A 69,481-nucleotide genomic window follows, 5' to 3' on the forward strand; every position below is an offset into this window, starting at 1 on the left:
ACTAACGAATGGTTAAACGTAGCTGACACTACTTACCATACCCATTGGCATTCGTTAACAATTATTTCTGTTGTGTTATAGATTTTATCATAAAATAACTTACTCCAGCAATCTGTGATCTATTCAACGTGCAAATATTGAGCGGCGAGAACGATGGATTATAGAGAATCAGTTGTTTGTGAAAGGTGTCCAGTTCCGCGGGCAGCGGCTCACCGGACGGCGTCATACGGTACGTTAACTGACTAGCCAGTACTCTCGTCTCCTCCATCTGTTTATATTCAGGAATAAGTAAATAGTATTAAAAAATATGTCAATTCCTATTTAACATAGACATTTAATGTGCTATCTAAACTAGCAGACATCACAAAATGGACGCCGTCACTAACCGGCGGATGCATACATTTTGTACCACAATATGCATCTCAAATGAAAGACTTTGACAAGTATAATGTTAAATCAAAGGTACTCCTGTATTACACACACACAATATATCGAAATGCATTTACAGAATCCAAGTTGAACTTGGGAATCAAAGGGCTTGCAGCATGTCAAATCAGTATCTTAAAAATTTACAGACGTATTGATGATCCCTTTGGGAAGTCTGTTTTTTTTTTTAAATTAACATCTACAGACTCTTGGTCCGTACTCATTTTGGCACAGTTCACATCTTTTCTTAAAAAGTCTGTTAAAACAAATATACTTTACATACCATTGACTGAGGCCTTCTTACCTTTATATAGGGTAGGTTCCGTGCCCCTCTGTGGGGACGCATAGTAATGTTGTGATAATAATGACATACCTGTTCGTGAGTTCGATGGCAAGGTTCAATGAGAAGTAAGATCTTAAAGCTGTGATATACGCACCAAATAAATTGAAGTATAATATTGAAGTTTCTCATAAATCCAACTACAAGAAAAGGAAAATTAAACACCGTCGTTTAGAGAAAAATAGAATGTTAACTTAAAAGAGAGCGATCTCCAGCCTCGCTTTGATTCCTACAACTTATATGGAGGTGCACACACTACCCGATTTCTAAACAGATGAAGTACAAGCTGCGAAACAATCGACAACCGACATTAGCACAACATTTGTGGGATAGTTTAGTCAAAGGTGAGCGTCCACTCTTAAGTTTAGTTTGCAATCTTTATTCAATAAAACAGGAAAAACCCTCTGTTCATTTCATAAAATCAAATTGCCTTATTTGTTATAAAAATTTAGCTCGATTGGTGGTAATGATTTTAAAGAGTGAGCTGTCAATCGACTTGTATTTTCTAAGAATGCCATGCGAAAATTTAGGTGGATGGATGGACGAATGTTTGTTAGAGTTTGTAGCCTAAAAGGCTGAACGGATTTGGATGAAATTTGTCATAGATGTAGAGCATAGTTTGTACACATAGGCTATTTTTTTAATACCACGCCGACTGAGTCTTGTGAGAAAGTAAAATGATAGTGTATTAACTAAATATGCTTACTTGGTGAACAGAGAGCCGCAATTAAATAATAATTGGAGACGACAAGGTAAGTTATGCTTGACATATACATTGCGATAAGCAGTATACCATTATCCTCGTTAATATCTTTTATGATGTTACAAATTGTGACGTAACAATCTGCGATCTCACGTAAGCTATTTTCTGCTGAAAGAAATTCAATCGACGTTAATTTGTGACTTAGTTGTGATATATTGTGATACGATGTTGAAAAAATCTAAGCAACGACATTAGTGAAAAAAAATACAGTAGTGATTAATGTCATCTCTACTATTATAATAAAGCGTAAACACACACTTCTTTGTTGCCTAAGATGTCAGAAATTACAGCATATTTTTGAATAATCCTTTTTTTTAATAAAAAGCCCTACACTTACTTCACGCTTTAGGCTATACATTTTCACGCCATTAAAACTAGGGAGTAAACATTTTGGATAAAAACCTTAACGTGGGAGAGAGACCATAAGTTGCTGCCAACATCAAGGAAACAAGATTGTCAAGGTTTGTCATGTCATGTCATTTTGACATTTGCAATTGATTATTTGACAAATGTAAACAATAAAATAAAATTTTCATAATTTCATGCAAATGAAGCCGCACGGGCACAGCTAGTTAGTGAAATAAAAATTACAAATAAGTGTTATAAGTGTAAATAAGTAAAGCTTAGTTGATTATAAAAATGAAGAGATGATAGCTTTATCTCTCTTCCAAGCAAGATGAAAAAATAAAATCTATTATAAGCCTAATTGTTTACCAGAGAAATTGACGTCGTATTTGTTATCAAAAGTTTTGTAAGGAACTCTGCGTTTTTGTTCGACTTCAATACGACGTTGATACAAATACTCCTGGCCGATATCCGTTGAAGTTTTCATCAAAATTGTTGAATATTTCACTGGAAACATAGATAATTTTTTGATAAAACGTTTTACCGCATGAACGAAGGGATTTACAACATTTTTTTTGTGTATATTAATATGGTTTAGTGTTAACTGTTTGTGTTGAAAATTAAATAAAACGTACAAAGCGTCGTATGACTACAAATTCGTAACCAAAACTTAGGATCAAGGAGATTAAAAAAAATATAGAAGGCGCATAGTTGACCCTCATCATCATCTCCCCTGCCTTATCCCACTCCCGTAGGTTCGGCGCACTGTGTTTTCGTCCTCCAAGTAACTCTATCATGCGTCATCTCAGTCATCACTCTAGGTTGATATTTTTATTTATTTTATAACAAAATATAAAACTTATAGTTTTGTAAAATGTTTTATTGCATAGTACAAGGATACGTGGTGGCACTAAACTTGACAACTGTTTTAGTACCTTCAGAGAAAGTACAAGTGAAAATGTTTCAAAAGTTCACTATGTCTATGTATTTTTTATATTTTTTCTAAGGACTTATAAACGCAATAAAGTTATTTTCATATTTAAATTTGCTGTCAGTTACGTGTTTATTTAAAATAGTTAATAGTTATAGTAGAAAAAGTTTGAGTCATTGTTCCTTTAGCCTACTGCAAAGGATTGGAACATGTTGCCGGCATCAGTTTTCCCGTCCCAAAATAAAGTGGGGGCTTTCAAAAGGAGAGTGAACAGCTATCTACTAAGCTATTCCGTACCATCTTTCGACTGCACCGTCACTTCCTTCAAGTGGGATCGTGATCAAGCGAAACTTAACAAATATATAAAAAAGAAGTTATAATTAAGCAGTGGGTTCTTAAAAATTACGAACACTTTAAATCCAGTAGTTGTATTAATTCCCGCAGGCGATCGTTTATTGTTTTGAAGGCAGATTTCGCCGATAAGATGACAAGTGCAATCTGCATATGCAGAAAGAAAGCCATGCTATATTTAATGTATTGACTGCCGTATAAGTGGACTACTATCACTGTAACAAACAATTTAAATGTTAAGAGCACACCTTTTACTAAACTATTGCACAACTATTTAGTTTCCCTTTCATTCCTATGAGCTTGTATGGAGTTGTGCACACTATTCGATTTTTAGTTCTCCAAGCAGTTGAATTGGCTGCGAAACAATCGACAATCGCACAACAATTATGCGATAGTTTAGATTCAAAAGTGCGCACACTGTAATGTCTTAGTTTAGTAAATTACTTTAGAAAATAATCCAATAATCTTACTTATATTATAAATGCGAATCTTTAGATGGATGGATGGATGTTTGTTTGAGTTTGTAGCATAAACTGCTGAACTGATCTCGTTAAAATTTGGCATACATGTAGAGCTTAGTCTGAAAGAACACATAGGCTACTTACATTTGTTTTTTTTTTTTAATTCCACTCCGACGGAGTGCGGGCGAAAACTAGTTATGTCTATAATTATGTTTTTGTTAAAATTACTTACTGCTTTTCCCATGTGTCATTGCGTCCATAACGTAGTAACCAATGTCCCCAGCCATAAGAATATACATGCCAATCATAATAAAAATTATAGTTACAGACAGCTTCTGCTTCCTTGGTGCTTTGATCTTTTTTAATTTCAACTTTACCTAAAAATCGAGCATTCTATCAAAGTTTTCAGAATAGGACCCAATTTCATCGAGTTAATTTTAACAGTAGTAGAGCCCGCTTTAACATCTTCACAGAAGACGGGCTTTTCTAGAGAGGAGAGGATGAGAAGGAAAATTGGATTTGATAGTGGAGGAGAGCATAGGAAGGGGAAATATTATCTTTATGTGCGTCTACTCCTCCTTCGATTACGGTAGGCAACGCATCTGCGATTGCGGATGTCTATGGGTAGCGGTCACTTCGCTATTACGGCGAATTCAGGTGGCCGCTTGATCGTTTGGCACCTTGTAATGTAAAAATACTAATCACAAACGCTATATTATGTACGAGTATATCTTCAAACTTGTGAAATTAAACAAAAATACTTGCATAAGTAAGTTATCTTTTTAATTTAATATTAAAATTTGGCATTTCGAATTTATTCCAGACTTTGAGATTTATCTATCTCTATGCCAAATAGACAGATCCGTTTAGCCATTATGTTAAGTTACATAACATCCATGCATCTAAATTTAATGAGTAACTTTTGGTCGGTTTCCCAGCTGCGTTTAACCATAAGTTAGTGTTTTTGGTTCGGTAATTTCAATTTCATGGAATGAAACACTAGTTAATCTATATCAATATTATAAAGAGGAAAGATCTGTATTTTTGTATGTATTAAAATAACTAAAATATACTGAACTGATTTTAAAAATTCTCTCACCGTTAGAAAGGAAATTTATCAGAGAGTAACATAGGCTATATTTTTATTTTTTAATTTCACGCGAACGATCTCACGATCATCACCTAGTGATATAATAAATGGAAACTTCAGTGACCCAGCATTAGTAGGATATACCTTGTCAATATTTTTCAAATGTTCCATAATGCGTGTCATACGGTACGGTCCTTGGAACACGCCGAGACCCGTGATGATTAAAATCGATGTAACGTCAATCAACCATACAACCAGAGACGAGATAGTGTTCACCCTGATGGCTTTCTTCGTCCTCACGTCGAACAAATCCAAGACCAGGCCAATTAATGTAAGAATATCTGTAATTTTTATTAAGAAGCTAGCTTTCCTCCACTTTCATCAGCGTGGAATTAAAAAAAAACGACAGCAAGTAGCCTATATGTTCTTCTAGACTATCGTCTACATCTACGCCAAATTTCAATGACATCCGATCAGCAGTTCAGGCTACAAACTCCAACAAACCTTGGCGACCGGGCGTACATCTTTGACTAAACTATCGAATAATTGTTGTGCGATTGGCGATTGTCATTGTTTCGCTACCAATTTAACAGTTTAGTTGCATAACTAAAAATCGAGTTCGCCCTTCCATAAAGCTCTCGGGGAATCAAATCTAGACTAAACAGTTGTGCGATAGATTAGTCCAAGGTGTGCGCACTCTTGTAATATTAGTAAAATACTTGCTTAAAATAATTAGAATAAATCTGCTATAATGAGTCATGAAAGAAGAATTCTGCGCATAATATTCATTGTTCCTCGGCTCCAGCCTCAGTGGAGCTACGCCGTGAATACGCGAGATTTGCAGCACCAAAGCCAAAGGTCCTCGAACTAAATATCCTGGAATCTCCATTACAACGTCTTCTACACAAAATAATCAGTACCACAGTGAAGTGATTTCTAACCTACAAATTCGTAATGTTTTTTCAATAATAACTATGTCCAATTCTTATTATTTTAACCAACTGTTTATGTTCTGCGTCGGCTTCGAAATAATTATAGGATAACAAAATATTATTATAACGCTTAATATCGTGTTTTAGTTATGACCTAGTGAGTACAAACACCAATAGAAACTAAAATAATCCTAAATATATCAATGATTTTTTTTTGTACCTAGAACTTAAAAGATCTGGCAAAGTATTATTTTCATATAATAATATGTAAACCGAATTCTGTTTTAAAACTATTACACAGTTGATTTTAAATTACAATAAATTGCCGTAAGTAATTTTAAATAATTACTCGCTTGATTAAATTAAAACCTTGGAGCTGTGACTCCGCCAGGATGGCGCGCAAATTCAATATGTCTAATCACATTTGACAGCTGTCAGATAGGGACTTTATGTTTATGCAGATAACATAGTGTTGCCAATTCTACAGCGCGGTACTAATTCTCTTTTCTAACAGTAAATGAAAAACAAAGTCAAACACCAAATTACATTTATTTACAAAAACATGGCACTACAATTAGTCTATCCGTGAAATCGGATTACAATAAAACTCGTAAAACATTTCCTTCCTTTTCACTCTTACTGAGAAAGAGCAAGACGACACTAGGTTCTTTAGTTTCGTCAGCGGAAGCGGTTTTAACCGGATGAAGCTGATATTACTGTAGAGGAAGCTGTGCCTAGCAAGCTGGTGCCGAACTGCAGCAGCGCTCTGATGATGTCCAACTTCAGGGTCCAAAATGGAGACGCCGTTGAATCCGTCGAGCTCAAACTAGACTGTAAAAGTATAACACTTTGAGCCATCACGAAATATCTTTCATAAACAAGTTAATACAATGAGAAATCATTTTCTCATTAAATATTAATTTAAATAAAAATACCTCGTCGAAGAAAAACATGAGTATGCCTGTAAATTAAATAAAACTGCAGTAAATGTGATACATTTTAATTATTAAAAATTACTTACATAAATACTTTCATAACTCTTTCAAAAATGACTGAAACCAGTACATATTATATTATATTTTTCGTTCATTGCAATACATTTTAACCTACATGTTAACGTAAAACAAGAAAGTAACTAAATGTATGTAAGGAATATTGTGAAATTATTAAATATGAAGCCACAAGGATATTCTCTCGTTATTCATTAACGATGGGAGCTACCCCCTGAACTTGATTTGGACATATCTCCCAACAATGACATTATAAAACTCGCAACAAAACCACCAGAATCTGCCATTGGCTTATTTCCATCTTCAGAACTTGCGTCTGGGTCTCCGGCCTAGAAAAGAATACGTTAAAGTTTATTAATAACGTCACTTAAAAACTAAAAAGTAATTCATTAAAATCAACTTACAGCGCTTGTGCCCTTAACTAACTTTAATAGAAAATTTCCAAAGAACGCGCCATTATTTTGCTGAAAGAAATAATTAATCTTGATACTTATTTATCTTAAGAAATATCTTAATTGATCATTATTAACACTTATGTCAACGATAATATAGAAATGAACTCATCAGACAAGTCAGCATTTAAAGTGTTAACATACCGCTCCTCCACCAGTTATAGTATCCAATGAAGTTAAAAGGTAACTGGCAATAACAGACCCTGGATTCTCTTCTCCTTCTGACTGTAAAAGAATATTATCAATTGATTCAACAATACAAAAGTGAAACGATGTAGTGTTTAAAGATAGAACTAACAAGTTTCAAACAACGATGTTAAAGAAGGAAGGGAAAGCGATAGCTGGCCTTACCAATATATCACAAAGTAGCTTAGATAGAGAAAGAGGGAGCGAGACAGAGTTAGCTGTAAACTAATATTACCAATTGATTCAACAATACAAAGGAAGTGAAAAGATGAAGTGTTAAAAAAAATCTGCCAAGTTTCAAATAACGATTACTAGAGGCCTAGAAAAAGAAATATAGAGTTATAAATGCAAACCGTAACGTACTTTAGTATTGACGACTACGTACCAGTAATCCAGCAAACAGTCCAATTCCAGAAGCTATGAGACTGTTCAAATCAATACCATCTCCCTGAAACAGGAAGTATTATCAAGACCCCTTTTATTAATGAAAAGAAACAATCCAGCTCTTTTCTCTATGAAATGCTCAGAATGTATTACTTTTCCAAAAATGTCTATCAGTGTTATGTCTTAACTTATTTCCTTCTTATGTACGTCCCCTTTAGATCTTTTGTGTTTTTTTTTCTATAATTTTTGATTAAATATGTAATTCCAAATATTACTTACACTAAGATTTGCAACAATTCCGCTGACAGTCGCTAAAAGAGATCCTAGATCTGATTGGCCATCTTCCTAAAATCATAACACTGGTAAGTTGTGGTCGATAACAAAATAAAACTGACAAAAAGAAAACTTACTCCTCCACTTAACCCTGCTAAAAGACCTAGGATACCACCTCCTCCTCCATCCCCACCTCCTAAAGGTTCATCAGAATCATAACCCGAATCATTATCTTCTATAGAATCTAAATTAGAATTAGAATTTTCCTTCGAAATGTTACGAATATTTTCTTCTACGTTAACACCTTCTTTTGATTCTTGAATTTCACCTTCAGAGGATGTTATTTCACTTTCTTGTTTTTGAAATTGAGTCTTCAATTTAGTTATTTGTTCGTTTACAATTTCATTATCTTTCACAAATTGACGACGAATCGATTTCACCATCATTTGTTTTATGAACATATTTAACATATTCTCGACAATCTGAAATCACGTTAACAGCATTAATTGTTAGAAAAATAATAATTACATCATTTAAAATATCGAAAAAAGTACTTACTTTGTGAATATAGGACACACGAAAAACTTTTAGGTGCAATCCAGTCCAGTCTATGTCATATTTAACACTCGAAATGTGCATGCATAATGCATAGGGTTAAAAAAACGAACACAGTCACGAACACTTTAAAAAAATCGAGATATGCAGAAATTGAACGCGAATCGTGAAGCAAAACGTGCTAAAAATAAAATATTGAAAGTGTAACTACCGAATTCAGAATTGAGAAGTTGGTCACTCGAGTGCAAACAGTAATAGAAATAGTTTTTATAGGAGAAAAAGGTAAATGACTACGGCATCTCTTAATATTAGTTGATCTCACGACCACAGCACTAAAGGAACTATAGATGCGGGTTTAAAGAAAGTTATTAGTGAAATCAACAATATTTAGTGCATAAAGTTCTTAATTGTACCAAAAAGACCATAGAAAGTAGAAGAAACAATTGCGTGAACAGTATGCATAATTAAAATATCAAAAACACTTACGTTAGCTGAACTAGATCCTGGAAATAAACCGGTGACCAAATTTAGAAGACTGAAGATATTACTGCCGCTAGATGGCGCTGGTGTCAGGTCATCGAAATCATCGTCGTCGTCAAACGGGTCTGGAGTTTGTAGAGTTTTTTCCGTAGTAGTGGTACTTGTACTGCTTGAAATACTTTGTAATTCATTCTGGAAAGAAATATCAAAACTGCGATCTTTACTTATTAAAAAACAAGCCCCGTGTTCGCACGGTACCAATACTCATACGAAAATGTGTTTATTTATGTTTATTTTGGAAACGACTAAAATTATAAGCATTTCTCTACTACATTTTTTTATTCTACATAAAAACTTCTTGAATCACTCTATCTATTAAGAAACTAACTCAAAATCCGTTGCATGGTTTTAAAGATCTAAACATACATAAAGACAGACAACGGGAAGCAACTTTGTTTTAGGTACGAATATATGGAGTGATCTAATATTTAGAAAATATTACAATTAATTCAGCATTAGATTTTTTAATAAATTTTATCACAACAATCTGTCATTTTAGTGCTTAGCATAAATCAAAAATCGTTTTTAAATAGTCCTAATACTAGTTATATTAATAAAGAAATGGATCGCTTACAAAAATAATAATTATATTTTACTCACCGAATCTTCTAAATCATCTTCAGCCCGTCGTAACCTAATCGCGGGCGTTGGTGCACAAAATGAATTCGCAAGAAGTGACGTCACAAACAATAGGCAAAAACTCTTCCTTTCCATAGTTACTGCTGGAACACAATTACTACAATGAGGTACAATCACACAAACATAGTATATTTATCGTGCTTAATGAAGCCCTACAAATTAAATTATCGCAATTTTAATTACAATATAATGATCATTATACAAAAAGTTATTGCAATATGTTGCGACTAATTTAAAAATGGCAATACAACTCTATGCAAGGTATTTTTCGTAAGTGATTGAAAATCCGACAAACGGATTGTCTTATTAACTTCTATTCCAGGAAATGCGTACAGGATGTTTCAAATAGTACAGTTTATGTCAAGGTATATGTGTTCTTTGTTACAAAAACATATTGATATCTCTGTATACTTAATGAGAATGAAAAGGACAACAATACTTTTTAATAAAGATTCTATAAAAATGTTTTCTAGAGTAAAAATTCGGGACAACGTACTATAGTGATCACAGATAACACAATGCTATCTTACTAATATCATAAATGCGAAAGTTTAGATGGATGGATGTTTGTTAGAGTTTGTAGCCTAAACGGTTGAACGAATCTGGATGAAATTTGGGATAAATGTAGAGCACAGTCTAGAAGAACACATAGGTTACTTGCTTTTGTTTTTTAATTCCACGCGAACGATGTCGCGGGCGATAGCTAGTAGTAGTATAAAGGTTTAGTATACTTTTAACTGACAAAACGGAAGTGGATACTGACAGCTGACGACATTTCCACTCGTCAGTCTTAATGATGAAATATTCTCGCTTGTATGATCAGACGCCCCTTGATACAGGTTGATGCAAAACTCGTGTCTCCACTAGTTAAAAATGTGGTATAACGTCGGTGACGTCATAACGGAGTTCATCAAGCTATGTGTTAAATTGTTGCTCTTTTGGTGACCAGTTTTCTATACGTATTCGATCCTAAGGGTTAATATTTAATTCCTTGACTATGAACATATTAAATACCTCGTAATAAACCACTAAAAGTAGTTTTGCAGACAAGGGCAAGCCAATAACCATTATAGTCTAGGTTAGTAGTAATTTTTTTTATTACAATGGGAATGGTTCAGTGAAAAATTGACAAGTCATTTTTGAGTTATCTGTGAGGGTCTTAGTATTTTTAAATCATTTTCATAGCAATAAAAAAAACCTGTGCTAAACTTATTTTTACTATTGAATTTCTTAATTAGACAAAAATAAGAAAACCAGTATAATTACATCATAGTACTGCTTTATATTTTATTACATAACAATTTACGCGGAAATATTTAGCATAGTTGCGGTTAGTGGTTAAGGCGTATCCCTAGATAGAGGTTTCTAGAAGCATGAAATTGGTATTACACTAGCTTTCGCCTGTGCGTCCGACCGTGGTATTTAAAACAAAAGAAAATAGCCTATGTGTTCTTCCAGACTATGCTTTACATCTATCCCAGATCTTATGAGAATTATGCAAATCCGTACAGCTGTGTAGGCTACAAACTCTAACATCCAACCATCTAAACTTTCACATTTATAATATTTGTATAATTTAATAAATCCACAAGTAAATCAAGATCATACTCACATTTTATTATTGCATATTTTAATAGATTTTGAAAATAAGTTTACTTACATATCCAAGTTTTGATAAGCGTAAATACTTTTTATTTTATTCTTAGTGGATTATTTCAATACAAAATACACTTAATGAACTTATTTGTAATTTAACATGTGTTACCAAGTAGTACGTTAATTGGAGACTGTTGTTTTTTTAAACGAAAACAAAACACTTGAACCGAAGGTCGCAAGTTGTTACAAGTTTAAGAGAGCACACGGCCTTTCGAAACTGTATTAACTAAATGTTTTTATTTTAGGTTGAATAAAACTTTTGCAATTTGGTGATGTGGTATTGAGGTTGGTATAACTTGGCAATTGGGAACAATCTTCGAGTCATTGCAAAGAACATAATTTGAGGTGTAGCTCCCCGTGACCTTTCACGTGTGCAAAGCGCAGTTGATTTCGAACTGCAAAGATATTTGAAAATATCCCTTATTGGAGATGTTATGCGGATTAGAGCTAAACAATAGAAGAACGTATATTGCTTTCCTCTTAATAATAACAATCGAAGTGCGTCTTTCGCCACTCTTAGCTACATTTCTCCTTTAGGCTACATAAAACAAAACGTTTGTAACTAAAACTTACTGATAGCTGCCGCCGATAAGGCAGCCCTTGCGCAAATCTTGTAGTACCTTAGTTTGAGTATAGTTGCCTATTGTAATTGTGCAAAAAAAACCAAACATACCATATAATTGGAGTGTTTGTTAGTAATATGAAAAGAAAAAATGCAGATTTCGAGATGACGTTTTTGCGTTGCTGATAACGAAAATCGCATTTAATTTTTTTTGTATCTGTCAGTCTGCAAGCCGCGTTTATTCAGGGTAATCGCCCCGACTTAACTTGAAGGGTAGCTGACATAGACGAGTATATTATAGGCTACTTGTTTATCTTAATATTGCGTGAACAAATTCGAGGCCAACTGCTAGTAAATAAATAAAAACTGAATTAAATTAACGGTTATATATAAAGCACGCTAGTATTTTATTGAGACTGTGTTATGCTTTATTTTCTATACAACGTACATAGTGTAAACGGACTTTTACAATTGCCTTACTTCCTGCGACATTGATTGCGTCACTTTCAATGTCGCACGCACTTGCACAAGCAGTCGTTTATAGTAATTACTGAATGGAAATAAACAAATGACGTCATAAAATGTCATTAACATTTTTACGTTCATTTATTATAGTTTAATATTTATATTGTGAAACAAGCCCGCAAACTTCGTTAGCGCAAATTTGGACCACCCGTTACGCTATTTTGACAGTGTAGAATTAAAAAAAAATAGCCTTTAATATGCCCGTCTACGTCAGCTTTCAGTGAAAATCCCGTTAAAACCAGCCCAGCCAGGAGATTACCCGGAACAAACGCGGCTTGCGGACTGACAGACAAAAACATTTTAAATGCGATTTTCCTTGTCAGCAACGAAAATACATCATGTTCTCGAAATCTGGAATTTTTCTTTTGATATTACAGACATTCTAATTTTGTTATATCTATAGAAAATAGATATGGATTAACAAAAGAAAATCACGTTAGTTAAGTATTATGCAAACATTGACAGCTCGGAACATTGTATTTGCAGTAAAACACAATTTTAGATTACGAGGGTCTAGAGGGATGTGCAGATTACCTTAAGGCGCTAAGAAGACATGTAGTTAATTGGTGAACAAATACAATTGGCAATAAAAATTACATTTGATATTGAATTTTATTTAATGATATTTCAAATCGACAAAGTACATAAACATAGAAATAAAATAAACATACATGATAATCGATATAATTCACTCAGTCCCAACGGAGGCATCCGCTCTGGGTGGTTTTAACTTCTCCAGTAGTGGTATCGCCACACCCACTAACTCATCCCAGGCAGCCAACCGCCTGCATGGTTCACAACCACATTCATCTTCTATAGTTATATCCCCTTCTTCGAAACCCAAATCCTCCCCAGAGTATCCCGTTCTATCCCAGTCTTCGTCTCCTGAACCATGGTGATCATCGGGCTCAGCTTTGCGCTGTTTAGGATCTTCAATGTGGAGTCGTTGATTATCCAACTCACCGAACTTCGCCTTTGAAAGAAACAATTACTATGAGCTCCGCTGAAATACCTGTACCACTGACCTTTAAAAATGGACAGACTATAAAAAAATTTTCGCTATTTCAAAGTGGTTGGTCTATGTAAAGAGTTAACTGTCAAGAACATTAAAAGGCGTGAGTAAGTCGGAATAAAGCCAAATAATTAATTTCCAAATCGCCTATCCATTTATATATATCAGTGCTTTACAAGAATTAAATCTCTTTCATCCTTTAAAGATAGCAAACTCCAAGGAAGAATACAAAACGACTGCTCTCTTAAACATCCCATCTATAGAAAATTTAGACGTGAAATCATTGAGGTAGTAAATTTATGAACTGTCTAATTTCAAAATATGACGGTGACATAGTATTTGAATACTAACGTGATGTCGTTTGATATCCGGATCACAGTCGTCGGAGCGCGGCGCGGCGCACGCTGTGAACACGGAATCATCGTCTGGAAACGAAATTTTAAATTTTAAATTAACTCTATCTGTAGGACTAGGTTGTAGATTAGTTATAAGTATTTTGTTATAACACAATAAAATGTGTAAAAACGAAGTAATCTAATCATTTGGCTCTGAGTGACTCTTGAGATAGAGAATTGAAATATTAAAATCTGTTATAATACAAAAAAAGATATTGATTGTGATGTCATAGCGATAATCGGATCAAAAACACTTTTTTAAGATTAAAAGTAATAAGAAAATAACTTTCTAAAAACGTGTTTCTATATAAAATAAATAAAAAAAAAGTTTGACCCCGACGTGATTTGAACACGCAACCTTCTGATCTGGAGTCAGACGCGCTACCGTTGCGCCACGGAGTCGGTTGGAGTATGTTGTAAAATTAACAAACTCATACCTCAAAGTTCGAATTATTTTTAATTATTATGATTATAGTATTTGCCTTGATTTTATAGAACAAAAAAGTAATCGAGTTATCTGCTTACAGGATATTATGTAAACATCGCTATTTATAAAAAGTATTTTTAAAGTGTAACATTGCACGAATTTCTCCACGTATACGTTTAATATTTTTTGTTTATACATAAGTTGGCCAACGAGCAAGCGGTCACCTGCAACTGCTGAAATGGCGAAGTGACCGCGGCCTATGTGTTAAACATGGGCAGTTGCAGAAGAGTTGCGTCCCTGAATCGACGGAGGAGACGTACGTAAAGAGGATATTTCCCTTTCAGATGCGTTTCCTCCGCCATCAAATCCACTTTTCCTTCCTATCCTATCTTATGAAAACTGTAGTAAGGAAAAGGGATTAAAATTAGGCCACCAGTTAGGATATCTATATCTATACTAATACTATAAAGAGGAAAGATTTGTATCATAGAATTTTTCTATGTATTGCAATAACTCAAAAACTACTGGACCGATTTCAAAAATTCTTGCAACATTAAAAAGCTACGTTATCGCTAAGTAACACAGATTTTTTTTTATTGATAGGATTATCCTATTGTTACTTGCCAATAAACGCAGCGAGTGCGGCAGTTATAAGATGTGCATGCGCGGGCGGCAGGGGGCGGTGTGCATGTGAGTTCCAGAGCGCGCGGGCGAGCAGCGCGGCGGCGGGCGCGTCGCGGGAGCTGGCCGCAGCGCGCAGCGCCGCCGCCGCCGCACCCGCCGCCGCCCCGGGCTCCGCGCCGGACCCGCACACGTTCACCAGCACGCCCGCCGCCGCGTACCGCACACTAGCGTCCTCTGTACCACAATAGACAAAAGACAACTTAAGGTTCGAAATATTTAGGCAAAAAATCCATCCCTATATATACATAAAAGTATTTATCTGTTTCTCAGACAAAAAATACCTAAACATAACCTTAATAATATGTGATAACCATAATAAATGCTAAAGTTAAGATGGATCTCGATGAAATTAGACAGACGTAGACGATAGTCTGGAAGAACACATTAATTTCATGCGGTCAGAGTCGCGGGCGAAAGCTGTTTTTCTAGCGTTAATTTAAATACTAACCGTGTTCCTGAAACGGAGGCAATGCATCAAGCGCACCCTCTAGCACCAGCCACCGCGCAGCGCGACTCGAGCGGGACAGGTTGCCCAGCGCGCGCACCGCCTCGCACGCCGACAGCCGGCACGCGTCGCCCGCCTTGTGCAGCCAGCGACAGGTTGCTGTAGTGACAGGTTGCTACATGATGACAAGTTACTAAATAATGACAGATTACTAAATAATGACTAGTTGAAACTTCACACTTCGCTGTCATTTAAACTATAAACAGTTTTCAATGATACAAACTTGCGAAAAAAAATTGCTGTAGAGAAGTAAAGAAAGAATAAAATAATAATTAACGACAACGATTTTCTATACGATTATCTATTTTATATTCTCTACAATCGAGACACTGATAAATCCATAGTGGCATCTCTCTTATTCACTATAAATAAAACAGAGACAGCATTACGGGAGTTACCTTTACAAAGCTGTTCTATATGATCGTCCAAAGGATCCAGATTCTCGGTAGGCTCAAGATAGAAGGTGATGTTGTTGAGGGTAGCAAGAGCGGCCGTAGCTAATTCCTCTCGACGATCCATGTTCCAACTACCGTCGTTGATTTCTTCAGTTTCACTAACCTATAAATGTAAGTAACTTTAAATACGTGTAAAAAGTGAATTATCAAATAATTTAATGATGCATTTAACTAAAATTTGATTGTTTGTTTACATACCAGTTTATCAGGAGCTTTCTCTGCTACATCAAGACAGGCAAGCAGAGCTCTGATAGTTCGTTGGGCATGATGCATCGCAATACCACGTCCGGCCAGATCTGACAGGCAGAGGTTGGCCACCACACGTACCGTCTGCAAAAACCACGGGTTTTTATTCTATGGTTTTATAACCTAGAAACTTAAAAATTGTTAATGACATCTACCGTACCTATCATTTATTTAGTATGAATTTACGAGAAAGTCGAATCCTTTCTTAAATTTAATTAAATATTCTATTACAATACCTTAATCAGAACATCTTCGTTCGAGCCATCTGATCCACCTAAATCTGAACCTGTATAGAATGCAAAGATTAGTAAAAAAACAATTATTGTAGCTATATTAGGTATTTATAGTTTTAGACGCTTACCAACCAAATGTAGGTCGGTATCCTCTTCCAAATCTTTAGTATCTCTGTCCTTGCGTCTTGTATAAGATTCTAATATAGTCAGAATCACGTCAATACCTCCTTCTTCATTATAAATCTATACAACAATCAAATACAAATATATTCATAAAAGATTAACATTTGTAATTTATAAATATTTTATTGGCAAATTGATCATTTACCAGTAGGATGTTTATGGCTTACGTTTATCCTAGCTTGTTCATCCGCGGCGGCCATGTTGCCTAGAGTATACGTCAGTCTGACAGCGAGCGCGGCGCGGGACGCACACGCCGCTAGCGTTCGTAATAGTGCTCGAGCGCTGCACGGCGAAGTACACAGCCATTCACAACACGCGTCCTCGGCTGACAAGACGCTGGAAACATCAATCTTTAGACGAACTAGCCAGCAACTTTAACTAACCAAATCTTTAGTATAGAAGTGAGTAGCTACCTTATAATAGAGATAATTTTAATAGCATCAACGTAATAAACATTAACAACTAGAGCCTCCAGGCAGAATGGCGAGCTATTCCAAGACGTCAGAATGACATTGACAGATGTCAAATAGGGACGGGACGTATATGCCAATAATCTCTAGCGCAGTACTGATTTTCTTTTTAACACTAATTAAGTAGTTGTAATTGAATCATATCACGGCACGAGCGTGTAACTGGTGACATGAAAGATAAAATTAAATTTGTTGCTGTTGACATGAAAAACATGATCTTTGACGTAGTTTAAAATCAGGACCGAGAGCTGATACAGATTACAAAAAACGATAATAACCTAAGACATCGCGCCACATTAGTGAGCACATCTCTATCAGTGTGCAGTGGTAGAGCAGCCAGCAGTTCCCCGAGCGCGCCGCTGTTGACAAACGCAGTCGCTGTCTTCGCTCCACCATTCGCCAGGTTCCGCAGCGCTCCAGTCAGCTGATATAGTGCGTGTGTAGCTTGCTCCCGCACTTGACGTGGTCTTTCTGCTTTCTAAAACAGAAGATGAAAATCGCAAAACATCATCGCTTGGTTGTTTAATATGCTGTAAGAGAAGAAAAGAAAGTCAATAAGACTTTTATTAAACTAGTACGTACTATCTATTGACGATATAAAGACCTCTGGTTTAGTGATTTTTTTTTAATATAGTTAACTAGATTTTTTGTTAATTTACTAATCTTTCTTTTACCATTCCAACTAAGCTTTAGGATTGTGCTACGATATGATTTATGACAATTGTCCTATGGCGGGATTGAACCCTCGACCACGTGATCGGAAATCCGTACCCCTAACTAAACTATTGGCGTATAATTACTTCTGCTGGCCAAAAGTATGGAGCTAAATGAAACTGACCGCATTATTGAATATCTTGAGATGCAGCGCTGCGAGGTGTAGGGCTCCGGCCTCGTGTGCCAGTACACACAGCCGGGGCTCCAGTGCGAGGAACCGGAGCGCCCCCGCGCCGTACACGCAACATTCGCTCTCCGCCAACGGGTCCGCTCGACCACATCCTTCCACAAGGAGTTCTACACCAAATTAAGAATCTCATTAGTCGATAAACAGTAAAAAAGTAAGTAATTAATTACAATAATACACGTGATGGGATGATAAAAATCCAGTGTAATTTGATAAAAGATCGTATTTTCACCTAATAAGTTACTGTTCCTGAAGAAATGATCGTTTTTGTCGTTCCTTGCAATTTTGAAGACCAACTTGCACGCAGCAGCCAAATGTTTACCGGTTACCCGCATCTATAAGAATATTATCGTTATCAAAAGACATTACTAAACTATACGATAGAATTTGATAAAGTCTGTATTTACCGTAAGCATAGCTCTAGCAATAGCCACCAGTATTCGTTCATCTTCATTATCAATATGAACATAGAGGGAGCGGATGACCAGTTCACGCAGATTGTTTGAAGGCGTAGACTTTTCTAGAATGTTCTGCAGCGGTTCTAATAATAGTAGAGTCTTCTCAACGTCATGACTGCTCTGTGTTGTTAATGCTTCTGCTAATTCTAGAGTTGTCATACTGTAAACAAAAGCATAACTATGAACTAATGTCGACAAAAACATAAAAAAAGAATTACTACATAACTATATAATAGGAGCTTTTTTTAAAGAAATCGATACCGCGCCGGAGTAGCAGCGCAACACTATTTTGCAACGCCCCGTCACTATGACATCTGTCAATGTCATTCAGAAAGATTTAGGATGTGCGCGCCATTCCTGGCGGCAATCAGTAGACTGGGAATCCAAGTATAATTATTGTTACAATCATATTATTTTCTAAAACTGTCTTGCTATAATGGCTGCCATGTATGTAATTTAATATTGTTCTGTTAACATCTTTTAAGTAGAAGACAATATTCGTGTCGTTTTAAATTCTATCGTTTTATTTATTTGCGTACCTTTCATAATTATCATAAGATGTATTAGGAAGTTGTAGCGCTAGATGTCTGACTGGAATATCTCCGATACCGGAGCCATCACAAGATACTGATTTTATTATTCCGAACGTACGCCGTTTGCTTGCTGCTGTATCACCATGTGCTGGAAAGTAACAAAGATATTCGTGAAGAGTAAAAAGAACTATGAAACATGTAGTCCAGTTGACTTTCTTTTTAAAAAGGTTATGTCAGCCTTCAAAAGTTTATGCGAACTCTATTTCTGTTTCTTCCATAAAAGTGCTTAAAATTAGAACACTATTAAGCGCCAATACCTTGGTCTGGGGTACGGAATACCGATCTTGCGGTCGAGGGATCGAATTCCGCCATTCGACTATTGTCGTGAACCATTTGCTAGCACAAGCCTAGAGCTTACTTGGAATGGTTAAATAAAAAACAATTTACAAAAGTTTACTAATATTTTCAAAAAAATCAAAAAACGTCTTACGTTTATTCCCATGTAAATCTTTGGATACGTTTTTCGTTGATTCCACATCACTCTTTACTCCTAATGGTTTTGTTATCAATATACTTTGGGATATACTAGATATTGTGGACGGGGCTGAAATTATTTGTTATACATACACCTCATTACTATAAACATCGATTTGTCTTGCCTTTGGTAGCTCTAGAATAAGGAATGATTGGAATGGGACATAAAGGGAGTGTAGACTGAGATGGCAAATGATAGATCATTCTGGAGAACGTAAACCACATAGAGCTAGATAAGGACAGATAGATTGTCTCACCTTCTACTGTTATTTGACCTGTTGTGTTTCTCCGATGTAAAGGTTTACTTCTACCACTGAGATGTGGTAATTTGGTAAATCCACTCCATGTAATGCCATCTTTCATCTGAAAAAAACATATTGCAATTTAAAATATTTGCTAGATTATCAACTCTCCTAGCTTATCCCCTCTTAGTCTTACTCCGTTAGGGTCGGCGCACCAGGCTTTCGTCATCCAAATAACTCTATCATCCGTCATCTTGATCATCACTCCCTTCTTGATCATGTCACCTTTCACGCAATCCATCCATCTCTTTCTACGTCTACCTCCACCGGTATAACCCTCCACGCTCGTAAATAACTTTTTAGATATAAAATAAATCACGATTAAGCGGGATAGTGTTATGTACTACCGAATTATCCTTCTTCGTTGTATGTTTATTATCTGTTTTATGTTCTGGACTTGCTTCTTCTTCAGCAAAGCTCGCAATGCGTTTGCTCGTTATCGGAGGTCCTTCGTTATCTTCTGTCAGACTGAGATACTTGAGACTGTTAAAATACAACAAAAATGTTACTAATATTATAAATGCGAAAGTTTAGATGGTTGGATGGATGTTTGTTAAAGTTTGTACTTTAAACTATTGAATGGATCTCGATGAAATGTGGTATAGTGTATAGGATAGTCTGGAAGAACACATAGGCTACCTGCATTTGTTTTTTAATTCCGCGCGGAGGGAGTCGCGGGCGAAAGCTAGTGAATAAATGTCGGTATCAGATTTTATTTTACATTAATATACAGGTAACTTTTTTTATAACGTAAGGTGACAAACGAGCACGTGGCCATCTGAATCCACCGCAATGGTAAGCGACCGTTGCCCATAGACATCCGCAATTATTACTATTTAGGGACTAGGTACTTTGGCTGCAGCCGTAGCTGTGCGGTCCCCTTTCGTATTGAGTCCAGTGTCCAATTTCCACTGTCATAACCTTGCGCTTACACATAATCAGTGGAAATAGGCACTAGTAGAAATTATTATTCAAATTTAATTCATCTTAAATGTTCTTACTCAAATGCACTAGGTGGTCTGGGGTCACGCTTACGAGCGCGGTCAGTAAATAGTGTGCGTTGTGGCTCGCGTGGCGTGAAGGGCCGGCGCGTGCGCAGCGACCGCAGCCCGCCCACACTAGAGCCACTCGATGTGCCGCTCATTTCTGGGGAATTACTGTCTAAAAGTTATCTATACTTATATTGTTTTGCAGTAGATGTCAAAAAACAATCGGCTACTTAGTACTTCATAGAGATAACGGTTAAATACCGGACAAAGTGAACACTTGTGGACACTTAAAGCCTTAATAAATTACAGATGAGCAACAGCGTCGGGGGACAAGAGATGATGCTATGAGGTGTATAGATAAAGGACATAAAGGACAACCTCTCCTACCCCTTCAAATAACTTTCCCCTTTCTTTAAATACCCAAGCAATTACCGAGTAATTTTATGTATGTGCCGATCATAATTAGTTAAGCCGTTTCTTCTACGAAAAAGAAATATTTATTATAATGTATTTCCCGTGGCAACCGTATAACAACATTCTTTAACAACCGCTTCACCTTAAGTTCAATGACCTTGGAGCAAAATATGAATCTTTGGATAAATTGGTGTCGCGTGTAAATGGCTGAATCACGCTATACATGCTTATAATACCTTTGACAACTTGACACTGATATATGAAGTTTGTGATTGAAACGAAGAAATAATTACTATGATACTTAATTCAAAACTGAATAATTTAAATAAGAAGTTATTTCCGAACTTACTTGATTAAAAATAGCAATAATCATCTCTAGAAAAATTGCCTAAACTTTTGTGACAGGCGATAAAACATGTAGTAATCACATTTACCAATAACATTATGTTATTCAAATTTATAAAGGATTATTATTAACTTAACATAAAGAGTAATCGTCGTGGAGACGATAAGCTACAAGAAATTATTTAGATCAAGCCAATTTTTGCTTTTATTGACCATAAATTGCGTCAGAGCGTACAAAGACAAAAATTGGTAACCGAGTTTTCGTGACAAAAATAATTTAAACGTATATATTTTAGGTATAAAACAATAATACATTATGTAATAAGTGATAAATGACGTAAATCGCGACATAGAATTGGTTATGCCGTGACTGGAAGTGATTCATTGGTGCGACATTCGCAAGGTGAAATGTGATGTCGTGCGGAGTTATACAGATCTAGTGTTAGGTAAAGACATACCTGTTTACGGTTCAAATATTTCAACCCAGAATAAGATATAATAAAAAAATAACTATAAATAGTTAATAGTAAATAAGAATTTATTGAGCTAGCTAACATTGAATGGAGTCGTGGTCAAGTACTAGCTTAACAAAATCACAGTACGTACCGTCAAATATAGCAGCTCTTGCCTCACTGATGATCTCCGCAGAGGTCTTACGCCGCGGGGGCGCGTAGAAAGGGGCGCCAACACTACGTCGAGGCACCCTATCGCCCATTGCCATACCTGAGAAACATATGCAAAGAAACGGATAAAAAACAATTAATAAATAAATACTTTATTTAAAACCTAATTAATTAATCTACGAACATTTGGGCCGAATACTAAAACGACATTAAATGATAAGGTCACGTTTAAACTCCAAATTCCATTAAAATTTTGGCGTCTATTGTAAAGCCGGTATAAACGTTCAGTTTTATCTGAACAGTCCAGTGACAATCAGTATCAGAACAACAAAACTGGGAACCGTTCAGTACTCAGTTCCATCAGATTTATCTGAACGATCGGAGTGGTCAGATAAAACAGAGCGCGTGTAGCGGATTTAAGCAGCACGCGGAGCTTATAAGCAAAGTGTTTAACATTCGTTCAGTATTCTGCTGTATTAAATTATACCCGTCTTTTCAAAATAAGTTATTAATGAACTTTAAAAAAAAGATTTAGAACATTCACTGGTACTATACTGTAGGAGACGTCGAGATAGAGTAACCGCAACTAAACCAACTGAATCAGTTAAAGTATACAATTTTATTAAAATCAAATTACATTGCTGTTCCTAACTAGGACAATAGCATTAATAATCTATTCATTACAATAGACACCAGGTTACTGTGTCAGTGTTTTTATGGCCCACATTCAAACTATCCTTTGATAGAAGCCTTCGATAAGTATCGTCATACTTAATAACTTTTATAACATACTGACACATAAAAATTATAGCTTTTATTGATTTTTATAATATACGATTAAAGATTAAGTTAGAACTTAGTAATGGAACAAGCAGATTTCTTTTTACTAAAATTTAGAATAGCGCCTAAAACTTTTTTATAGCAACAATTGTTTAGATTTTTAATTTTAACTTGAAACAACAGCACCTACCATATTTCAAAGCAAAATTAGAAACTATACAAGTAGTTATGTACAAATTTGTCTTCTTTATATATAAAAAGAAAACAAAATATTCTATTATTCGAGCGCGAGCTAAAACGATTAGTTATTATAAAAGTTTAGAATATGCTGGAATGCTGTTTGTTAGTGAAACACATTTTAACAAGAGCATTGAACTTATAAGTGAAAAAGTGTTACGGACAGTTTCATTAAAAAAAGTACTATAAAATATAACAATCACATTTCGATGATTATAATATAAAATACGTTATAAACTTTCTTACCATGAATTATTCAATCGAATGGTTGAAATATTTTTCATATCAAGTTGAACAAAACACGATAATTTGCCTACGAAAGGGCGAGCGTCGTGCTACGATACCCAAACACAACTGCATTACAAAACATCGTAGCACTCCGTAGCACCGTAGACGTTAATGATTACGATAAAAGTACCGTAGTGTGAATTAAAAAACATCTATTAACTTAATGGTAGCTTAAAATTTTTTATTAATAATTAGGTAATTTATATTAAATAAAATTTTATGTTATGCCCGAAGTACACAGCCATAAAAGCGAACTCAAATCGAAGCGAAATTAAGTATTCTATGGGCGAATTGTTACTTGCAGTAGTAGAAACCATTCCTTAGTGTCCGTTAAGGTCCAGTAAGGGACATTTTCCTTTTTTAAAATACTACTATATTAAAAAAAGAGTATGAGAAAGCTCTGAATAAATGAATACGACCCACGTTTTCCATTTTAATACGTCATACGACACTTCAAGTGGTTGATTCGAGTGTTTGATAAACATTGTAATATCAAATACTTTATACTAGTAATTTGTACCAATACAATACATACGGGAATATGCACTAATCATACTTCATGCTAATATTAAAAATGCGAAAGTTTAGATGGATGAATGTTTGTAGCCTAAACAGCAGAACGGATTGAGATAAAATTTGGTATAGATGTAGAGGATAATCTGAAGGAACACGTAGGCTGCTCACTTTTGGTTTTTTTTTTAATTCCACGCAAACGGAGGCGGTGTTTTATAAGTGTACACGTACGGATTTTCTATTCATAGGAATTGTAGTCCAAAAATCATTCGATAGACACATTTAACTAAAAATAAATACTAACAGTATAAAGAGGAAAGAATTGGATTTTTTTATTTATTGCAATAACTCAAAAACTACTGGTCCGATTTCAAAAAATCTTTAATCATTAAAAAGCTACGTTATCACTGAATAACATAGACTATATTATTACTACATCTGTAACGCCGCACGGAGGAAGAGTTTCATCAATAAAAAACGCTTAGGAACGCAAATAGATAAATGAAATTTAAGAAAGAAAAATAACAATATAATTTGCACTCTTCAACATTGTTTGCGACAAAACGCATCGATCGATACAGTGTTTTGTTGTGGCAACGGATACTAAGATCGGTTGCTTAGGAATGAGATTAGGGAAAACTATCGAGTCATTATTGCAATTTGTATTAACCAAAAACAATAGCGATATCAGCTACAAAAGGTAGGTAAAGATTTATTCTATTTGAAGAATTGAGGGTTACAAAGTAACGTTTCAATCCAGATTTTTACTTTTTAAATTAACAAATTGCTTCTTATATAAAAAAACTAATGCTTATTAGACAACCGGGATTTGCTTATACGCTGCAATAAAAAAAAACCTTCGAGAAAAGAAAAAGTAAATTCAAGAAAAATAATGAAAACGGGATTGACATATCATTTATAAAAGGAAGCAATTAAACTTTTCGATTAGCATGGCCTTAATTTACAATATTTCAATATTTTACATGTAAAAATAATAAAATACTAACATGTTTACGAAACGCATTTTTTCCATCTTGATAACCCCTGACATTTGTGACAAATAGGCATAGATATTAAGAAGCGTAACCTACCTGTTTTTTAATTATTTATTGTCTATTACTTTAAAACATTCAAGAATAAAACGAAAAATGCAAGGATAAAAACATTTTTTTTTATTATTTAAATTAAAATTAATAATAATAATCTCATAAAATTTTGTCCATCATAACGTGAGCGTCAGAAATTGAATCCCTGGAAGACCTACATAAATAATTTAAAAACTACTTTACAGTTGTTCAGTAAAATAATAGTACATATAGTGCATTCTCATTACAATAAAAAAAGCTGTTTTCACTATTATTGTCCTTGATTCTCCCCTCTCCTCTAGATTACTATCTGCTAACCATGAATGTTGCCAACCCATGAATGTTTTCCCTCTTATACCTTAAATGCAGCTCTGACATCTACTTTGAAAAGCAAGCACATTGTTTAGATTAATAAAACTGCGATGAAAGTTTTATTTAGTGTATTCAATACGTATTTTTTAAGATAACAAACAAGCGAGTCGCCATTAAATTCGCCACAAAGGCGAAGCAACCGCTACCCTTAACTGATGAAAGGAGTGACACAATTTAGAATATGTTACCAAAACAGATTTGGCTCCAAAGATTTTTTAAATTATTATAACAAGTTAAAATAATTAAGCAAGTTTACCGACCACTTTCTTTGCAATTAAGCAACTAGTGATTTATACCAGGGTTCTGGTTCCATATTGTAATACTCAGAGTTAGGTTTCGGTGGTGTTTCATCCATATCCGGCTCTTTGAACATATCAACATAAGATTTCTTGATGCCGTACAAAAAGAAGGCGACGTATGGAAAATATTCTGTCATAAATATCGTCAGTCTATAATACCAGTTTAATATGACCCGTCCAATAGATGTGGTGTAAACAGACATTATGAAAATTAACATTGCTAATTTGATTTTGGAACCGAAAGATAGTTTTTTGTATTCTGGCGCTGTTTCTAGACTGTCGTAATCTTTGAGGTAGAGTAAACGAGGTGTGGTATCTGGGAGGCCTTGGATGCTTGTTTTCTGAATCAATGTTGAAACATCTACACCTGTAATAAGATACATGTGTATGTTAAAAAACCAGTTATATATACTAATATTATAAAGAGGAAAGATTTATTGTAGTTGAGGAAAGATTGTAGAAATTACTACGCCGATTTCAAAAATTCTTTCACCGATAACACCGATAATACGGTACGTCGTTGCTGAGTAACATAGGCTATGTTTTATTCGTTTTTTTTTTCAATTTCAAGCGGACGAAGTCGCACACTACAGTTAGTAAAGTATAATCTTAATATTTTAATATTATAAATGCGAATGTTTAGATGGATGGATGTTTTTTAGAGTTTGTAGCCTAAACTGCTGAACGGATCTCGATGTAGAGAGAGGACAGTCTGGAAAAACGAATAGGCTACATAAGCCATTAATAGTATAAAAAAAATCTAAACGTGTTGTTACTGAATTTTTACAATCAAAACGTAACACTATACAAATAATAGTCAATAATCTACTATAGTATATTTACCAGTATCTTTATGTTTTCCGTGTAATTGTTCTTTCAATCTTTTCTGCAAGTTAATTCTTTCGCCTTCTGTAATAATGTACCCGGGGATGTCGAACAGGTTCTTTGTGATGTACATGAGACTGCCGGCCTCCGACGCCCCCATCACCGCTCTCAACCCGTCCATCATCACACGAGCCATGTGCTCGAAGTATTCCGGAACATTCTCTAGGCACGGAGTGTACACTCGCTCTAAAATTAATTGGAACAACTCGCGCGTTTCATCTATGTTTCTCCGACAGACGTTATATCTGTAATAAAAAGAAGCAAGTGTTTGGAATTTAGGCAAATGTGTAATAAGAGAAAACTTAGTAAAGATAAAAATGTATTACAACGCCATCTATCGTTTAATGCATGTTAATTTCAGCTCATATAAAATACTCTTGTTTTACCTATCTTCTAATCCGAGCATGTAACCAATGACAGCCCAAAAGTGGTTATACGCCTCCCAGTCGTCTTCCTCCAGCTGTCTCAGGCCGAAGCGGTCCGGCTTCAATATTCCAGGGCCGACGAGACCGAACAGCGTGAGAGCGACATCTCGTTGTGAGACTGTCCCTTTCTTCTTCAGTCGAGCTGCGCGGCCATTTTTTATATGAGCACTTCGTACGGATGCAATTGATTTCCATGATCTGAAAAAAAAAATGCATAAATTGTTTAAAATAGTTTAATTTGTATTTAAGTAATTAATTCGTTTTTTTATTACGAGATGGCAAACGGGCAAGCGGCCACCTGAATCCGCCGAAATAGTAAAGCGACCGCGGCCCACAGACACTCTTAAAAGCGGATGTGTTGCCTACCCTTAATCGACGGAGGAGGAGACGCACATAAAGAGGATATTTCCCCTTCCTATGCGTCTCATCCACTGTCAAATTCACTTTTCCTTCCCATCCTTTCCTCTCAAGAAAATGAGTGAAAAGGGACTTAAATTGGGCCTCGTAATTATATAAATTTATTTTGTGTAAATTTAGCAAGCGTTTGCATTGCACATTCGGTATCAAAGGTATTATGTGGATTAACAATTATTTATAAGTCATGTATGTCATTAATATTACGTTGTCAGAAAAATACGTAATACATCATAAAATTTGAGTAATTGCGAGAATGTATTCATTTTTATGATATTTTAGTGATCTTTACTCCCGGTAGGGGCGCTGATATCTAATACTTTAAGTCCTCAGTAATACTTACATACTCCCCGGCTTTAGATCATGTGTCAACCATGACTGGAAGTGTAAGAAAGTGGCAACGTATCGTTTGTAGGCGGTATACGTGGTAGATGATCGTCTAGACCCAGCGAGCACTTCTAAGATGGTAGGGATAGCGAATAGCGCTACTAAGCCTGGTAACATCGAGTAGGAAAAGCCGAAGCTAAACCTCCAATAGAAACGTTGTCCCCTGGAATGGAAAAATTGGGTAAATAATTAGCGTTATAAAGAGGAAAGATTCGTATTTTTGTATATATTGAAAAACACAAAAACTACTCGGCCGATTTTAAAAATTCTTTAACCAATAAAAAGATACGTTATCAGTGAGTAACATTAGGCTATATTTTATACTATTTTTTAATTCCACGCAGACGATGTCGCGAGCAACAATTAGTGTATAAATAAAATTTAAAATCGATAAACGCATTGTTTTGTAGTGGTATTAAACCCAGGATCTGTGGATTGTAAGTCGAATTTTTAACCCCTACACCATAGATACAGTCAACCAGCCGCAGACAAGTTTAGGTATTTGTATAAATTCAACAAAATATAAAATAAATGCTTACTTTTTAAACAGTTTTTCATCGTACCATTTTGGCAGCTCTATTTCCAGTTTTTCATGGCTCACCGTATCTGATGGTTTCTCGTACGATTCTTTACTCAAAAGACCCTCCATTACTTGATCCACTGAAAAGATAGACGATATTTAACATTTTAATTTACTTCTTCTATTCAAAGGTGGATTACGAAATTGTAAACGCATTTTCATAACATGGTTAATTTGTATTAGATTTCCGCAGTACACAAAATAATCTCATAGAGTCGATTACGGAATACTTTCTCGAAACTGTCATGCAAATATTCGAGATATACCCTCAGAAGTACACAGTTTGTTTCGAATAGGAATGTATGTATGCGTCAGAGACGAACAGACGAAAAAATAAATAAATACTATAATGAAACATCTACTCAAACACATCTTTCATCGAAATGCATTCGTCAATAATTATTGTTATTTTTTTAATTTTCTAAAAGTGTTATGATATAGAAAATTTTATTCGACATTAAAATTTTCTTTACGTCAATATTATTCTTATTTAACGTGACCTTGATAGCGATCACGGTTTTAATGTGTGGAAGGACGGTGAATGACCTTGTAATTCGACTATGACCCCCAGCGCTACAGTAGGCGGGAGGGGGATAATAATATAGTACTATTCAATCTTTTTGGCTGCACGGGCTGCCAGAGTCTAGTCATTGAGAGGAAAGAAATTGCATAAATTGAACGTGAAATTGTACACAATCACATAAAGCTATTTTTAATTTTTATAAATCTTCGATTAGGAATTATATTAGAATTACGATCAATAGTTGGCTCCTATAGTTTTAGTTGTACGCAGCATCTCGTGTAAATTTTCGAGCCGCTGTAAAGTTTGGATATCAATATAAATGTGTAAACTAGTTTAGCATGGACAGTACAAAGTCCAGAGTCCAAAGTACAAGGCGAATGTCATCTCAAAATTATTATAATCCGCTGATGTCATCTTTTCTTTGTATGACAATGTTTCGCCAGTGGGCTCCTTTGCTTATTAGAGTTTTAACACTTATATGGTATTAATATTACTAATTTCAATAATATTACATTTTATATCCGAAATGTTAGATTTTTTTTTTATAATATAAGGTGGCAAACGAGCAAGCAGCCTGAATCCACCGAAATGGAAAGCGACCGCTGCCCATGAACATCCGCAATTGCAGATGTGTTGTCTGCCCTAATTGACGGAGGAGGAGACGCACATAAAGAGGATATTTCCCCTTCCTATGCGTTTCCTTTACCGCCAAATCCACTTTTCCTTCCCATCCTTTCCTCTTAAGAAAATGGTGGAAAAGGAAAGGGACTAAAATTAGGCTTCCGGCACCACACTCATCAGACGAAACGCGGAATTGCTTCCACTTCACGCCTGTTTTCTGTGTGGTCGTGGTATTACACTTGGCGAGCCGGCCATTCGTCCTCCAGTAGATACCAAAAAAGACTCTACCTCTATGCGTCTACTGTTTGTTTATTTTTTTATTGTAATGAAATGGATGCTAAGACGTTGATGTTAACAATGCTCGTCTAATCGAGTATAAATGTTTGGCTCTGTGAAGTATATATTTAAAATAATAAGAATAAATGACATTTTATTTATATTAATTCGATAACACGTAATCAAATATTTGGCAATGCAAAAGTAAGAGAATAACAAAAATAAACGCAATAAAGCCGATAAAAAAAGATAAGCGTTACTATGGTATGTGTTATTGTCTATATCAGTAATTTTCAACGTGGTTTATGTCTGCGGATACCAGGGGGCGCTGAGGTTCGTTTCAATACATAAAAAAAACCTTTGAAATGGTTCCACAACGAAATAAAGTTTAAGAACGTCTGGTATGTATGGATGTTAGAGTTTGTAGCCTAAACTGCTGAACGCATCTCGATTGTCTGAAAGAACACATAGGTTACTTACTTTTTTAAATTCCACGCGTATGGAATCGCGGGCAAAAGCTAGTTATTAAACAACAAAACATACCTGTTAAATCCATGATGACTAATGATTTATCACTTAATATCTAGAAGGACACAGTTTTTAGTATATTATTTTTTATTCCAAGGACTACTTTACGCTACTTCATATCGTATCGAACTGTTCATTGTGAATGAAATCACATCTATTTTATAATAGTGCAGATAAAAAACATGACAACATAAATCATGTTTAGGTATTTAGAGTCGCTAAAACTTGATATCCGAATAACAATATCAAAGGTCAAAGTCTATATTTATGATTCTTTCGATAAGGTAATGAGTTCCGTTGATGGGATTATATACGTTGCAAATTCTTAACCTAAACATATACTTGAATACATAAACTTAATTTGGCTCCTAAAATACATAGTTATGGAGCTATAGAGCGGCTGGCAAGAGTACTAAAGCAAATGTCTATTTTCTTATAACTAACGTCTGCGACTCCGTCTGCGTGGAATTTAAAAACAAAAGTAAGTAGCTTGTAAGTAGCGTGGTCTTCCAGACTATCCTCTACATATATGACTTTCATCGAGATCCGTTCAGCAGTTAAGGTACACAATAACAAACATCCATCCATCCAATCTATCGCGTTTATAATTTAGTAAGATAACAAATCTGAGATTTGTCTTATCCGTTAGTGCCATAGACACATTACTAGGAATCGAATGAACTGTACTTGTATTCTGTGTGTTCGTGGAGCAAATTGTAACAGCTAACAATGAACTGTTTTATTACTATTTAAATTGAAACTCATATTTGGCAAACCGGAAACTTTAGTATTATTACATTTTGATAGCTTTATTCTTATCGTTATCATACGTGATTAGTTCACCCACTGATTATTCAATAGCTGTTTTCTAGACAGAGGTCAGATAAGAGGCGCTGATTCGGTTTGCCGTAGACGAGGAAGACGATGACGGTTGAGGACCTATTTCAAAATTTAAAACAAAAATTCAATTTCCGATAAAGGATCGATTATTGAGAACGTTTACCCGGGCTTAATTTAGGCTTCGACGCCGTCTATTAACTTATAGTAACTATTAGTGAGATTACAACAAATTGATTCTTAATTAAGCCTATACGTATAGCCTGATCCATTAATCCAATATAGCATTCCTTTATTACCATCCTGCCTTAAGGGCAATATCAAATCAATCAGAGAGGTTCGTTGAAAGTGGGAGATATTTTTATAGCGGAGAAGACGGGGCTCCAGTAATTTCATTTGAAAATATGAATCTTTTTGTGTCTGTTGTAGCGAAAATGTGTCACCATTTGTTAACTCAAGAAATTTCCTATTCCCAAGGGGAAAGGCAAAAGTTCTTTGCTGAAAAACTTCTTTAAGTATAGAGTCTTCTCCCCGACAAACGAAGTCAAAAGCATTTCCTAGTTAAACTGTAAGGTACAAGTACTTCCTATAATAATTTACGTTTTTGTATTAAAAAGGGAAGAATTTCCCTCAAATATGGTAATAATACCTCGCTGGTAACTTTAAATGCTCAGAGGCGCCCTCCTGTCAATGTCAAAAAGATGCCACAATATCCTTGTGGCACTATAAAATAAACAAACATCATAAAAACGGCAATTGGCTTATTAAAGGTCGAATTCGCATACATCACAAATTATCCATAAGTTGTAAATATGGAGCTTCAAGAAAGTAACCTTTTCTTTCACGATTTATGTCGCTTGTGCCTGGTAAATGTAGGTACAACATTTATAGATGAAGATCTACAACAAAATGTTTTTATTTGTACCGGTGTTGAAGTAAGTATTCAGATGAGTGCTGTTTTACATGATTAAATCTTTGTTTATTGAATGAAAATCAATACAAATAATTAAGGTATCAGTTGCAGATAATCTTCCAAGTAAAATTTGCGTGACGTGCAACGTAATTTTAAACAAAGCCATCGAATTTCGAGAAGCTGTAACCAATAATGATTCTCTCTTAAAATCTCTGTATGACAAGACTAACAACGAAGAAGTAAGTTCTTATTAAATAATACTAATTCTATTTTGTTACTAAAACTTGAGAATTAAGGTTTGTAAAATTAACGGCCCGGATTTCGTCACAAAAGAAATTGATGGCGGTTGCCCATAAACATCTATTGGTTTGTTTAAATGACTTTTTTATTAATGTGTACTTACTTGTTTTTATTTTATTATATTAGATAATTGAATACAGCATAGTAATTAAGGAAGAAAATGAAGATTCAAATGAGGACACTGAAAACAATTATTGTGAACAAGAAACTCTTGACAATTCAAATACAAATGATAATTACACTTATTCATGCATTGTAAATTTAACGGTAAGTATGTTAATACTCAAAAATATCACTAAGGGCCTGTCCCACAATATTGTAAACTGTCAGATTACAATCCAACATGTAAAATATTGGATTTTGTTCCCTTATCTGACAGTGTCCTCATTTTTAAGTTATCTGAGCCTCTATCAGCCAGCGGTGGGACAAGTCCTTAGAGTTAATTCCATAAAATTCATGTTATATGTTATATAAATTTGTATTTTTATTATTTTAGTCAAATTCTACACCACTGGGCACTTTAACAATCAGAAAGGATCTATTTCCAAATTCAGTACAGGTAACCTTATGTACATATAGCTTATAATTAATTCTGATGAAAAGAGTTATCCATTATTCTAATCCAGTGCAGATTCAACTGGAAAAATATAAACCTACTTAGTGATGGATGGATTCTAGTGTTTTCATTGTAAACCAGCGCTAATTTCGAAAACTGGACTGGGATAATGTAAGCTGGGCATTACATCTTGCATTCTTGACTTCTCATCCAGTTAGCATGTTCCTCCTCCTTTTCATGTATATGAGCCTTTTGGTCTTTTAATGACTTTTTTGTTAGTATTGTTTATTAACTTTCAAATTAAATTTCTTCAGGAAAAACAGAAAGAAAGAAATAACTATAAAGATAAAGATACAATGAAAAGTCCTACAAATCAAGATAAATGTGAGGTAATGTGTAAAAATAAAAACTGTTTTTAATGTAATTTCTCATAAAGCTTATAATAAATTTCATGTAGACTATATTGAAACTAGCTTTTCCCATGCGGCTTCATCTGCATGAAATTATGAAAATTTTATTTCATTGTTTACATTTGTCAAATTATCAATACTACATGTCTAAATGACATGACATGACAAATCTTAGCAATCTTGCTTTCTTGATGTTGGCATCAACTTATGGTCTCTTTCCCACATTAGGGGTTTTTTTTTAATTTATACCCTTAAGTTTAACACCTTGAAAATATATAGCCTAAAGCGTGACAAAGTGTAGGGCTTTTTATTAAAAAAAGGATTATTCAAAAATATGCTGTAATTGGTGACAGCTTAGGCAACCAAGAAGTGTGTGTTTATGCTTTATTATAATAGTGTAGATTTAAAGAAAAACAAAAATAAGTAGCCTATTTGTTCTCGAAGCTATCTTCATATATATGCCAAATTACATAAAGATTCAGCCGTTTAGATGACTTCTAGCAAACATTCATCTAAACATTCCAATTTTATAATATTAGATTTAAGAACACTAGAAAAAAAACTCAAAAACATGTTTAATTATTTATTTTTTATGATATTCCTTTTATTTTCAGGAAACACACAAAGATAAGGTTAATTATAAAAAGAAAGTTCAAACAAAACCTGAATGCGAGGAAAAAGATATTATTGTTCATAAATGTCAGGTAAGATTTGAGAAGTAAATCATTTATTTTAATGTAAATTTCATGTTTTTCTTGTATTCTAATTATTAAATATAACTAGTATATAAGTAAGGAAAGTATGGATTGTGTAAAAGAGGATATGCTTAAGTAATGAGTGGATTCAGATATGACCGCTGATAGAGATGTATGGAAGCAGCACATACTGTGCCGACCCTCCTTAAGGGATAAAGGCAAGTTGATTATGAGTGGAATATTTGAGATGTACTATTATATGTCTGTTTGCATTTAGTTGAATTGATTTTTTTTTTATTTATGAGTTGATTTTATTAATAATAGTTGTTATGATTAAATGGATGGCTATGAAGGTAAAGGAAGACAATGTATGAATGAATTGTGTAAAAGAGAATACATTAAAGGGATTAAATTCAGGTTGGATGAAAGGGATGTATGGAAGTGTGACAACCCTAAGTAATACTTACTTAATGTTGTAAATGCGAAAATTTACATGGATGGATGTTTATTAGAGTTTGTAGCTTAAATGGCTGAATGGATTTTGATGAAATTTGGTATATATGTGGATAGTCTGGGAGAACACAAGCTACTCACTTGTTTTTTTTTATTACCGCTCAGTCGGAGACGCGGGCGAAAGCTAAACTATACTAATATAATGAGGAAAGATTTGATTTTTGTATGTATAGAATAAACTTAAAAACTACTGATCCGATTTTAGAAATTCTTTGACCGTTAAAAAGGTAATTTATCTGTGAGTAACATAGGCTTTATTTTGTAATTTCACAACAGCTAGTATTACATAGAGATAAATATATAAATAAATACATTACACACCCTTCGAGAGATTGTCAAGGAGAGTGGTCGCGATCCTCAGGAATGAGGTAACGATCCAGTGAGAGTATTACATAAACCTTATGAAGTGTGTGAAGCATTCAGCATTTATAGCTGAGCGAGGACCCAATCCAGTCAGCACTGCAATACACATTTTAAATAATTAGTTTGTCTTGTAATTACGTGTTTATTATTCATTCTTTTTTAATTACTTTGTTGTGTTTTTTTCTCTTATTCCTAATTGTGTTGTAGTGGTGATAAGATTAAATGTCAATTTATTTCAACTTTTTTTATCTTTTTTTCTAGAAATGTGGTAAAACTTTTGACACATGGAGAAAATTGTACCACCACACAAGACAGCATATGAAAACTAAAGAGTGTGATGATTGTGGCAAAATGTTTTACTCCAAATCAGATTTAGAGAAGCATATAAGAATACATACAGGAGTGAGACCCTATCAATGTAATCTATGTAAGAAAAGTTTTACACAAAAATGTACTTTGACCAGTCATAAATTTGCTGTACATTGATTGTAAGGGTCCATACAAACTGATTATTACAAGTGTCATAGTCAAACAAAAATGTTCTGTCAAAAAATATGTAAAATCTAAAACTTAGATAATTGCAAGATTCATAAAAATACCGAAAGCATCATTTAATTTGATTTATTCCAAGCTTAAATAAATTTACAGTTTTTTTACTCCTGATTGAAGACATGGAAAGTAAAATTAAACCTTGTTACAATTGTATAAAATTCAATTTTATTTGAAATTAAGAATCTGCTCTGTTTTTCCCTGGTCTATGTGAAAGGACTCCAATTTTGACCGACTTCCCAAAAGAAGGAGGTACTCAAGTCGTCTGTATGTTTTTTTTTTAATATATTGTTTTTGTTTTTTGAAAAGATAAATCCATTAGTGACACAGTAGAGGTAAATTAAGGACATGATTTAAAAAAATGTGATAGAAAAAAAAACACTGATTATTGATTGTATGTAACCTGTAATGTAGGTAACTGTTAAATATCATCATCCACTTGCCCTTATCCCTTATGGAGGGTCGGCACAGTATGTGCTGCTCTTCCATACATCTCTATCAGCCGTCATATCTGAATCCACTCCTTTCTTAAGCATATCTTCCTTCACACAATCCATCCATACTTTCTTCGGTCTTCCTCTTCCTTTGTAGCCATCCACATTCAATCTCAACACTTTCTGGTTTATGTCCCCATCAATGTCATCATCCCCCCAGGTAACTGTTAAATATAACACGACTAATATGATTATACCCTGTGAATATTGGAAAATTGTATTTAGTCGGATTATAGATCTTGGACAACACGCACGTCTTTTATTATATGCACCACATAACTAAAGAATCTTTATTATTACATCTAACTAATATTATAAGTGCAAAAGTTTGATGGATGGATGGATGTTTGTTAGAGTTTGTAGCGTAAATGGCTGAACAGATCTCGATGAAATTTGGCATAAACGTAGAGGATAATCTGGAAGAGCAAATTGGTTACTCAGTTTTGTTTTTTTTTTAATTTCACGCGTACGGAGTCGCGAGCAACGGCTAGTTTCGAATAACTGTGACGAGAAGCGGTATATTTTTGATTTACCAATTGTTTTAATGAACAAGGAGGCCCAACTTTAGTCCCTTTTCCTTTTAAGAAAAGGATGGAAAGGAAATGTAGATTAGACGCATGGGAAAGGGAAATAACCTCTTTATGTGCGGTTCGCAACACTTCCACTATCGCGAATGTCTATGAATGTGTGTAATGAATCAGGTGACCGTTAGCTCGTTTGCCACCTTATAATATAAAAAAAATATATTTAACGTGTCAATTCTAATTTTGAATGACCTCATCGTTTTGATGAAAGCTACTAAATTAGGCAAAAGTAAAGTGTTGATTAAATTTTAATTTAACCTAAAATCGAAAGATTCTAAAGTATTTTTTTGTGATTGCTAATATTTTTACGTAGGTGAGTTTGTATTCAGTTTAGTAACGCGAGGCCACATATTTCACTATATGTCTTCCAGTTTGATATTTTCTTGACTTTAAAGATTTTTGTTATTGACTATCATGTTTGATTTGCTGCAAAACGATGATTTACATCAGTAGAACAAAGTAAAATTCCTTAATGCTTATTTCCACTAAGCCGTTAGCCGCGCGACTCTAGACATGAAGCCAAGTGGAAATAGACACTAATATCTATTCACAGGGCTAAATGGACCCGGCTTTGTAAATAGATACTAAAGTGCCTAGTTTAAGGTTGTAAAATGTTGAAATAAAAATAATGCCAATAAAAACTTGTTTTTTTTATTTATTTAATAACACTTGACTTACAAATAGTATTTAATAAGTAAATACATAGTTACATAATGTACATAAGTCATTAAGTTTTAAAACCATTTTGATAAAAACAGTATATCTTAGTAAGATTAGAATAAAACCCCTTTTTTATAAACAAATGGAATTTTTAGCAATTTCTCTAACATCTAAACAATTAATTTTATTGTCTGTAATATAAAAAAAATCTTGAATTTATTACACAATAACATTTTCTTTACTAATGATTAGAAAAAATTGGTTTTTATTTAAAACTAGCTGTTCCCGTGCGACTTCATCCGCATGAAATCATGAAAATTTTAATTTATTGTTTACATTTGTCAAATTATCAATTGCTAATGTAAAAATGACATGGCATGACCAACCATAGCAACCTTGCTTCCTTGATGTTGGCAACAACTTATCTCTTTCCCACATTAGGGTTTTTATCCGAAATATTTACTCTCTAAGTTAAATGGCGTAAAAATATATAGCCTAAAGCGTGACGTAAGTGTAGGGTTTTTTATTAAAAGAACTATTATTCAAAAACATGCTGTAATTGCTGAGATCTTAGGCAACAAAGAAGTGTGTGTTTACGCTTTATTATAATAGTATAGATTCTTTGTCTGTCCGTAAGTCCAGACAACAGCTGGGATATATAAAAGTAAAATACTTTTTTTTACAAAATCAAATTAAATATTAAATCTAATTATACTATTCTTACATTAGGTCATTTTATAACCTACAAAATCAATGGAAAGCATAGAATAATAATAGGAATGTGCAAACAGCTACAACAAGACCTAGAATTAGGGAATCACGACGTTTACGAGCATTTATTCTGTAAATAAGACTGTTCAGCATCGGAAACCTGAAAAATTAAATCATTAGTAAATCTCTATAATTTTATAAAATAGTTGGAATAAACACGGAACCTTAAAGTAATTTAGTTCACCTATATCACTTAATCATTATATTAAAACAAAATTTACTATATACATCATACATTTAAGACAAATAAAAAAATATTAAAACAATGCTGTCGAAACTCAAAAACTTCAGAAACTTTGTTCAATTTTGTGTGGTAGTTTTTAAACATATAACTAGGATATTGTAACATTCACTAACCTATTTGCAATGTCATTGAACCTGGTCTGCATCCGCTTGAAACTCTGCCGCTGCGAGGTGAGGTGCTCCCGAGCTTCCAGCGCTATATTGATCTGCTCATCCACTAGGATGTGTGAACTATAATACAAAGATAGGACACACATAACATCATACTCCTACTAATGTTATAAATGTGAAAGTTTAGATGGATGGATGTTTGTTAGAGTTTGTAGCCTAAACTGCTAAATGGATTTTAATTAAATTTAATAAAGATGTAGAGGATAGTCTGGAAGAACACATAGGCTACTCACTTTTGTTTTTTTTTAAATGACATGCCGATGAAGTCTCTGGCGAAAGCTAATTACTTCATAAAGCGATAAATATTCAAATAATTATGTTGGATAAACAAAAAAAATATTACTTTATTTAAAGTAAGTCTAGTAAGTATTTTTTATTTACAAAGATTTTTTTACGAATTGAAACTCACATATATTGTTATTACATTAATTTCATCTAGTCTGACTCTAGGAGGAGCCAGCTAGTATGTTTTTTTTATCCCTTTTTCCCCTAATTATTCAAAGAATTTTGACAACCATTTACTAATAATCACTTTTCATACCCTTGTAATATTATTTACCTGTGCAAATGATTAGCTTCCTTAGCATACTGGTCTCGTCGACTGAGTCCGGCGGCGGCGGGCGGAGGGCTGCCTCCGCGCAGCAGTTCCTCCCGCTCTCTCCTCGCACTAACTAATGCTGATGTTCTAGAAAACTCTTGTTGATAATCCTGGGATATATTAATTACATCATTAATTTGCCCTTGTCTCTTTGGTGGGTTGGCACAGTATGTATTGCTTTTCCATATATTTCCTAACCTAACATCCACCCTTAAAGGTTGCCCCAATGTAATGTCAAACCTAGTAATATCCAATGTTCCTTTTTTTTTTAATATTAGTAGATTTTGTTTGTTATTTACTAATATTTCCTTTAACAATTCCAACTAAGCTCTAGGCTTGTGCTACGATATCGTTCATGACAATAGCTGAATTGTGGGATTCATACCCTTGACTGCAAGATTGATAGTCTATACCCCAAACCATTAAGGTCGCTTAAAAGGGCTTTGGGCTATTGTACATAAGGTCTACCTATACTACTTTTACTGTACTATATACTATTAAGATTACAAATCTAAATGCATCCAAGGATGAGACCAAATTTTGAGTACCACTTCAATAATGTTTATTTAAATCTCATATTTAAAAGCAAGTAAGCATTAATGTATTACAAAAATATGTGTCATGAAAATACATGTATTTATGATTTTTTTTTTAAATACGTTGTTTGTTTTGTTTTTGTTAAAAATAATTAAAACAAAACTTACCATAAGAATCTCTCTATGTCTTTTTATAGTGTGCATTGTAGCAGTGCCACTTGGTGCTAAATCTGCCATTGTATCATTTATTGTAGACAACTGCAAAAATAAAGGTAACCAAAATGACCCAATATAGTACCATGTCTATGGCACCCCCTTTTTTCTCTTTTCGGGATAGGAGGAGTGTAATGGGCTTATGTAAGACTGTAAGACAGACTTATGATGTCCCTTTCCCTCCAGTGTTCTGTGCGATAACCCAATAGCACCATAGAACATTTTACTCTACTGATTTCTTCTTTTTAAATACCTTATTTAAAAGTTGCTGTATCTCCATAGACATTGTATCAAACATGTCATCACTGTTTATCAAAGGAGCTGTCTCGGAGGATAGATTTGATGAGCCATATGTAACACCTAATTTACTAAATGCCACCAGTTTCACATCTATGTCATTCTCTAGATGTCGAGCTTGTTTTCTTAAATCTGAAACAAAAATGAATCCCGTATAAACATTAGTTTTTGCAAAGAATTTCTAATTTTCTATAGATACCAACACTTATGATGATATTTCTATGTTTAATATTAATAATATTATGGACAAAAGACTGTATATATATTATTATAAGAAAATCAATACAAATATACGCTGCAATAATATGATTATTAAAAGGAAAGTAGATAAAATTTCTTTAAGCACGAAAGTTCTACTTGATGGGGCCTTTTAATCGTTGCTGATGCAATGATTAATAAGTAAATTACAACATAGAATATTTTAAAAATAAGCCACAACTCGTACAACCATAATAATTATAAAAGCATAACCACACAAACATTGCAACGTCATAATTTCTAATTAGTGACACCGGTAGTATGTAAGATGTTTTATACTTTACCTTCCCAAGATATAGTCGAAGCCATGTTCATTTCTTTTAAATACTTTTATCAATCGTAAGAGTTTTCCAACGACTTAAAATTATATTTTATTGTTTACAAATTGTTTAGACTCGTAATAAACTCAAGGTCACTTTTTGTTATCGAAAAAATGACATTTGACGTTCAGCTGCAGATCATGTTGTGACGTAAAGGAAAGTGACGATGTTGCTATAAGTGCTAATGATGGTTCAACATAACTTGAAACAATCATCCCGTTTTATTTAATTTTTACTGAATTTAAGAAGGAACTAATAGAATGTACCACATCACATCACAATATATGTTGGGATTGTGGTCAAGCGTAGTATTGTTCTTGGTAAAAAACAAATTAGATTGCTAAGGGTAACACTAAACAAACTGTCAATTTGTCAATTGATCAGGTGTCAAAGTGATGTATGGCTAAGTTTACGTTTTCGCGGTATTCAGCAATTTTTAATTAATCTAAATGAGCATATTTTAGTTTCAGTTATTAAATAAGTATTTAATAATTGACTGTTATGAATGATTGTGCCCAGTCTAAATTACCATTACTTTTCGAAAGAATTTTGAACCAAATAGAAGAAAGAGTAAATAAAACTGATAATAAAGAAAGTTGTTATTTACTTTCTGAAATATTTTAATCTTTCCCTTTAATACCTACTTTAATTAAGATCATTTTTAGTTACAGACGAAGAACTGCTATCTTTGCATTCTCTATTTGGCGGAGTGTTACAAAGGGCTTTGGACATTTTAGAAAAACATCCAACTTTTGTTACGTACTCCACTGCAAATAAAACAAGACAACTTATAGAAATTAAAGGCGAAAACGACAGATGTTACCGAGTATTTCCTCGTATTAACTTCTGTCCATGTCTAGCATTTAAACATCAAGTATTGGAAAAGAAAACTCAGATATCTTGTAAACACATATTGGCTGCCAGAATTCAACAGATATTTGGTAAAACTGTGAACCACGAAATAACTAATGATCAATACTTAATGTTAGTTAAGTCAATGTTTGATTTAGAAGATGAGAATGGATGAAGGTACATCTCAATATTATTTCACTGCTTCAATGGAGTCTGGGAAAATATTATGTAGTTTGTTAAAGGCAATACAATTCCAAGAGGTTTGTATTAAACTATGTTAATATTCTAGTATAATTTTATATTCAGATTTAAATAGAATTAACTGTAATTGAGTTAAAATGTATATATGTTAATGCCAGAGCCCTGAAATATACTGTTCTTTAATTGTTCCTAAATATGAGTAATAATCAAATATAGCCTATGTTAGTCACAGATAAAATATCTTTCTAATGGTGAAAGAATTTTAAAATCTATATTTCTAGTGGTTTTTTCATGAATCAAATATATATAAAATTACAAATCTATCCACTTTATAATATTATTATAATAGATAAAAAAAAAACATATTTAAAAAAAGACTTTTATTGTTGTCACAAAAACAGTTTCTTATGAGCTAAATAAAAAAAAAGTTAAATTGACAACAATGGGCTGCAGACTCAGCGTGGACCGCATGACCTAAGCCATGTGGAGCTGGTTTTCAGCTGGTTTTCTCTTCAACTTTTGATAAATCAATGTTTACACAACAGTGTGCAGTATTTTGTGCGATGTCGGAAGGATTGAAGCTAACAGTGGAAGAAGGGAAATGTGTTCAAGCTTCAGCTTATGTACCTGCTGACAATTTTACCGAGTACCACGTCAGAGAAGATGTGGATGTTATGTTTAAGGTAATGTTTATGTTATATTTAAAAAAAGGTATTTAGTGAACATGTTTTTGTGTTGCTGACAACAAAAACCCAAGTAGCCTAAGTGTTCTTCCAGACTATTGTCTACGTCCATTTCAAATTTCACAAAGATCTATTTAACAGTTTAGTCTGCAAACTTACAAACATCCATCAAATTTGGCATTTATGATATTAGGTTTGTATAAAGAACATATATGTTGTAGATAAGTATAGCAGTATTGGCCGAGTGCTTGAACATTTTTGGTTCAGCTGAAGAATCAAGTTTGAAGATGTATTACAGATGTGAAGGATCACCTTTACTTTTAGTGTAAGTTTAATTTTTATTTCTTACCATTGGTTAATTTTTTAGTTTACCATTTTACCTTAAAAATGTATTTCAATGATGTTAAACCCTCCATCTGCTTACCATTGAATATTTGAAATGCCCAATCATTTATCTTAAAATATTATAGCAAAAAAAATTTGTTAGGTGCTTTTTTAAAATTATAAACATTACTAGCCTTCGACCATTACTCCAATCGCGTGAAATAAAAAAAAACAAACGTAAGCCTATGTGTTCTTCCAGACTATTCTCTATACCTATGCCAAATTTTATCAAGATCCACAGTTGAGGCTACAAACCAACCATCCATTAATCTATTTATCCAAATTTTATTTTATAGTATTAGTTGTCAGTTGCGGTTAAGCGCCGGCTTATATATGACTAGATGTTGCTCGCGACTTCACCCGCATGAAATTAAATAATATAACCTACGTTACTCACAAATAAATTACCTTTCTAACAGTGAAAGAATTTTTAAAATTTGCCCAGTAGTTTTTGAGTTATTTCAATATGTATAAAAATACAAATTTTTCTTCTTTATAATATTACTATAGATAAAAAAAATAGTAAGATATACATCAAATGGCAATACATACTATATTTTGCTTTTAAATATGTATTTTTTATTTTTATTCTATTAACTTTAATTCTTTACAGTCTCCAACCGCAATCAGTACACAATGTGATGACGGACTGTGAGATATCAACACAGACACCGGATTCTTTGCTAGATCTGCGCGACGCTGACTCAGATGAAGTCGCCAAGTTAGTGCTCAAAGCCCCGGCGTTCCTCGCATTGTTGGCTGATTTAGAAAGATCCTGTGATGTACTGGAATTGAATCTATCACCTGAACATCCTAATGTTAGCATTGTTACCTACGGTATGCAGGTAAGATATAATAATAATAATAATAATAATAATACACATTTAATCAGTTCCAAAACACACTGCAACACAATACAACATAATACACTTGAACAAAAAAAAATACAAACGAGAAAAACGAAAACCAATCATTAACAATCAAAACTAATGACAAGAAAATTGAAGAGGAAAAAAAAACAAAATATATAAACAATTTGACAATGCGTTGCAATGCAGAACTGATAGGGCCTTTGCTCAGCTATATGTTTTGTACCCTAGGGGTAAAAACGCTGATGTTCTGCAAAAGCCTTTACATCCTCCGTACGTCAGTTACAGCAGTTAGCAATATATAAATTCATCATCACTATATCCCTACTGTGGGCTCAGTGGCTACCCTTATATATATGTCGGCTTAAGCTAGCACGATATCAGAATTACTACTACTCGAGATCACATGTGGGTGGTCATGGGTAAAGTCGGATGCCAGGAATACATTCACAATACTCCTCAGTCAGGATATCATCTATCTACCAAGCTCATATCATTCAAATAATGTTCTCGCAACGATCCCTATTTTCAGAATAATCTAAGTTCTCTCGAAAGTCGCTTGGCGGCGCTCGTGTTCTAATTTCTTCTGATTGCGACATATAATATTTGTCGTAGTTGAGGTAGGGTTAGGTGCCGATGTCAATAGTGAGTTTCCTTGTCGCTGGAGGTATGTTTCCATTCGTGGCAGTGATGGTTTCAACACCACCGTTCTCGTTCACAGCAACGACAAGTGCATTCCCTCTGACAACCACTAATGAAGTTAGCACTTCACCGGTGTAGTGAGTTCTTCCTGACTGTCACTGTAGAAGTGAGCTGCGCCGCTCGCTCGGCCCTTTTTAAATCGCTGAGTCCATCAAACGCCGACAGGCGGTGCTGACGTTACATAGTTCTCTTTAATGCCGCTAGTGTTGCAATGCTGGCGCTATTATCACCACGATGGCGCTAGTGCTGCCTCAATTCCGCAAAAACATATACCAAAATAGATACATACAATAGCCTAATGGTACGTGGTAAGGAATACCGATCTTGTGGTCGAGGGTTCGAATCCCGCCATTCGACTATTGTCGTGAACCATATCTTAGCACAAGCCTAGAGCTTATTTGGAATGGTTAAGTTAATATAAGTAAATTGTCAAAAAACTTCTAATATTTTTACCTAAAAAAATACATACAGAATTAAATAAAAGAAAACCTTGTGACATAGTGTTCCTTAACACGAGTTTACAACTTATAATGTATAGGGCCTGTCCCACCATATTGTAAATTGTCTGATAACAATATAACTCGTAAAATATGTGATGAAGATATTGGATTATGTTCCCTTATCAGACAGAGATGTCATATTTAAGCTATCTGATCCTCTATCAGCCAGTGGTGGGACAGACCCTGACCTAAGTATACAAAACCGATAAAGAGATGCTGGCTTTATCGGTTTTGTATATTGCTTTTCTATTTTTCTATGTAATTGTATTGTTAATTTAGTTGTTTTGTATTTATTATTTGTCAAGGACCGGTCTTGTATAGAGATGCCCAAGTCTTCGGACATGGTGGCAAGTTTCAGTTGTGAACGTGAAGTCACTCTCAGATATCAACTACATCATATACGACTTCTTATGAAGGCACTTGCACTCTCCTCAAAGGTTAGGAGTTTTTTAGATTTTTCTGTACTAAAAAATGTAAAAAAAAATGTTATATGTGAACTCAAAAACTACTGGGTCGATTTTAATTTATCCACAGTAATTACTAGCTTTTGATAGCTACGTTAAAGTGAATTAAAAAAAAAGTAAGTAGCCTATGTGTTCTTACAGACTGTCACCTATGTCTGTGTCGAATTTCATCGAAATTCTCTCAGTCTTTTAGGCTACAAACTCTAACAAACATCCATTTAAACTTTCGCATTTATAATACTAGTAGGAATTAAGATATAATTAATCTGTCAAAAATATACTAATTTATGAACTACCCTCAGAAAAAAACTATGTTTTAAAGCATAAAATTGTCCACATTAGTGTTTGTTTTATCTTAGTTCCTCTCAATAATATACGAATGTTTGGATGGATGGATGTTACTAAACTAGAGTTGAAACATGTATATAGTTATTTTTTTAATGCAGATAAAATTCAAATTGGTAGATTTTAAATATTACTTGTACAAAAATATATTATCAATAGATAATGGAAATTGGGAAAAAAAATTGCAGGTTGTTTTAAGATTTAGTAGCAACGGGGTGTTGTTATTGCAACTGAAACTTGAGAAAGAAGACCAAAGGCAGATGTTCTCAGAGTTCTATATTGTGCCTTTACTTGACTGAACATGTTAACTTATTATGTAACTTAAATAGGTTAATGCAATAAAATTGATTCAAAGAAAATGTAATTGTCTTATTTTCCAGTTGTCATGTATATCTATACTATTATAATAAAGCGTAAACACACACTTCTTTGTTGCCTAAGATGTCAGCAATTACAGCATATTTTTGAATAATTCTTTTTTAATAAAAAGCCCTACACTTACGTTACGTTACGCTTTAGGCTATATATTTTCACGCCATTAAATTCATTAAATATTTTGGATAAAAATCCTAATGTGGGAAAGAGACTATAAGTTGTTGCCAACATTAAGGAAGCAAGGTTGCCATGGTTTGTCATCGTCATGTCATTTTGACATTTGCAATTGATAATTTGACACATGTAAAAAATAAAATAAAATATTCATAATTTTATGCAGATGAAGTCGCACGGGATCAGCTAGTCTATACTAGTGTTATAAATCGGAAAGATTTGTATTTTTGTATGTAATGAAATAACTCAAAAACTACTAGACAGATTAAAAAAAAATGCCTATAAAGCTAGTAACTTGAATTAAAAAATAAATTCTTATGTTGAAACCTTAGTTATATTTTAATATTTTTATTTGTAACTATAGTCTATGAAGTTATTAGAAACTATTTCTTCCATCTAGTCTAGAGGTCTAGTAATAAAAATACAATATTGTGCAAAATATATGTCTATATTTACTATTTAATTACATCTTAAATAAGGAATGTTAATTACAAACAACATTCATTTTTGACGAAATAGCAAAGCGACCGCTGCACAGACATACAATTGGCAAATGGTTTGCCTACCTTTATGCCTGGTTCACACTAAACCATGACAGTTGGACAGTTGCGACGACAAGAAACACTCATTGGCGCATGTTAGTGTTTACACTCTACCAATTAACAATCCAAGCAGACTACTGACCAACTACTGGCCAAGTGTGAACCACGCATTGATGGAGTGGATGCACAGATAAAATATATTTCCCCTGTCCCCAAACCACTTCCCCTTCCCATCATTGCCTTAAAGTGGGAATGGAAAGTGGAATAATACGACCATCTACACGCACTTATGAGAGTGGACGCAGAATTACTTCCACTGCATGGCGTGAAAGTAATTCTGCGTACTTGAGTGGTCGTGGTATTGCACAGGTCGACACATTTGTCCGAAAATATTGCAGGCTATATCACTTTTAAATCAACAACACTGATATAAAAAGAAATAATTAGTGTTTATAAACATTTATAAGACCTAAATTTGTGCATAGAAAAGTTAAATTGTTATAATATGAAAAAATATACAAAACTGATGTTTATATAAATTAACATTGATTTTCAGTCCTATGTTAACAAACAGTTCTTTTGTGATATTGTTTACTAATGTTTTTAAGAGACAAAATCATGTACACAAAAATCGAATTAGAGATTTAAGCTATGATTAGTCTAAATTTCAATTATTTACATATACCAATCAACAATCATTTTATTACATTATGAACTATTTCAATTCCAACAACAATTAATTATTAATTTTATCTAAAATTTATTTTTTTATTTGAAAAACACTTATATCCGACTCGAAGGACCATCGTCATTTGTCTTGATCTTGAACATTGCTACTATATTGACAATATATTAAGAGCTAGCACATCTTTGACTAAACTATCGCACGACTACTGGTCGATTATTGATTGTTTCGCAGCCTTCAACTGTTTAGTTGCACAACTAAAAGTAGTGTGCGCACCATATAAGCTCATAGGAATCAAAACGTGACTCAACAGTTGTGCGATAGTTTAGTCAAATTGCGCGCTCTTAGATGATTTATATTAAAAATTGATTTTAAAGTCTTGTAAATATCAGTTCAGTAGCTTTATTTCGCTTCTGTTTTTCTATAAATCTAAATATAGATTCGATACAGATTTCAATTAATCCAAAAATGGATTCAAACTAGCCTTTTATATTCTAAAATACTGTTCAAGTATTTATGACTAGATTATGCTTCTAAGAAACTTAGTTTCGATTTAATTGCAATAAGCAAATGTGGGTAGTTATCCTACATACATTGACGTAATATTGGCAGTTGACTATAGAATACTTATGGAATACATTAAAAATACTTTATAACGACTTTTCTTTATTATATAAAAATATATTTCATATAACAATCGTCGTTAGGTACATATAACGGAATGTATATGTAACTTACGGAAATATAAACGTAGGAAGGGGAAGGGCGGATAACTGCACTAATTACAATAATCTTAATATATTCTATCCGTATGTTAATAATTGCCAAAAGATTCATACAAAAAAACAGCAACCATTTCTTGTAGATATATAATCTATAGATGAAGGGTTCTTACAAGTTTGACTTCACTGTCTATAAAATGTCATCTTGTAAATAACATAAAGGGCCTATCCCACCACTGGCTGCTAGAGGCTTAAAAATGATGTCACTCTCAGATAAGGGAAATTTCCATCATATATTTTACACGTCGAATTGTCAGACAATTTACAATTTGGTGGAACAGGTCCTAAGGTATTTACGAGTCTTTCAGAAGCTTTTATGCCTCACTTTTGTACTCTGGATTATGTATCTATAGTTTATATATCTATAGGTATAGCTTTACACGAATACTTCCTGATACTAAACAGCATAGCGTCTATAAATGCCTTACGAATATCCTAGTTAACAATTAAATCAAAATCAAACAATAAATATAATGAAATAACAAAATTACTACATATAATTTCCTACAGTTATTTCTTAATTTATATTTGCACTAATTAAATAAGGTATTGCACAAAATAACCTAAAAGTCAGCAAATTTAAGACTACCCAACTTTTAATGTTGCAGTTATAAATACGTAAAGTGCGCTTGCAAGGAAAAAGTGGTCCTAAGAATCCCGTTTAAGATAACAGAAATTTCGTTTAAAACATTAGATTAACAAAATATTAGTTCCGGCTTACACGGACCTAGTTGACTATCACCGCTTTGAAACGAAATTTGAGGTCACCATTAAACTGCTTCAAGTCAGTTGTAGACTCCTTTTATACTTGTCCCTATTCTGCCTCTAATTCACTTATTAAAGATTGGATTTAAATCTGAAAACGTCTAACAATTTTTAAAAGTATACGATAAAAATTATTTTCCAACACAATTCAACTAATATTGACCGATGACTAGTGAAGACGGTAGGCATAAGTGAATAGCGCTCACTGACGCCCTCCCTTCGAGCCATTTTTTAATCTGTAAACGATTGACCTATTTTCTGACAAACTCAACCGATACGCCTCTCACGGCTGTGTCCCATTTGATATTACTAAACTGACGTCAACTGACAGATGTCAGTTGTCAAAGTGACAGGAGTTAATCCGTGGCAAGGCAGTATATAGCAGAGCAAATGTTACACGAAGCTGTATTTGTTGTCCACCGCCCGCGTGTCCTGGGACTGGGACTGAGGCTGAGGCTGGGGCTGGGGCGTGTTGGCTGCGACTATAAGAGCCTCCATTTCCGCACGTCCCATTCTCACGTTACTACCAAGTGACACTCCAAGCTGAAAATATAACCTAAGTTAAAATTTAATGTGAGGGTAGTACGAAAATGTTTTTGGGTCTGCTTATGGTAAACTATCTCATTTAAAGTATAGACACACCTATTTGATGAATTTCCTTTAAAAATAAATTCTCCGCCTACTGACCATTATCTACTTACCTGAGCCATAATTTATTTAATTTATTTCTTAACTCTGGAGAATTTGTAAAATATTAAATTAAGTAATTATGAACTTTTGAATAAATTTTCAAATACTAGCAACAAAAGTAATAGCCTATGTGTTCTTTCAGACTATCCCCTACCTCTGTGTTAAATTTCATCGGAATCCGTTCAACCGTTTAGGCTACAAACTCTAACAAACATCTAAACTTTCACATTTATAACATTAGTAAGATTGTCTATAAATAACATTATAAGAAAAGAAATTAAAACAACTTACCATCAAAACACAAACAAACACCAAACAGCAGGCAAAAGAAAAATAACCAACAAAAAGAATAAAAAACAAAGCCATTCAGCAGAAAGTTTTAATAATAAAATTTACAACCAAAGAAATGTGATTAAAGCTCGAAAGAACATGAGTTCGATTTGTACAAAAATAAAAACAAAAATCATTAACTGCCAGCTTTCACTATCGAAACATTTGCACAAAACCATAATCTTAAAAAAAAAAACAGAAAAATGTTTTTGTACGTGTATTCCAGCAATGAAAACTCACAGACATACAGTCTATGTTAGTACAATATAACAGTCCATCAACTAAACATATCAAATACATCTAACCCTTAAAGGTTACGGTTACAAGCAGATATATAACCTACATTTTTATTATTTCATACAAGTCTAACTTTTTAAAATATCATTTATTATAAATGACAACACTGAGAAAATTCACCCCAAAAAAGTCTCCGGAGTTGTTTTGCCTCATTTTTAATCTTCAGATTATCTATAGTTTATAAATCTATGGTTAAAATTAAAGCTTATATTAACTGGCAATTAAATTCTACGTTTGGACTTTACTGTGACTCGGTTACCATAGCATTATTGCAATATTCATGTTTAGATACCTTTGACAGTTCTTAAATATTCAATTTAAAAAGCAACAAAAAATCAGCCATTTTAGACAAAAAATCTTTAATTGTAGTTAAAAAAACGGGTTTTCAAACTCTTAAGTATTGCAGAACATTATTTTTGAATGTCTATGTAAAAAAAAATTTAGCAACTGTCAGAGTTGATATACGAAAGCAAAGTAACTTGAGTTATAACAGAACATAAATATACAAAATAGAACAATAAACATAAAGACAAACTAATTACATTATTGTGATTTTTCCCTTAACTATCTACTAGCCATGAAATAACTTTACGACAAAAAAAATATAAACATTTTACAATCGAAATAATAAATAAAATGCATGCTCAGGAATTAAAGATACCACACATAAGTATTCTTTTATGGTTTGTAAGTTTTGGTTTCATATTCCAATAATGTATATTTAAAAAAAAATGTTGCCAAGTTTAAAACCTACAAGTGTGATTCAATGGGTACAAAAAATATAATTTTTGTTCAATATTACCTAACTTCGTATTCAGAATTCATAATAAAACAGATTATATGAAAATAATATGTTATGCTTATAAATAAAAATAATATTTACTATACAACTATAACTGTCACTGTCAAAGTCAAATCATAACAATGTTGCCATACAAGGAACAAAAATTAACTATTACAAAACATATTGCATTAATGCATGTTGATTTTTTTTCCTACTTACTTTGGTTGTTCTGTATTTATATAAAATTACAGTTTTATTTAATTTAACTCAAATAAATGAGTATAGGTAAAATAGGGTTGTCAAAAATATTAAACATATTTTAAACTATAAGGTTTGGTCAAAAATTACTTTGAGCATGCAATAAAATAAAAATGGACTTTCAAAGATTAAAATCACTTTTTACTTATATTTCATTCAATTTATGATTTCATTTCTTTTTTTTTGTGGCTTGTTTTTTGTAATTTTTCATATAGATAGAAATAATATACAAACGAGATTGCTGAGCAAATAACTATGTACAAACTATAAGCTACAAAATTAATAGCAACATATAACAATAACAAAATTGTTCATAAGAATACCAAGTTAGAGTGCAAGTGAGACAAATGTTGATAAAAAAAAAAAACATATTAAAAAGTTCTGATATCAGTAATTAAAAATCTATACCTATATACATATAATAAAATTGGAGTGTCTGTTTGTAATATGAAAAGAGAAATTCCAGATTTCGGTAAGATGATGTATTTGCGTTGCTGATAACAAAAATCGCATTTAAAAATATTTTGTCTGTCTGTCTGTCCGCAAGCCGCGTTTGTTTCGTGTAATTTCCGAAACGGCTGGGCCGATTTCGTCGGGACTTTCATCGAAGAGTAGCTGACAAAGACAGCCATATTATAGGCTAGTTTTTTTTTTAATTCCGCGCTGTCAAAATGGCGTAACGGGTCGGGTTGTACAAATTTGCGCTAACGAAGTTTGCGGGCGACAGCTCGTCTCAAATATACGTAATATAGTTATTTTATTTATAGTAAGACCAAAATATTACTTACTTGTAAATTATAGGAAATCAAGCTATGACCATATTTTGTAAATTTATTATCCATAATATATTTATATAAACATATTTTTAATATCAGATTTCATACTAAATCTATATAAGAAAACATAACTATAATATGTCTGATTAATCCAATGGTAAAAAAAAGATATTTAATTACTAAATTAATATAACTAATTATTTACATAGAAAGGCGAAGACTTCGGTGGGATTCAAAGCCTCATACTACACTAAATATAAAGAGAAAAGGTTTGTATTTTATTAATAGAATAGTGAACATTTGTAGATATTTATATATCCTAACAATTAAAGAGTTTAGTGAAATTTGCATATTACAACTATTTTTAAAGGTTACATAAATACATTTATTAATAAATCAACATTTGTCTACTCGCGTCAAGGTGAGCCAGGCGGACCAACATTATGTGAAAAGTGAACACAACACCTAAATATCTAAGAATAGTAAATGGACTGTAAAAGTAAATGTCATTTTGTAATTAATTATGCCTTAAACCACTGACAATAAAAAATAGCCCACAGGTTTTGTAATCACATTTTAAACTCTGCAAGTGTTTATTACTCAAATATATAAATTTTTCTACTAGCATCTTAGCATTTTAGATTACATTTATTATCTGTAGCTGCTCTTTGAAGATTATCACAGCTACTCTTTGACTTATGCCATATTACAGCTATTTACTCTATGACGAGAGTACTTGCTCTATGACAAGAGTACTTACTCTATGACAAGAGTACTTACTCTATGACAAGATTACTTACTCTATGACAAGAGTACTTCCACAGTATCAGTTACTATTCTTTGCTGTATAATCTATGAGAGCACCTGGGAGTTCACTTGTCGTCTGTCATGATCCTGGCAGACGACGAACTGTGTGAGCGTGACGTCAGCGGCGCCGCCAGACTCCAGCGGGATGGGATGCGCACGGAAGTGCTCCAGCATTTCCTGCACGTTGGGGAACCAGAGGTGCTGCACCCGGCACTGACCGGTATCAGATAATGTCATACGGAGGTGTTTAGCGCGACCCTGGAATGTTTGTCTGGTATTAATAATTTATAGGAAAGAAGATTACATACAGAAATAAATTTTAGTCATTATAGTAGGAACTTTGCTATTCCAAGTCTCTCTATAGTCAAATTCAATTAAAATGAGAAATTTTCACAAAACCTATCTAAACAAATCTGCCCTTACAAGACACATTTGTTAGTACCATCAATTTGAAAATGAAAACTTTTCCAAGATAAATGTATGGACAATAATTTAAATTGTTAACTAATTATCTTACTTATGATAAAAGAGAGAGTTTAGATGGATGTATGTTTAGGCATCGTTTAGGCATAGCAACAGATCTTGATGAAGTTTGGTAGATGTAAAGCATAATCTTAAAACCATAGGCTACTTAATTTTGCTTAATTATTCCCTGAAAAGTCACGGGCAAAAGCTAGTATGACATGATACAAGTAGTATTCTAATTTCAATTAAATTCGACTACACTTCGCACATCTAAAACATTAAGTGTCAATAGCATATAGTTTCCTTACGGATTTCCGATCGCAGTTGTGGATTCGAATCCCGTTATCGACTATTGTAAACCATTCCCAGCACATGCTAAAGTAAATTAAACATTTGTGAATTAACAAAAAAATCTTACCTGGAAGTTGAAAGTGAGTACATACTCTCCCCGCCTGGTCTCACTCTGTCTGACGAGGTAGCAGCCGTGCGCGGCCGCGCCGCCCGCCAGCACGCAGGCCGCGGCCGCCGAGCGCGCCAACGTGCCGTGGAACCACGGCCACTCCGACATCGAAATACGTCCTGAAGCTGCACACGCCTCTTCCGCTATTGAACCTGATCAAATTATATAAAATTACAATCTCTATACTAATATAATAAAGTGTAAACACACTCTGTTAAAATAAAAAATAACACAAGACTCTTTTGTAGGTAACACTGGACCCGAATAAGGAGAATTTCACATTTTTATGGCCTCATACATAATTTTTATCATTAAAACGAACACAACAACAACATTAAATAAATTTATAGTTAATGTTAATACAGAATTTATTAAAAAAAATTACTAATTTTTGTTAAATTGTGAGACTTCGGCCTTATGTTGGGTAACACTGTTCTTCTTTTGAATATAAAGACAATTATAGAATAGACATGTACATGTATTGATAATTTGGGCTGTGAAGTTGGTTAACAAAATGTAGATACTGAAATTGTTGTGAAAAAAATTATTTTCTAAACTACCAACCTAACTCCCCTTCTTCTGGAGTGTCATTTGTTAAGTCAGCATTACTAGTGCTGGGTGGGAGGTCTCGACGCGGCGGCAGGTCAGGGGGCGCGGGCTCCGGCAGCCCCGCCAGCGACTCCGGCGGAGGCTGCGTGGTGGGCGCGGACCGCATACAGTACTTTATAGTGGCCAGCCACGATTTCATATCATCTACATCAGCTGCTTCTATTACATATTCCATATTGTTATCTGCCTGAAAAGTAAGATATATTAGTAATAACTTCAGTAAATTATAATAAAACTGTCACGAAAAATACTTCAGAGATAATCTAGTCTTATATGAATATTGGTTTAGATTGTATTTCATCATCATCTCCCCTGCCTTATCCTACTCCCGTAGGGTCGGCGCACCGGGTTTTCGTCCTCCAAAGCACTCTATCATCCGTCATCTCAGTCATCACTCCCTTCTTGATCATTTCACCTTTCATGGAATCCATCTGTCTCTTTCTAGGTCTACCTCTACAGATGTACCCCTCCACATTCATAACTAACATCCTTCTTGTTACATGCGATTCATCCCTTCTCATCGTATTTATAAATCTATTATTTTTTGTACTCACTCTGTTTCTGAATATACTTACATTATAGTTCGACATGACACAGATTAATTATAAAATGTAAGAAATAACTTAACTGGGTTATAATGTGTCAATCAACTAATAAAAAAAAATAGAACACAACTGAACACCAACATTTCTATGAACATACTGAGAAATTAGTAGGAATATCTTATAAGAAAACTTTGGCGAGTAACAAAAGCAAATAGAAATAACAATTCAGAAACAATATCAATTTACATGTAAAATATTTACTATACAAGCTTAGTCATTAATGTTCATTAAATAAAGACACATAAGGCCTTGATTCATTCTGTTTATAGATATATCAACTTTAAAAACATAATTCTTGATGTGATTGTATTTATTAGGATGTTTTAACAATTAAACATAAAATAGACTGTATTCACTGACTTAAACCATAACCTTTTTCAACATTGTTGTCTATGGAAGACAATGTAGATATAACTAGAGAATGCTAGGTCATTATTTGCCCAATAACTGATTTTATCTTTGTATTGCCACTGTTTACTTGTAGAGGAAATTGCTTCATAATATTGAGGTGGCTAGAGTCAGATGGTGTTTAGTTTGAACTTTGTTTAATAGTGGCTGTTACTTGAACATTTAGGCCAGTTACCCTTAAATTTAAGTATAAGTTACTTAAGTATGAAGGAGTCAGCTTTGTTTAATGGTAACTATGTTCAAGGGTTTCCTTGAAGGCCCTGGTTTAGACTGTTACTAGAATATTTAAGCCGGTGACCTTAATAATTTAAGTATGTTACTTGAGTGTGAAGGAGCCAGCTGAACAGCACAGCACAGCTGCACAGCAGAAGCCTTTTGTTATGATTTTATGTTTTCTTTAGAATAAGTCTGTTTATGTTCTTTTTTTGTGGCAATAAATACATATTCATTTATACATTCTTATTACAATTGGACTTGAATAAAAACAGGCATAATAATATATTTTATGCAACTAATGAACTAAGTTTGAATTGTATAAATTGGGTGAAAATGTTTTTATATTGATTGTAATCATATAAAAAACAACTAACCTTTAAAACAAATGTATTTTCATGATCCGGCATCTCCAAAGCTGTGGTTTCCCGAGCTTCAGATATTAAAAAACAAAACACACCACTCCTTGGCTTTTGAGCCTTTGGTGGTGAATAAAACTCTAACATATAGCCTCCAACTGTTTTTACTAAAGCTAACCTACATTTCTCCCACTTCTGTGGACTTCCAGGCTGTTCTAAGCTCTCCGGTGTTAAATAATTAACTAATCCTTCCTTTCTACATTCAACAACAATTTTCGCGAGTTTCGTTTTACTGTGCTTATTCAAATTAGATGACAATTCAACTTCGTCAGAATTTTGTTTGTGGAATAGACCTTTACCACGCCGTAAACCTTTGAAAGATAACCGTCGAAAGAATGGTTTATGTTGTGTTTTCGGAGAATCCGTGTCCTCCGAGTAGTCGCTTTCATCGTGGCCGGTATGTGTACCGTTTGGAAGCTTGTGTTGCGCTTTCAGTTTACCAAACTCAAAGTCAAATTGTTCAGTGAAACAGTCGACAAATTTCTTTAAAAATTCCTTTTGTGAGACGTTAGGTCGGTTTGAAAGGTCATTAGCACCCGTCTGAATGTAATTTAAGCATGCCTTGGCGAAGTCCTGTGCGGCAGCTTTGGCCTGACGGTCGCAGAACTCGACCCATCCGTCGGGATCGCCGTCGGACGGGCCGGCCATGGCAAGCAACTTCTTTATGAGCTCCACTTGGCTGGCGATTGACTATTGCACATAAAACATAATAACACTATTCCGATAAGCTCACTGATTCACCAATCCTTATCTAATTCTATGACAATTTCGCAATCAAAATAAAATTGACGATGCTCACAAGATTCTCGCGAAAACAAGTTTAGTTGCCATATAAAAAAATCAATGTAAACAACAATGCGTGTTAAAATTATTTTAATAAAACTTCTACGATTTTTGATTTTAATTTTTTTAAAAGTTTACGTTTGTTGTTTTCCAAAATTATTTAACAAAAAAAGTTTACTACTACTTAAAAAGCGTCATCTAGTACGATACTAGGAAAACTGTATGTTATGATGTAAGTCTTTGAAACGAAAACTAACCCCATAATTTACATTTTTATTTTACGTAGTATTCCTTATCTTAATTCCCACAATTCAATACGCTTTTAATGTCTTAACCTTAAAAATTATTCTTTCCGGGTTCGCATTAAACGAAACAAACTATTAAACTATTCTTAGTTATTCAAATAACAATGCAATATTATTGTTCGAAGTAGTAGTAGTAGTAGAGGGTTCAATTCCCATGTTCAACATTCACTATCAAGCATCTTCTAAATTATACTTCTAGACCAAGTTTCTAACTTAAACTTTTACCAATTACTTGCATTTGAATAAATTTAACCTCAAATGCACAAGAACAACTATTCGATTAAAAATAACAGTCTAACCTCCATAAATACCAAGAAAAGGACCATTCAAATACGTCATCGGCATTATACAGTCTGTGCGGGCATCGTAAAGCGCGCGCGCTCGTGTGTGTCAAATTTCCGATAATCTTATTTTGGCGCGCATCAGACACCTCGATGACGGAAATATGGGAGACATGTTGCGAACGACGCGCCCTGGGGACGTTCACCTGCGTACCCTGATGATAGTTTTATGACTCTATATTTTGCGATGATAAAAATAATGACACCTTGACCAAGTGTTACTCACTAGTTCACATTTAATTGTATGCAACTGTACGTAGTTTTTGCTCTGAGAAACAAGCGTAAGTTTTACTGATCGTCCCTGCTAAGAATTTTTTTCAGAACAGAACAGACACATCTTAAAAATAATTGCCACTAATTAGATTATAGGAGTTACGAGACCGTTGAAATAGTAACAAACTATTGGACGCAGTTTTTAAAAAAAGTCTTAAGTTAAAGACAATTAACAATAACTATTAAGATTTATTTTAGTGAACATCAGTTGAAAAGTGGAATTATAATCTATAAATCCTGGGCTCGAATCGCGCCATGTACCAATGTGTTTGTAGAACTTAGAATTTCGTATGTATTTATCGGTTTTCCTTCACCGTAATGTAAAGAGATGCGGAGAAAATAAAAGATATTTGTGAAGACCAGGAACCATTACTAGGCCAGCGTTCTTGATTATGCTGCCCCTAGAGAGTCAAGAATCTTACTAATATTTAAATGTGTAAGTTTCGATGGATGGATGGATTTGTTAAAGTTTGTAGCATAACAGCTGGAGGGATTTCGATGTAATTTGGTCTAGATGTAGAGCACAGTCTGGAAGTACACAGTCTTTTAATAAGCGCGGGCGAAGGCTACTTAAAAAAAGTTGCCTACAATCCCTAGAGACTACATAGATAACTTAAAAAATATTAGTCAGTATTTTTACACTGGTAGAGCCCGGTTTAACATATTCGCACGAATGGGCCGGCTTGCCCGGTGTAATACCGCGACCCCACAGAAAATAGGCGTGAAGTGTAAGCAATTCCGCGTTTCGTCTGATGAGTGTGGTGCCAAAGGCCTAATTTTAGTCCCTTTCCCATTCCACCTTTTTCTTAAGAGTGAAGGATGGGAAGGAAAAGTGGATTTGACGGTGGAGGAGACGCATAGGAAGGGGAAATGTCCTCTTTATGTGCGTCTCCTCCTCCGTCAAGTAAGGCTAGGCAACGCATCTGCAATTGCGGATGTTTATGGGCAGCGGTCTTTTTCCATTTCGGTGGATTTAAGTGGCCGCTTGCTCGTTTGCCACCTTGTATTGTAAAAAAAAATTACATTTTTCATAAAATTGAAAATGTTGATAATCATCCATTGGCTTCCCACCCCTAGATCATTCACTGGCAACACCCATGGTATGTACGCCGCGAAAAACATTACTCATGACGCGTCGAGTAAAAATTCAACATATTCAATTCAAGTACTCAAGATTTTTGAGTATGTTGCGTAAGAGCTCGGCCTTAGATCCCGTTGGGTTTTACGATCAACTGCAATAAACAAACTTCACTGTTTATTGTTTACAGTGAAAGTTCACTTTGAATATGTGAACCATCATATTCGTTTTATAATAGGATACGACAAGTAAAATTACTGTTGAAGAATGCTAGTTATACTCGTATGTGCGAAGTTTTAAGCCTAAGTATCGTTTGACGAAATTCTTCCCATGGCATTCTCTTCTTTCTTTCCTTATTAACTTTCTTCTGCTGTCCTTTTATATTCATTACCCTTTTGCACGTGTAAAGTTTGCAAATTCTTTTTTCATTATCTGGTCAACTTATCTGCTTGTTGGAGATGTCTATGGTAAGGGGGTCTAAATAGCTTTAGATTTAAACACTCATGCGAGTTTTTAAATTCAGCTATTATAATGCCTTGTTAGTCACTAGAAAGTAAATATTTTGCAAAAAAAGAAAGTAAGTTGTTAAATGCAGGTTAAAGATCTTATCTTCTTCTTTATCCTATTCCCGTAGAGTCGATGCAACAGGTTTTTATCCTCCACATAACTCTATCATACGTCATCTCAGTCATCACTCCCTTTTTGCTCATGTTACGCAATCCATCCATCTCTTTTTAGGTGCAGGTAAAAAATATTGAATAAATTTTAACGAAAACTTTTTTTTAGCTTTCGTAGTAACATAAAGTCGATTATATGCTTCTATTTTAAATCTATCCGATATAATCTACTAATCATGGAGCATAGTCAAAACGTTTTTCTGAAGATGCATCCGGCGCGCCTCGACCGCCTCGCGAGTGCCCGCTGACAGACAAATGCGCGGCAGGAAGATGGCGTCGTTAGCGCTGTCGTCGAGTCGGCCATAAACGTAAATAAAGCGCGGGAAGAGGGTCTCTGGATTTTTGTGTTGCGTTCGGAAATGCACTTTGTTCTTGGTTATACGGTTTGAAAAGTTATTTTCGATTTTACGACATTTTATAATATGAAAGATATGTTGTTAAATATAATGAAGGCTGAAACTACTGCTCTTGATCAATAACACGTAAAAATAAAGGCTATTCTTTGGGAACAAGACGACGTTTCTGTCATGTTACATGAAAAAAAAATCCTTTAACCTCTGAGTTTGGAATCGAATATAAACTTCTGGGTTCGTTTTCCAACTAAATCATATAACATCCTTATTGGTAAAATCGTGATTAAGAATCAAGCATTGATTCTTGTTGGTTAATTATAATAAAAACAAAATCAACCTTTTGAGATTCAAAACACTGTACGCAGTTAAATTTAAATAGTAGCGGTTTTAACAATGTAGAAAAGTTTGGTTATTGTGATAAATAAAGAATAATACGAAATAACCTCTAAATAAAGTTGACACAAACTAGGTAGACCGTACAAAAATCATCTTAATTTTGGTGTCGGTTATTTTTTGTCTTTGCCTATTTGTAACTGTATAAAATCAACTGTTTTGTATCCTGAATTAATTCGTAATTTACGACGCGAAAATGCGAACTACTTACACAAATAATAGTCAACGAATTTAAAGTAATAAATGTAAAAACGTACATATAGGTATGTTATTTAAATATGCATCTATATGTCTGTCAACGTTTCCTGATTATAATCTGTGACATTGTACAGTCTGTGCACTTTGTGACTCATTAAACTTCCTATTAGCCGGTGATTTGTTGCAATTTTTGTTTTTTTTTTAATCGTGCGCGGGAATGCGTACGTGGGATGTTCTGGAAGCGCCCGCAAGCTCCGCCTGAAGCGCATCGTCTCTTTCACTCAACATAAACAACGCTTTGAGCGAAAGAGAAAGGAGATATCGTTTCCCGCCACGCCTTGACATCCGTGCCAGATAGCGGTCAAAAGAAATTAAGAGGTTTCTTTGTAGTTTTTTTTATTATTTCTAATAGATTTAATTTTATTTAATCTGTTAATAAATTGATTTTTATTGGGATATAAACTACGACTTATTATGTCGCTACGAAATAATGTAGTTCTAGTCGAAGATTTCACAATGTAAACTTGTGTATAATTGAGTATTAACAGATTTACAATAATTGTATCAAAATTTGTTTAAATTGTTTGATATTTTAGGTTATTGTACGATATTATTATGAATATCTCGAAGCTATACAATCATAACGTTTGCATAGCGCAGAAACAAAAAAAAAATCTGCTTTTAAATTACCTACGACCAAATATTGAAACGAATCTTGAAAACTTCGCTTCATAAGTGCCACTTACACTGATGGTCGACATTTTTGTTTAAGACGCTTTTACATACTTAAATGACGTTTCAATATTAGGCCGATAGGCTATACTATATATTTTTTAATCCTTTTTAATGTTGAAGAGAGTCAACATTCGAATTGTATTTTCCGCGTGTAGGACAATAACCTGGAGGTCCACCCCTACTAGAGTAGGATAAAGACGGGGACGAGAAGATGAAGACTAATAAAAAAAAAACAGTATTCTATTTCTGCGTATCGATATAGAACAGATATCAAAAAAGTAGGTTCACTTTGATGTCTCGAAAAAACGGTGGTATAGCGTGGTATGTTGGTATGTCAATAACACTGTAAAGCCACATTAAGAGTCCTGCATTTTTTTGATAGTACTAAGGGTTCCGTGCGTTTTTTGAAAGATCTGAACCCATTTGAAGTTGGCTACCGGACTTTTGTACATCATGATATCGTCCTTTAAAAAGCTGGAAACCGTTTAAAAAGTATTCCACCCTATTTGCTAGCGGGTGTCTACCATTGACTTATCGCCATTATCTCCCAATATAATTACTTTCCCATTGGGCCGATTGATCGAATCGGGACCAACGAGTAACGCGAAATGGGCAATGGATTAATGATGAATAAAAAAAGAACGAAAGGAAATAGATAGCGTCAATAAACACATAATATGATATGATGATTTATTTTTAATCTGAATCTACAAGTTGAAAAAAATATGGATTTTGTAAATAATTATCGCTTTAAAGTATAACAAAATTATTAATATTGTTCTTGTTTAGCGATTTTTTTTAACAAATACTCTTATTTAAAACGCTTACATAGTAAAAAAACAAAATCACAGCCTGGTATCATCTATCTATACTATTATAATAAAGCGTAAACACACACTTCTTTGTTGTCTAAGATGTCAGCAATTATAGCATATTTTTGAATAATTCTTTTTTTAAAAAAAAGCCCTACACTTTCGTCACGCTTTAGGCTATATATTTTCACGCCATTAAACTTAGGGGGCAAATATTTTGGATAAAACCCCTAATGTAGGAAAGAGACCATAAGTTGCTGCCAACATCAAGGGAGCAAGGTTGCCAAGGTTTGTCATCGTCATGTCATTTTGACATTTGCAATTGATATTTTAACACATGTAAACAATAAAATAAAATTTTCATAATTCTATGCGGATGAAGTCGCACGGGAACAGCTAGTATATTATATGTGCCTAGTTCAAATGAATTTCTAAACACCCTGAAGTAAATTAGAAACTAGCACATGTGAAATCCATGCCAATACATTCAATCATGCGCCTGCGCAAGTAAATAACTCCTTATTTATTTACATTAGAAAACTTTGCGTCGGCGGGTACCGATTTTGCCACTTTGAATATTAAATGACAGGACATGTCAAGCTCGCGTGTACAACTCTGTTATATAAAAAACATACAGACGAATTGAGTACCTCCTTCTTTTTGGAAATCGGTCAAAAATGAACATTAAGACCTACACTTGCTTACTTACTTATGTATCATGTGTGTAATTTATTAAAACAGTATACATTTATAATAAGGTTTCAGTTTTACGTAAATCTCAACATGAAAAGTGCTTGTGTAATTGTAATTTTCCCCCTTTTTTATATAACATAAGGTGGTAAACGAGCAAGCGACCACCTGAAACCGCCAAAATGGCGACGCGACCGCTGCCCATAGACATCCGCAATTGCAGATGCGTTGACTACCCTTATCCGACGGAGGAGGAGACGCACATAAAGAAGATACTTCCCCTTCCTATGCATCTCCTTCACTGTCAACTCCACTTCCCCTTCCCATCCTCTCCTTATGAGAAAAGGGTGGTAAGGAGTAAGGGACTTAAATTAGGCCTCCGGCACCACACTCATCAGACAAAACGCGGAATTGCTTCCATTTCACGCCTGTCTTCTGTGTGGTCGTGGTATTACACCGGGTGTGCCGGCCCATTCGTGCTAAGTTATTAAAGCGGGCACTACCCCTGGCGAATAGTGGCAAAATTTAGTACGACGGCTTTGCCTAGTCTATTTCTCTACAGTCAAAGATGTTGCCAGTTAGCTTGTTTATAAGACGTGCTGACAGACAAGCGCACTCGTTCACTACATACTTATATAAACAGTATACAGGTTAACGATGGACCAGGTATATATGGTAAAAATAACTTTACGCTCGTAAAGAAGTCAGTTTCGGGTTGGTCCAAATGTATGGCGTAAGCGGTTCGTTAGAATTAGCTGCCGAGAATCCTTCAATCGTCACTAAGGAATACGTTTACTGTTTTAGTTTGAATAACATGCACTAAGGAACAGTGCAAATGCACTTTAACCAATGCATTGTCTGTTAAAATAATTCACGTATACATTTTTTTAGTTTGTTTCGGTTGCTTATTACAAAATATGTGTGTCTAAGTTAAAACAATATATAGAGATGATTTTTAAATTAGTTAACTAGCTTTGATCCGCGACTCTGTCCGCAAGGAATTAAAAATAACAAAAGTAAGTAGCCTATGCGTTCTTCCAGACTTTCCTCTACATCTATGCCAAATTTCATCGAGATCCGTTAAGACATTACAGCAACAAACTTTAAGAAATATCTACCCATCTAAACTTTCGCATTTAAAATATTACCAAGATACTTTTAAAATATCAATGTTAATGCTACGCTATATTATCAAATAAAACACCCCTAAGTTACAATAAAAATCTGTCTAACAGAGTTAAAAGGCAAAATTATTGAAAGTTACAAGCATTGTACATACCTTCTGTAAATAAAGCCGAAGGTTGGGCGGTAGGCGGTGTTGGGCGTTGTTAAGGCGGTGTTGGGCGTCTCTGGGCGGTTGCGTGGTGCCGACGCGCGCCGACGACAGAAGCGTTCCTCTCGCGCCGCGGTCTGCGCGCGCGCACCGCCTGATTAACGCGCGGGAAAACTTGATTTATCACGTCGCGTTGAAAAAATAAATCGGCGGGTGACCGGGACACGTGATGGAGGGCCAGGAGTGGCGAGACGAGTGGCACCAGCCGCGTCTCATGGATGGTCAGTGCCTGCGGTCTTATTTTTGTTTTTTAATCGATAGCACGTATAGGGTCCAAGGAGGTTGGGATTTACCAGCCAGTGCTTTTTGCTTCCACTAAGGAGGTTCTGTGTGTATGTTAGATTTCTTATTTTATTCTTATTCATGCCAATGATTTTTATTATTTTTTTTTGTTACTATCAACAATTTAGTGACGGATAGAATTATTTCTGCTGATCTGCTGACTAGTCTAAAAGTAGTAGTGATATCTGAAGTACATTTTTTAATATTAATAAAACATAAAAGAAATCTTAATAACTATATATATAAAACATTTAAAAGGAAAATCGAGGACGATTAGGCGTAGGTTATTGTACAGTAATTAACCAAACGATTCAATGTTTTTTTTCTTGATCCGAACAAATCTTTTCATTTTATGAATTTTTTAACTTAAAAGCTATAAAATTATCTGTAAAATTTACACGACTAATTGAATTCAAAGTTATACTTAAATGTTTTTAAAAGTCATAGTTTATAACGCGGCAATCGCAAATATGATTATCTTTTAATTACCTTTTTGTCTAAAAGTCCTATTTGTAACTAGTGTTTAGTGTATTTTTTATAAAAAAATAGTTTTATAGTATTTACAATATTTTTATGTTTTACTTAATCATGTCATATTCATAGCAAAGCTCGCTGGAGTAGCAACGGCAAGTAAAATAGACATTTACTAAGTTTAAAAAACTAAATTTAAAAAAATGGGAACTAGGAATTGCGTAAATATTTTTATGAATGTCTAAGGATTTTTGGTTTGTCCTTTTCCTACTTCTTATGTTATTGTCAAGTAGTATTTTTAAATTTCCATTAAAATATAGTAAAAACAACAATAACAAAAATGATCATGTCCAAATTCACATAAGACTTTAACGTAACCTTCAAAGTATGTAAAGGAAAAAAAAAATAGAATTCTTGATCGTAACTTTATCTTTAGGATAAAAACATATTTACTTAATAAAGCTCGTTAGATACTTTCAGCATGTTTACTTATCTAAAAGTAAGTTTAGTTTTAACTTGGGTAGGCAAAACTTTAACTATACAGTTATTTCCAAAAAAAGGTGAAAAAAACGGTATTAATCCATCAATGATTTATAAGTTTTTGTAACATCTTGTCGGCTTCAACATTGACCATAATATCCTTTAGAGCATTGTCCACACCTAAAACTAAACTATCGCACAACTGTTTAGTCGCGATTTGATTCCTGTGAGCTTATATGGAGGTGCGCACACTACTCGTTTTTTAGTTGTGCAACAAAACAGTTGAATTGGGTACGAAACAATCGACAATCGCACAACAAAATCGCAAAATAGTGACGTATGCAATACAAATGTGTCCTCTATTGTCAAGAAACTCTTGAAAAACCTTAAATAACTATAAAATACTTTGTTATGGAAACCCACTACCCGCTCATAATAGCAAGTACCAATGCAAATAACATTCACATACCGAAGTATAGTCTTGGCGCATGCATTAAGGATTCCTCGCGTTCGAAGTACTAGTCTGTTCTGAACGTTCATTCATCTATCTGTCAGCGGTAGAGCACGCGTTTCCCGCGCTCTGACGATTGACAGCCGACGTTCAAGATGGCCGCTCGCGTCGTGATTTTTGTCACTGTCACTAATATGCGCATACGCATAGACAGATTGCGATTAGCGAACGAATTAATCTTCTCAGTTTATCATGCATTAATTATTCTGGATGAGTTGAACAGCTGTGCTATACATTTACATTGATAAACTCCATACATTTTTTTTGTAGTGAATAAAAAATACGATAATCTTATGCTGAGTTACAAATCTCTTGAAAAGCTGAGGCATAACCTCACTAGCTTACAGGCAGCGACGCATCTATCGGTTACTTAAAAATATTTTGGTATGCGGACCACCCACTCTATACTAATACTATAAAAGGGAAAGATTTGTAATTTTTGTATGTATTTGATTCATGTAAAAGCAACTGGACCGGTTTTTAAAATTCCATCACCATTATAAAGGTAATTCTGTGAGTAACATAGGTTATATTTTTTTTCTTATTTCTTAAATTTCATGAGGACTAAGTCGCGAGCAATAGTACCAAATATTTGAACAACCAGTGACTAAAAATTATTATGCAATGCCTAAATGAAGTAATAGACTGTTTAAGTTTTTTTTTAAATAACTTTGATTTGATTAAATGATACAGAGTACCAACCTAACGAAGTATAGTGCAAATAAATCTTTGCTAAAACAACATTGTCTTGAAGTATCATATTCGTGAAGTAGCAACATGTCAATTTAGATTGATGACGCGACGTGGTGGGCGAGGTTTTTTGTGGTAATTATGCGTAGGATACCGTCACGTCGGCCTGCCCTGACAGACTGAATACCATTCTAATAATTTACTAATTACGCAGCCTGTTAATGTCTTGTAAAAAAATATTTTTAGAATCATCAAAATAAGCTTGTCCAAAAATCATTGAAAATTATTATTGACTAGAAAATACGCTGTTATTTAATTCATTTGCATGATTAATACAAACATACAAAACAAGTTAATTAAAAGGTTGGTTAAATAGTTCCTATTTAATTCTAATCTGATTCCAATAGAATCTCTTTCCCTAGTTCTGCGCTCTCGCTTGCAAGCCCAGCTCAAGCGGAACGTAAGGGGCCACGCTTTTCTATATTATAAATGAAAACTTTGTTTATTTGATTGTAATGAATAGGCTCAAAAACGACTGGAACGTATTAAAAATTCTTACACCATTGAAAGCTACATTATCCACAAGTAATTACTAATGTTTAGGTTAGGTTAGGATTAGGTTAAAAAACCACCAAATTTTAACTTTTCTCGTCTTAGCTGTCTAAACCGTTATGGTTTTTAAGACGTTATTACGTCAAAGAAACAGTTATCCTGGCAACCCCAGTAATTACAATTTTTAACAAGGGGTAATTCTCAAACAATATTGATAATTCCTTCAGAAAACCGGCGCACAAACTTGACAATTTGCCGTTATTTTTAACTTGGAGTTTGCAATTCTTTATCGGTTGAACACATGGTTAATGAAGTCGAGTCGAGTGTTTGCAGTAAATGTGCGTATTCCTGTGTTAAAAAAGTGTAAGATTTATGTCACACTTGTGCTGAAATGTGGAGATTTTATATTTTTAAGTTTACGGTTTTGTAGTTTAAAATGCTAGAGACAAAGTGCGTTAGTTTATTTGAGATCCTACGACTGATTGATTTCAAGAGGTCAGGAGTCCGACGTAATTTTTGTCAAGTACAAAATACTGAAAATAGCGTGTATAGAACTGGAAATGAATGGCGTCGGTAATTTACAATTACAAAAGTCTGTCTATTTTTTTCGGAGAATTTAGTAGAAAATGAGTAAATATAGCGTTCTGTTAATAATTTAAAATACATCATTTGCATAATAAACTAATAGATGTCAAACACTTTATTTTTCTATGTTAATCGCAAACAATACTAGCCGAAAATAATATCATTACTGAATAAAAAAAAACAAGATACTGGGTGAAAATGCAGCCATTAAAAAAATAAAATAAAAAGCAGCTAACAGCTGTCAAATAGTCGCCAACGGAAAAAAATAACACATCGCAGACTCCCTTCCTTGCAGATGGTACTATCTTATCAGGACATTTGTAAATGTCGTTCATAGTTATGACGCTCGTAAAAGTGATAGTTTAGCCCTTTCCTGGTAACACTTATGAGAAGAAATGCTTAACTCTATATTCATAACTGGCGCCCGTGATTTCGTCCGGAGAGGACGACGATTTAAAAGTGTTTTTATTAATAATTCAAATAGATTTTACTTAAAATAAACCCATGATATTTTTTAAAGTGCTTTAGACATTTAGGAAAATGCTGTTTTTCGCCTACGCCTCATTACTTTAGAAATACCTGTGCACAATTGCCTTAGTAATTAGCGCAGTAGGAAGACCCAACGGGAAGTAAAATTGTGTAGAAAAATGAGAAAGAAAATTTTCCAAGAGGTTTCTATGAGAAAAAAATATAGGAGTATCTTATTAGACATTGACTATTGTCAAATCTCCACATTATTAACCTCGAATTGTGAAGCCAGATGAGAAACCAACATTTTTGAATATCTTTTAAACAATTTGATTAAAGTAAAGCATTAAAAAAATGTTGTAACTTTTGTTTAAAAAATGTTCAATAAACGTTTTTGTAGTCGAATATAAACATTAGCCGGTTCTCATGAGGATTAGCGGATGATGTTTTATCATAAACACGTGTTGATTGCCTCATGCAGCCAACAGACTTGCGAAACAATCCTTTAACGCCGTCAAGTTTATACGGATTTAGCAAAAAAAATGAGAAAGATGATGCAATTTTATTGTTACAAGGTTGCAATATGTATTGATTGAAAAGCATTCATTTGCATAAACGAATTTGAATTTATTGCCACAAAAAAGAAATGACATAAAAGGACTTTTTCTAAAGAAAACATAAACTCGTGGCAAAAGATAGCTAGCTTAGCGTATGCAGGAGGGACTAAGCCGTTTCTGCGTTGTTTTTCAGCTGGCTCTTTCAGACTCATGTAACATATACCTTGATTATTAGGTTACCGGCGGTAATTACATATACAGAAAACAAAACAATAATACACTTTCGAATAAGGGTATCACAAACCAGTATTATCTTGTAACGGTTTAGTTTTCAGATTAAAAAAAAATCAGATCTACATGTTTTTTGTAAATAGCTATTTTGTATGTCTCCTATTATAATAATCTTTAAAACATATTTTATGGACAATAATTTTACAGTGGTAGAGCCCGCTTTAACATCGCACGAATGGGCCGACTCGCTCGGTGTAATACCACGACCACACAGAAGACAGGCGTGAAGTGGGATCAATTCCGCGTACACTCTGATGAGTGTGGTGTCGGACGCCTAGTATTAATCCATTTCCTTTCCCACCATTTTCTTATACGGAAAGGATGGGATGGGACGGTGGAGATCGCGCATAGGAAGGAGAAATATCCTCTTTATATGCGTCTCCTCTGTCGATTAAGGGTAGGCAACGCATCTGCAATTGCAGATGTATGATGATGTGATGGGGAGAGATTGCTTCGCATTCTCGGCGTATTCACGTGATCGCTTGCTCGTGTGCCACGTTATAGTTTAGTAAATAAAACAAAACAATAAACTGTCTACTTCAATTTTGCTTACTT

The 69,481-nt window shown here is 34.0% G+C and overlaps 10 protein-coding genes and 1 non-coding gene across 15 annotated transcripts in view; 4 read left to right on the top strand and 7 right to left on the bottom strand.

Moving 5' to 3' along the window:
* Positions 1 to 6,169: 6,169 nt before the first annotated feature.
* On the bottom strand, positions 6,170 to 11,448 carry LOC106107969. Of its 2 annotated transcripts, none has more exons than XM_013289011.1 (4): positions 11,339 to 11,448; positions 9,640 to 9,761; positions 8,986 to 9,171; positions 6,170 to 6,470 (listed from the first exon to the last, which is right to left on the bottom strand). In XM_013289011.1, the coding sequence occupies exons 2-4, from the start codon at positions 9,751 to 9,753 to the stop codon at positions 6,333 to 6,335; spliced, it is 438 nt and encodes a 145-aa protein (XP_013144465.1). In that variant the 5' UTR covers positions 9,754 to 9,761; positions 11,339 to 11,448; the 3' UTR covers positions 6,170 to 6,332. The 2 variants fall into 2 exon arrangements, with proteins under 2 accessions (XP_013144465.1, XP_013144472.1); XM_013289018.1 differs by having other exon boundaries at positions 11,291 to 11,378.
* A 1,605-nt stretch (positions 11,449 to 13,053) lies between these two features.
* LOC106107892 (armadillo repeat-containing protein 2) lies at positions 13,054 to 25,026 on the bottom strand. Of its 3 annotated transcripts, none has more exons than XM_013288909.1 (20): positions 24,956 to 25,026; positions 22,114 to 22,230; positions 20,761 to 20,905; positions 20,107 to 20,242; positions 19,715 to 19,820; positions 19,414 to 19,527; positions 18,930 to 19,071; positions 18,340 to 18,550; positions 18,165 to 18,267; positions 17,870 to 18,042; positions 17,310 to 17,509; positions 16,729 to 16,897; positions 16,507 to 16,621; positions 16,382 to 16,431; positions 16,098 to 16,229; positions 15,843 to 16,002; positions 15,388 to 15,543; positions 14,880 to 15,113; positions 13,785 to 13,858; positions 13,054 to 13,394 (listed from the first exon to the last, which is right to left on the bottom strand). In XM_013288909.1, exons 2-20 carry the CDS (start codon positions 22,226 to 22,228, stop codon positions 13,110 to 13,112), a joined length of 2,820 nt encoding a protein of 939 aa, XP_013144363.1. In that variant the 5' UTR covers positions 22,229 to 22,230; positions 24,956 to 25,026; the 3' UTR covers positions 13,054 to 13,109. The 3 variants fall into 3 exon arrangements, with proteins under 3 accessions (XP_013144363.1, XP_013144378.1, XP_013144370.1); XM_013288924.1 differs by having other exon boundaries at positions 20,761 to 20,916; XM_013288916.1 differs by lacking the exon at positions 19,414 to 19,527.
* Trnaw-cca lies at positions 14,159 to 14,230 on the bottom strand. The gene has a single exon. It is a non-coding gene; the product is annotated as a tRNA-Trp (tRNA).
* A 79-nt stretch (positions 25,027 to 25,105) lies between the features above and the next one.
* On the bottom strand, positions 25,106 to 27,230 carry LOC106107950. Its single transcript, XM_013288986.1, has 3 exons — positions 26,976 to 27,230; positions 26,548 to 26,834; positions 25,106 to 26,071 (listed from the first exon to the last, which is right to left on the bottom strand). The coding sequence occupies exons 1-3, from the start codon at positions 26,993 to 26,995 to the stop codon at positions 25,680 to 25,682; spliced, it is 699 nt and encodes a 232-aa protein (XP_013144440.1). The 5' UTR covers positions 26,996 to 27,230; the 3' UTR covers positions 25,106 to 25,679.
* A 496-nt stretch (positions 27,231 to 27,726) lies between these two features.
* Positions 27,727 to 30,485, bottom strand: LOC106107982. The gene is made up of 3 exons (XM_013289031.1): positions 30,359 to 30,485; positions 28,355 to 28,475; positions 27,727 to 27,978 (listed from the first exon to the last, which is right to left on the bottom strand). Exons 1-3 carry the CDS (start codon positions 30,369 to 30,371, stop codon positions 27,768 to 27,770), a joined length of 345 nt encoding a protein of 114 aa, XP_013144485.1. The 5' UTR covers positions 30,372 to 30,485; the 3' UTR covers positions 27,727 to 27,767.
* Positions 30,486 to 31,867: 1,382 nt separating this feature from the next.
* Positions 31,868 to 36,222, top strand: LOC106107936 (zinc finger protein 33A-like). 2 transcript variants are annotated; one of them, XR_001225892.1, is made up of 8 exons: positions 31,868 to 32,115; positions 32,192 to 32,332; positions 32,520 to 32,660; positions 32,890 to 32,952; positions 33,264 to 33,338; positions 33,974 to 34,063; positions 35,192 to 35,893; positions 36,134 to 36,222. XR_001225892.1 is itself a non-coding variant. In XM_013288972.1 (7 exons), the coding sequence occupies exons 1-7, from the start codon at positions 31,993 to 31,995 to the stop codon at positions 35,414 to 35,416; spliced, it is 858 nt and encodes a 285-aa protein (XP_013144426.1). In that variant the 5' UTR covers positions 31,868 to 31,992; the 3' UTR covers positions 35,417 to 35,981. The 2 variants fall into 2 exon arrangements, 1 of the variants encoding a protein (XP_013144426.1); XM_013288972.1 differs by lacking the exon at positions 36,134 to 36,222 and having other exon boundaries at positions 35,192 to 35,981.
* A 1,540-nt stretch (positions 36,223 to 37,762) lies between these two features.
* LOC106106474 (Golgi SNAP receptor complex member 1) lies at positions 37,763 to 40,760 on the bottom strand. The gene is made up of 6 exons (XM_013287057.1): positions 40,589 to 40,760; positions 40,003 to 40,178; positions 39,705 to 39,794; positions 38,962 to 39,110; positions 38,346 to 38,462; positions 37,763 to 38,088 (listed from the first exon to the last, which is right to left on the bottom strand). Exons 1-6 carry the CDS (start codon positions 40,617 to 40,619, stop codon positions 37,968 to 37,970), a joined length of 684 nt encoding a protein of 227 aa, XP_013142511.1. The 5' UTR covers positions 40,620 to 40,760; the 3' UTR covers positions 37,763 to 37,967.
* Positions 40,761 to 41,019: 259 nt separating this feature from the next.
* On the top strand, positions 41,020 to 41,730 carry LOC106109926 (zinc finger SWIM domain-containing protein 7-like). Its single transcript, XM_013291588.1, has 2 exons — positions 41,020 to 41,219; positions 41,290 to 41,730. Exons 1-2 carry the CDS (start codon positions 41,126 to 41,128, stop codon positions 41,649 to 41,651), a joined length of 456 nt encoding a protein of 151 aa, XP_013147042.1. The 5' UTR covers positions 41,020 to 41,125; the 3' UTR covers positions 41,652 to 41,730.
* LOC106109917 (cell cycle checkpoint protein RAD1) lies at positions 41,644 to 45,983 on the top strand. Its single transcript, XM_013291578.1, has 6 exons — positions 41,644 to 41,736; positions 42,223 to 42,360; positions 42,582 to 42,685; positions 43,358 to 43,589; positions 45,121 to 45,252; positions 45,813 to 45,983. Exons 1-6 carry the CDS (start codon positions 41,644 to 41,646, stop codon positions 45,921 to 45,923), a joined length of 810 nt encoding a protein of 269 aa, XP_013147032.1. The 3' UTR covers positions 45,924 to 45,983.
* A 1,723-nt stretch (positions 45,984 to 47,706) lies between these two features.
* On the bottom strand, positions 47,707 to 56,892 carry LOC106109004 (SH2B adapter protein 1). The gene is made up of 5 exons (XM_013290393.1): positions 56,027 to 56,892; positions 54,379 to 54,610; positions 53,773 to 53,966; positions 52,947 to 53,147; positions 47,707 to 49,490 (listed from the first exon to the last, which is right to left on the bottom strand). Exons 1-5 carry the CDS (start codon positions 56,714 to 56,716, stop codon positions 49,341 to 49,343), a joined length of 1,467 nt encoding a protein of 488 aa, XP_013145847.1. The 5' UTR covers positions 56,717 to 56,892; the 3' UTR covers positions 47,707 to 49,340.
* A 7,216-nt stretch (positions 56,893 to 64,108) lies between these two features.
* Positions 64,109 to 69,481, top strand: part of LOC106107000 (T-box transcription factor TBX1-like) — a 22,051-nt gene continuing 16,678 nt past the window's right edge. The window contains exon 1 of the mRNA XM_013287669.1: positions 64,109 to 64,260. Within this exon, the coding sequence (XP_013143123.1) occupies positions 64,209 to 64,260 (52 nt within the window). The 5' untranslated portion in view covers positions 64,109 to 64,208. The remainder of the gene's footprint in view (positions 64,261 to 69,481) is intronic.

Source organism: Papilio polytes, unplaced genomic scaffold (genome assembly GCF_000836215.1).
Source record: "Papilio polytes unplaced genomic scaffold, Ppol_1.0 DF824269.1, whole genome shotgun sequence".
Lineage (NCBI taxonomy): Eukaryota > Metazoa > Arthropoda > Insecta > Lepidoptera > Papilionidae > Papilio > Papilio polytes.

What these genes read in the sequence shown, in the direction of transcription:
- LOC106106474 (XM_013287057.1), bottom strand. Translation starts at nt 40,619, where the DNA reads ATGAACATGGCTTCGACTATATCTTGGGAAG. An exon ending in GAAGCTAATCATTTGCACAG is followed by an intron (nt 38,463 to 38,961) that starts GTAAATAATATT and finishes TTTGTATTATAG; the next exon opens with TTCACACATCCTAGTGGATG. An exon ending in TTCAATGACATTGCAAATAG is followed by an intron (nt 38,089 to 38,345) that starts GTTAGTGAATGT and finishes TTAATTTTTCAG; the next exon opens with GTTTCCGATGCTGAACAGTC.
- LOC106109926 (XM_013291588.1), top strand. Translation starts at nt 41,126, where the DNA reads ATGAATGATTGTGCCCAGTCTAAATTACCATTACTTTTCGAAAGAATT. An exon ending in TAAAACTGATAATAAAGAAA is followed by an intron (nt 41,220 to 41,289) that starts GTTGTTATTTAC and finishes GATCATTTTTAG; the next exon opens with TTACAGACGAAGAACTGCTA.
- LOC106107892 (XM_013288909.1), bottom strand. Translation starts at nt 22,228, where the DNA reads ATGGCAATGGGCGATAGGGTGCCTCGACGTAGTGTTGGCGCCCCTTTC. An exon ending in TTGCTAGAGCTATGCTTACG is followed by an intron (nt 18,268 to 18,339) that starts GTAAATACAGAC and finishes ATATTCTTATAG; the next exon opens with ATGCGGGTAACCGGTAAACA. An exon ending in CAGGAACAGTAACTTATTAG is followed by an intron (nt 18,043 to 18,164) that starts GTGAAAATACGA and finishes AATTTGGTGTAG; the next exon opens with AACTCCTTGTGGAAGGATGT.
- LOC106107950 (XM_013288986.1), bottom strand. Translation starts at nt 26,995, where the DNA reads ATGCTCGGATTAGAAGATAG. An exon ending in ATGCTCGGATTAGAAGATAG is followed by an intron (nt 26,835 to 26,975) that starts GTAAAACAAGAG and finishes TTTTTATTACAG; the next exon opens with ATATAACGTCTGTCGGAGAA. An exon ending in CGGAAAACATAAAGATACTG is followed by an intron (nt 26,072 to 26,547) that starts GTAAATATACTA and finishes ATCTTATTACAG; the next exon opens with GTGTAGATGTTTCAACATTG.
- LOC106107982 (XM_013289031.1), bottom strand. An exon ending in GATGAAAAACTGTTTAAAAA is followed by an intron (nt 27,979 to 28,354) that starts GTAAGCATTTAT and finishes TTTCCATTCCAG; the next exon opens with GGGACAACGTTTCTATTGGA.
- LOC106107969 (XM_013289011.1), bottom strand. Translation starts at nt 9,753, where the DNA reads ATGGAAAGGAAGAGTTTTTGCCTATTGTTTGTGACGTCACTTCTTGCG. An exon ending in AAGATGATTTAGAAGATTCG is followed by an intron (nt 9,172 to 9,639) that starts GTGAGTAAAATA and finishes ATTTCTTTCCAG; the next exon opens with AATGAATTACAAAGTATTTC. An exon ending in CAGGATCTAGTTCAGCTAAC is followed by an intron (nt 6,471 to 8,985) that starts GTAAGTGTTTTT and finishes ATACTTTTACAG; the next exon opens with TCTAGTTTGAGCTCGACGGA.
- LOC106109004 (XM_013290393.1), bottom strand. Translation starts at nt 56,716, where the DNA reads ATGGCCGGCCCGTCCGACGGCGATCCCGACGGATGGGTCGAGTTCTGC. An exon ending in TCCAGAAGAAGGGGAGTTAG is followed by an intron (nt 53,967 to 54,378) that starts GTTGGTAGTTTA and finishes TAATTTGATCAG; the next exon opens with GTTCAATAGCGGAAGAGGCG. An exon ending in GACGACAAGTGAACTCCCAG is followed by an intron (nt 49,491 to 52,946) that starts GTGCTCTCATAG and finishes TTATATTTTCAG; the next exon opens with CTTGGAGTGTCACTTGGTAG.
- LOC106107936 (XM_013288972.1), top strand. Translation starts at nt 31,993, where the DNA reads ATGGAGCTTCAAGAAAGTAACCTTTTCTTTCACGATTTATGTCGCTTG. An exon ending in CAAATCAAGATAAATGTGAG is followed by an intron (nt 33,339 to 33,973) that starts GTAATGTGTAAA and finishes TTTTATTTTCAG; the next exon opens with GAAACACACAAAGATAAGGT. An exon ending in TTATTGTTCATAAATGTCAG is followed by an intron (nt 34,064 to 35,191) that starts GTAAGATTTGAG and finishes CTTTTTTTCTAG; the next exon opens with AAATGTGGTAAAACTTTTGA.
- LOC106109917 (XM_013291578.1), top strand. Translation starts at nt 41,644, where the DNA reads ATGGATGAAGGTACATCTCAATATTATTTCACTGCTTCAATGGAGTCT. An exon ending in TTGTTACCTACGGTATGCAG is followed by an intron (nt 43,590 to 45,120) that starts GTAAGATATAAT and finishes TTATTTGTCAAG; the next exon opens with GACCGGTCTTGTATAGAGAT. An exon ending in CACTTGCACTCTCCTCAAAG is followed by an intron (nt 45,253 to 45,812) that starts GTTAGGAGTTTT and finishes AAAAAATTGCAG; the next exon opens with GTTGTTTTAAGATTTAGTAG.